General features: G+C 60.1%; 1 protein-coding gene across 1 annotated transcript; it reads right to left on the bottom strand.

The window, feature by feature from the left end:
* Positions 1–406: 406 nt before the first annotated feature.
* ADGRA1 (adhesion G protein-coupled receptor A1) lies at positions 407–36,037 on the bottom strand. The gene is made up of 8 exons (XM_060125562.1): positions 35,556–36,037; positions 34,672–34,864; positions 29,369–29,832; positions 26,894–27,021; positions 25,443–25,566; positions 21,065–21,210; positions 4,394–4,492; positions 407–3,461 (listed from the first exon to the last, which is right to left on the bottom strand). The coding sequence occupies exons 3-8, from the start codon at positions 29,786–29,788 to the stop codon at positions 2,240–2,242; spliced, it is 2,139 nt and encodes a 712-aa protein (XP_059981545.1). The 5' UTR covers positions 29,789–29,832; positions 34,672–34,864; positions 35,556–36,037; the 3' UTR covers positions 407–2,239.
* Positions 36,038–60,948: the final 24,911 nt, after the last annotated feature.

Raw genomic sequence — 60,948 nt, 5'->3', positions numbered from 1 at the left:
AGACTAACGTGTGACATGCACACACTCACACATGTGCACAAACCAACTTGAACACAATGCACAATGCACTCAGCACACGGGCACACTCACGCACACTCCCACACACACACGCAGGAAGCACACTCTCACATACACACACACTGCGCGTGTATGCACATACATAGCACAGAGGAAGGGGTGACACACAGCGTTAGACCTCAGACGATGGGCTGTGGCTGTGACCTCCTGCCCTGCGTCCTTTTGGAGGCATCGTCCGCGTGGGGCGCTCCCAGATGCGGTCGTGCCGTGGATTTTTATTCCTGGAAAACATTACCTGCAAACGGAAGGTGTCACAACCCTGTCTCCAAGTGGACTCAGGAGGCTGAACCAATATTGAAACACACGATGTTTAATATTTAAGGTCGAATCTCTTTGGTCTGAATGATGAGCTGCTCTCTCTGGTCTGTCAGGGGCACCGGGGCAGGAAGGGTGGGGGACGCCCTCTGGAGGGGCCGGAAAGGGCAGCCTTGTGGCTCCCCGGCCTCTCCCAGCCCCGGGCACCATGGTGGGCCTGCCCCCCTATAGGGAGAGATATGCTTGCAGATGCTGTGAATCAGCCTCCCAAAGTGCCAACAAGGACAACACTGTACTTCGTCGACGGTTCTGCGCCTGCAGCATGTGCCCCGCACAGCCCCAGGGTGCTGGTCCTGTCAGCCGCAGGAGCGGGCAAGCAGGCTGGTCGGCGGTGGAGACAGGAGCCACCCAGCGGTCATCGGTTGCCCGTCTGGTCGACATGTGAGGATATATGGGGCTCGGGGCAGGTACCGGCCACCTTGGTCTGTTACAACGTCACTGTTAGGTTTACAGGAATTCCAGGAAGTGGGGCTCCTGTGCTCAGATACTGGGCATCTCGCCTGGGACACGGGACAGCCCCCCAACCCAGGTGGGTGTGAGGAAGGATCTGCTCCTGCTGGAGTCCCCGCCCAAGACACAGACGCTGACAAGTCCTGGTGACGAGGCTGCACAGGGCAAGGAGAGCTCGGCGCTCGGACGGCTGGAAAACACTCGATCCTGTGTGTGCGTAACGTGTTGTGTGCATGTCTGTGCACAGTAGACGTGTGTGCACGGGTGGCATGTGTGATGTATGCTGTGTGCAGTGCACTCTTGTGCATGTATGGTGTACTGTGCACGTGTGGGGAGTGTGCACATGTGCATGCACGTGGCACGTTCACACATGCATGTGGTACATGCACCAACACATGTGCACGTGTGTGTGGGTGCACATGTGTTACAGACCCCAGGGGATGGAGGGAGGGAGCAAAGACTGCAGAGGCCCACATACACATCCCTTTGGGTGTCTCAGCTTCTCCACGGGGACCCGTGGACCCCTTCCCATGGGACACACCACTTGCTGTCACAGAAGGATATTTGTCACCGACATCTGTCCTCTGAGTCATGGCTTTGTGCCCAGATGTTCATGGAAATGCCAGACCCTCTCTTTTTGTGGCAGGGGACTTTATTGTTCCCAAACGTTCACGGTGTGGGCGGGACCCAGCCCTGACAGCGCCTGGCTTTGGAAGTCGAGTCTACGTTAAAGGGTGTGTGGGCATTTCCAAAGGCACAGGCCCCTCAGAGACCCCACTGGCCCGTGGAAAGCCTAGGGTCACCGACAGTCCCGCTGCCCTTGTGCTCCCAGAGTACGGCTGCTGCCCCAGCGTCTGTGATGCTCTGAGGCCTGTGGGGCGGGGGTGAAGGTGGAGCCGGCACTGGGCAGAGGTGCTGACTCGAGTCCCCCTGAGACTGGAGGGGCCTGGGGCAGCTGCCCAGAGCGCTCTGGACTGACAGGCAGGCTGCCTGCTGGTCCCGAGGAACAAACCTAAACAGAAAACACACATTAAACACTAGGAAATATCGGGGGCGCCACCCGCCGCGGCCAGGCCTAGCAAGGCAGGTGGCGGGGCAGATGGGATACACGCCAGGCGCTGAGGGTGGGCTTCTGCCCTGGGCTGCCGGGGACTGGGCACTACGGGATGAAAGCAGGTGACTGTGGACGTGGACCTCCCGGCTGCCCTTGGGGCTTGTGGAGGCCGACGTAGCCCAAAGCGTCTTCCCGCTCAGGTCCTCCAACGAAGGGGTCAGTGGCGGTGCCGCCAAGGCTGGGTCAGGCGGTGACCCCCTGCCCGCCTCACGTGGCCGAGGGCCTGGCTCTGCTCTGAAGCACGTCCGGGCCGTGTGGGCGAAGGTGACAGAGCCCCGCCTGCTACACAGTTGTCTCGTTCCTCCAGGGCCCCGTGCGGATGTTACCCGTGCTGTCAGAGCCAAAGGGCGCAGCGTCCCGTGCATCACCCTTAACCAGCCCGTTCTGGCCGGGGCCGCCAAAGGGCAGGGACTGTGTCCTCCGGAGCATCTCCAAGTGGGCCGGGCCGTGGGCTGCCTCCCCGCCGGGCCGTGGGGGACAGCCACAGAGCACGGGGCTGGCGTCGCCGCCCTCGGGCTGGCTGACCAAGGGGAAGGGGTCACCCTGGGCACAGCAGGCCAGCGAGTGTGGCCCCACTGGGCCCTCGAGCGAGCTGGCGGGGCTGTCCGTGCGCGAGCTGTGGGGGCTGCCGTCCAGGCTGGACGGGATGTGGTAGGCGTACTCCCGCTCGGCCGCGGCTGCCCGGTGCCGGCTGAAGTAGTGAGGCTTAGTTCTGCCCTGGAGGCACCTGTGCCGGTGCGGGTCATGCCCGAAGGCGTCCTCCTCGTGCACGTGGACGTGGGCTGCGTCCTCCATCAACTGCTCGCACTGCATCTTGGCACAGCAGGGTGTGGCTGGTGACAGGCAGCTGACGTGGCTTTGGGTGGCCTGCAGGTCCGTCATCTTGCAGTGGCCGGCTGGCGGGTGGCCGAAGCCCAGCGTCTTGCCGGGACGCGGTGAGTCCTGCAGGCAGGCTGCGTGGCTCAGCACATCCCCGTTGGCGTCGAGCGCGGGGCGGGCGCCGAGCTTCGCGGCGTGGGGGTCCCCACGGGAGGGGCAGCAGGACCACCAGCAGTGCCACACATCTTCCCGCTTGGCGCAGTGGTGGATGAGCACGAAGAGCCCCAGGGTCACGCAGAAGGCGCCGTACAGGCAACTGAAGATCGTGTGCAGAAAGTGGCCCTGGGACACGGCCAGCGCCCCGAAGGTCCACGTGGCCACGAACAGGAACAGCGTGAAGGCGGCGGCCCGCAGCTGGGCCTTGAACGAGTGCTCGTTCTGCAGCAGCGAGGTGAGCAGGGCATCGCGGGCGGGCGGCGTGGCCCGCGGGGCCCCGGGGCTCTGCCCGGCCTCTGACCCTGCCAGCCGCTGCCACTCCTCTGCACGCTCCCTGAGCTCGTACCTGCGCTCTGGGTGGCGCCGCAGCTGGACGTAGGTGCCGAGGAAGTACACGCAGGTGACCAGGGAGATGAAGGTCGCGGGCCCGTAGAAGGCGCCCAGGCTGGGCTCCCAGGCCATCCAGCAGCTGTGGGAGGAAAGCAAGTCAGCGAGGGGGTCGCACCAGGCAGGGCAGCGGGTGGGACCAGGGGTCACTGCTTCCCTGAGCTCGCGGGAGGGCCATCGTGAGAGAAGGAGACACACGAAATCGGGACGGGGCCGCCCCTCCTGCCGCCACCAGACAGCGCGGTGGGAGTTTGGGGGCGCCGGCAGTGGTGGTGGCCTGCAGGCGGCAGCCAGGCCTGGGCTCCGAGCCTTGGGCCGCCTCTCTGGCGCTGCTGCTTTTCTCCGGCAGCGGCCTTTCCTCCCAGCTTCATCCGGGCCTGGTGGGGCCGCAGTGCCGGGCCCAGGAAGGGGTGAGCCCCGGGGGAACAGGGCCTGCGTGTCCTGCGGGGCTTTGCCCTGGGGGGGCAGCTGGGGGAGGAGTGTGAGGGTGGGGGCATGGCTCCAGAGCCGAGGGTCGGCTGGGGGCTGTGCTGCGACCTGGGGCTGGCGCTGGCTCCTGTGAGCGAGGGGGCCAGACCGGCCTCCCCAGGAGGGCAGGGGGGTCGGCTTCGGGGAGACTGGACCCTGCAGCCCCGGAGCCTGAGAAGCCCACAGTAGCCACTGCCGGGTGCAGCCGACCGGTGGCCTCACGGCGGGAGTGGCCTGGCCAGGGCCAGCGAGGCCGAGGGCCCCAGCCCACCTGCCGGCCGCGGGGGGCGCTGGAGGCGTTAGAGCTGGGGCGGGGGCGCCGACGGGGCGGGGTCTGTCTCAGCTCCTATGCTCGGCCGGGTCCACGCTCTGCCGTCCTGGGCGTGGCGGCCCTGTTGCCGCGGGCACCCCCCTCCACCCCTCCTTCCAACCCACGGTGCCGGGGGGGACGGGAGTGGGGGACGGGGGGTGGGGGATGGGAGGCGGGGAAGCCCGCGTGTGGGGAGGACGGCGCTCCTGGGCAGGGCCGCGGCGCCGGGTACTCACTACGCGGCGTCCTCGTCCTCCATCCCGTAGTTCCCGATGTTCGTGGCGGCCGTGATGCCGCAGATGATGAAAGGGGCCCCTCCGCTGATGAGGTAGAACCTGCGAGAAGGGGCCGCTCACTGCGCTCCCAGTCCCCCTGCAGCCCCAGGGCAGCCCCTCTTCGCCTTCCTCGGGCGTCCTGGCCGAGCAACTGTCCACCCTGGTGGCGGAGCCGCTTCCAGCGCCCTACCCGACCTGGCCTCCCCTGCGCCCCCTCCCCCACGAACCCTGCACCCCACATTCCCCACCCCCTGCATTGCTCCCCACGTTCCCCCACCCCTGGGTCGCCCCACGTCTCCTCCATGTGTCCCTCCCCCCCCCCGCTGCTACACCTGTGCAGAGGTGACCCTGGCTGGGCCCAGCACGTGCGTCTGGGGACATGTGGTGCCCTGGTTCATGCGGCAGAAATAACGGGGAGAACGTGAAGCCCCTGAGTGGAGGGGGGACCACAGTGGACAGGGTGGAGGGGGCTGCATGCTCCATGGGGGACAGTACGGGGCTGTGGTGGACACTACAGCCAGCCACCTGGCCCCCTTCAGGCGGAGCTGCTCATCCCGCCGGCTCTGGGGCCTCTCAGCCCGAGCCCAGGTAATGCCTGTTCCAGCAGGTGGCTGGCGTCAGCGACTAGCCGACTAGGCGTGCGTGCTCGGGCCAGTTGGCCTGATAACCTCGGGGTGAGAAACTCACAGGGGTCGTTCCTCATGCCTTTGTGTACTGCCTGGCAGCCCAGTTTCTCAGCTGCTTGGGGCCAAGTTCTGGCGTTTGACCCCTCCCTGGGAGGACAGAGGTGCGCCTGGAAGGGAGTTGCCTGCCCCCCCCCTGCCCCCCATGAGCTGACTGTCCCATCTGTGGGGCCGCAGCTGACAGCTCCATCCAAGGGTGTTGGAGCGGTATCCTGGGGAGCGCGAGGGCTGGGGACTGCCAAGCACCCGTGCCACGGGCACCTGGCCATGGGGCGTGCTGGTGGTCACACACGGCGATGGGTGGTGCCTCTGGTGGGGAGAGCAAGGGGCCAGCTCGGGGACGATTCCCCATAAGAGGGTGTCATTCACAGGATGCCACAAATGCCCAAATCAATGGGAGGGCACCAGGTCCCCAGCGAGGGGAATGACACGGATTCCAGGTCCATGGGTGGAAGTGGATGACCCCGCACATGGTCACACCCGGTGACGGCTGGGGACTCTGTGCCTCCCGGAATTCTGTATCCAGAGGTCACGTCCTCCAGAACGAAGGAGAAAGAAAGACACATTCTAACAAAAATAAAACATTCGTTGTCCGCTGACCTGCAGTTAAAGAAACGCCAAATAAACTCCTTCAGGATAATAGGATGCTGTACCAGACAGAAGCTTGGAGGAGTGAAGGTCATCAGAAATACTGAACATCTGGGTAAATATAAAAGGTTTTGTTTCCTCCTAATTTCTTTAAAATATATATTGGTGTTTAAAGAAAGAACTTTAACACTGCCTTGAGGAGTTTACAGTATAGGTAGGGGCACTATCTATAGTGTCTGTAGCATAAAGAGGGTGGGAGGAGAGATGGTCCCATGCAGTCGCCAAGTTTTTAATGTATTTTACATGAAATAGTGTAAGTGTCAAACTAAAAAGACTGTGGAAAGGCTGTGGATTTTAATCCCTAAAGCAACCATGGACAGCTAATAGGCAAAAAGTTAATAGATACATTAAAATGAAATGTTACAAAATATTAAAATACTCAAAGAAGAAAATAAAAAAGGAAAAGGGAGGACAGAAAAAAAAAGAGAAAAAAGAAGCAAAACCAGAAAACAAATAATGAAATGGAGACCAAATCAAAACTCCCATTAAATTTTAATGGAATAAACATTCTAAGTCAAAGCCAGAGGTAATCAGAATAGATTAACAGCAGCAAAAAAGCAAGACCTGGTTGCATACTGTCTACAATAGGAGGAAACATTTTAAGTAAAAAGACACAGAGAGGTTGAAAATGAATGGATGGAAATAGCTATCCACACTAACTGAGTCCAAGAAGGCCGGCGTGACTGCATTAATACCAGACAAAATAAACTTTTAAGAGAAGAGAGAAAGGGAGGCATTTCATAATGATGTCAACGTGAGTTCACAGGAAGACATTCAACTGTAAATGTGTGGGAGCCAAAGGGAAGATTCAAAACATATGAGGCAAACATGGGCAAAGTTAAAGGGAGAAACAAACAATTCCAAAGTCATAGCTGATATTCTGAATTCCCCTCTCTTAGCAATTGGTAGAACAAGTAGGTAACAAATTAGTAAAGAAATAGAAGATCTGAACAAGAACATTAATCTTTTCCCTAATTGCTCTTTCTAGAACATCACACCCAGTAATTGCATAGCACTCATTCTTTTCAAGTGCACACCATTTACCATCGCAGATGATGTGACGCTCCATGAAACAAGTGTTGATAAGTGTAAAAGTATCGAAATCATACAGAGTTTATTCTCTGATCCAAGTGAGATTAAATTAGAAACTAATAGCAATAAGCTAACTAGGAAAACCACAAATATCTGAAAAGTGAAATGACATACTTCTAAATAATTCGTGGATCAAAGAAGAAATCATAAGGGAATTTAGAAAATATTTTAATCAGAATGAGAAAAAATGCAGTATAATATTTCTGGGATGCAGGGCTTAAAGGGACTCTCAGCCGTGAGTATTTCTATGAGGAAAAAAAGAAAGGTCTAAAGTTCAGTGACTGAAGATTCCACCTCAACAGGGCAGAAAAACAAAAGAGCAAAGTAGACTCAAAGTAACCAGGAGGAAGAAGATGACAAAAACAGGGACAGAAATAAATGAAAAAAAAAAAACAAAAAATAGTGAAAATTATCATGCCAAAATTGATTTCCGGAAAAAAAAAAAAAGTCAACAGAACGATACACTCATAGCTGGATTGATCGGGATAAAGAGAGAGAGCACAAATTGGCAGCATCAGGAAAGAGGGGCCAGCATCGTCCACCCACAGGCACTGAGAAGATGCGCATATGCTGTAAACAACTGCACGCCAGCTATTAGCAACTGAGATGAAATGGATAAATTCCTGGAGAAAAATACAAGCTACCAAAACTGAAAGGAGAAGCATTGGAAAATCTGGATACTCTCTTTCCAGTGAAAACACTGACTTCAGTATCCACAAACATGTCGCAGAGAAACGCCAGGCTCTGCGAGTGTCCCCAGTGAATCAGAACACACATCTGAGGAAGAGAGGACACCAATCTGATATGGGCTCTTCCGGAAGATAAAGGAGCAGGGAACACCTCCTGACTCAGTTTATGAGGCCAGCATGAGCTGATACCCAGCTCAGATGGAGACATTTAAAAAAGAGTTGATTACACACAGCAACCCTCACGAGCACAGACACAAACATCTCCAACAGTGTGTCAGCAAATGAAATCTAGGACTTTATGAAAAGGACAAAGCATCGTGATCAAGTAAGAATGATCACAGAAGTGCGAATTAGCCTGTTATTCATAAACATCGATCAATAAAGTTCATCATATAAACTCAAGGAGAAGCCATGTGATCGCTTAATAGGTGTAGCAAAAACATTTTAGACAATTTAAGATGCATTCATCGTCAAAAAATCTCGGCAAACTAGGAATCGATGAATCTCCTCAACCTGCTGGGAGGCGTCTATGAAAACTGGTAGCCGGTGTCATCCTTGACGGTGAGATGGTGGAGGTTCCCAAGATCGGGAACGGACAAGGTGCCCCTCCCCCCAGCCCCTGCGAACCCTGTCCTGGGCACCCCGGCACCCTGATGAGGCAGCAAAGAAGTATAGGCACCAGTGAGAATGAAGGAAGTACAGTTCTGTTTGCAGGTGACCTGACCTGTTACCTGAAAGATGCTGTGGCGTCTCCAAGACAACTGCTGGGACTAACGAGAGCATTTAGACGGTTACGAGCTTATCACACAAAAAATCAGTTATACTCTGTACACGAGCAGGAAACCATTGGAACATAAAAATGCTGTTTACAATGACATCAAACCGGAATCCCAGCAGATTCTTTCTTTTAAGTGGATAATTTATTCTGAAATTTTTATGGAAATGTAAAGGGTCTGGACTATCGAAGGCCATCCTGAAAATAACACGGACTGCAGGATAGACTACGAAGCCCCAGCATCAGGACCGTGTGGTCCTGGAGGGAAGCCTGACAGTGGACAGGGACACTTGGCTCTGTCCCATCCAGGCTGGCTAGGGGTCTCCCCATGGAGAGAACAGCTGAGCACGGCCCCTCCACCAGGGCCTCCCTTCCTGGGGTGAGGCTGGGGGCTCCCCACTTGAAGAGAATCCTCCAGGGCTCTTTCTGGGAGGCGGGGCCTGTGCAGCAGCACTTTCAGCCTGATGACGGCCAGTGACAGGTGACTGGGCCCCTCCAAGCACCTCCGTGGGCCAGACCCCCATCGCTGCCTCCAGTCCCTCCAGGCTCACTCCTGCCTGGGCCTCCCCTTTCTGTCTCTGCCGGGACCCCGGGCCCTCCCGCTGCTCCATCCGTCCTGCGGCTCCAGGCTCACCTCCTCTGTGCCTGCCACGCCGTCTGCTTTGTTCCCTGCACGCCCGGGTCACCTGCATGTTCTCCATGAAGGCGTGGGTCTCACCCACCCCATTCCCCTCAAGCTGCTGCCAGCACAGCACGTTGCTCTGAAGAGTGGTGCCGAGTCTCTGTTCTCGTAGGATGTCCACTATTTGTAGGTGAGAGTGGGCACGGTGGGGCAGGCCCCTGCACTCGTCCAAGCACCTCAGGGCATGAGCTCTGAGTGCCTTCCCTGGGGCTCCGGGAGTGAGCACGCGGCCCGCGCGGCCAGCCCAGAGCAGAAGGAAAAGGGAAGCGACGTGCCCAGAAACCGGCCAGATTCGCAGGATGCTGTCACAGGCCAGTGTGGCCCGAGGCCTGAGTGAGGGGCAGCCTGAGGGCCAGAGGCTGGGGGTGCTGCCGCCTCCGTGGAGGGGCCGAGGGAAAGGAGCTGCGCCTGCACACCCTGCAGGCGCAGTGAGCCAGCCTCCGGGATTCCAGCTCAGCGCGAGGCGGGGCAGCGGCCGGGCCAGATAAAACTGCAGGGACGATGGCGCGACTGCCTCAGTGAGCTGGGGAAACCTTCCCAGGGGAGCGAGTGCTTGGGGACCCAGCCCGAGGGTCCTGCTCCAGCCACGCAGCAAAGGGGTGTGGCCTGCGGGCCTCCACGCCCCCGTGTTGCAGCCGCTCTGCTCCCACCGCTGGCGGGGCTGCTCGGAGAGAAACCCGGGGTTGGCTCAGGAGACACCTTGAGCACACGGTGAGGCGCATCGGCAGGCGGCCCCACGGGATGTGACACGCATGGAAGGGACCCCTGCTCAAGCCTACACCGCCCTCCGCGGCCCCATGGCTCAGGGAGCCCCCGAGAAGCCCTGTAGCGGGGGGCCCAGGGTGGTCTCTTCTCTGGTGTCTGGGTGGATGGAGAAACCGGCGACATGGCTAAGCCACAGCCAGCGGGGGGACAGCTTGCCCAGAGACCCCGCTGCGGGTCTCAGCCCGGGGCGATTCAGTGCTGCCGCCGCCTCTCTCTTCCCTGGAGGCCGAGAGGCAGCCGGGGCCCTGGAGCCAGTAGGTTGGCTCTGCCCCGCCCGCGGTGGACAGTCGGGGCCCACGCAGCTGACACCACCCTCCCCCCAACGGCGAGGCTGCAGCGGGAGCCAGCCTGTGGCCTGGCCCTGGAGTCCTGCGGGGTGAGCGGTCACGGCCTCTCTGCTGCCTCCGGCCAGGCCCCCTCCAGCCCCCGGGCGCCTCTTCCTCTGCAGGGAGCTTCGCCCAGCCTTTGCCTGGGCTATTCAGGCTCCAAGTCTACACATGCCCCGGGGGGGGGGGGGGCATGCCGAAAACAGGTCGCGGGGCGCCATGCAGGCTCGGTCAGCAGAGGGCGCTGGAGGCCGCCTCCGGCCCCTTGGCCAGGGCGGCTGTTCTCGCTGCGGCCGGTGGGCGCTCCGCGGTGGGGATGCTCGGCGGTGGGGATGCTCCGCCCCCACCTGCCCCGGCTCCCCCGCCCCCGCATGGACCTTCCTGCAGCCTCCACTCCGCACCCCAACCAGCCAACACCAGTACAGCCGCAGCCTCTCCGTGAGGTCGTGACCCCAGCGCTGGAGGGGCCTAGAGCCGAGGGTGCAGACACCACCAGAAGCCGGCAAAAGCACGTAAAACGGGTTCGACCCTGGAGCGTCCGGAAGGGCCAGCCCTGTCCACACGTGGATTTGGCCCAGGGGGGCTGGTTTAGACGTCTGACCCCAGGACTGTGTGATGATAAACCTGTGTAGTTTTAAGCCCCTGAATTTGTGGTGATGTTTTCCAACAGGAGCAGGAAACGAACCTGGTCCCCCAGCTTACACCACCCAGAAATGCCCGTCCCGGGCGGAAGTCAGGAGTGTAAGTGGCAGTGGAATCACAGAGCTGAGCGTAGGAGGCATCTGTAGAGAAGGACGGGTTTGTTAACCGGACGCAGCATTCGTGCCCCAGACTCCTGCTTCAGAAGGTGCTTTCCAGCTGGTAGGAGTCGGGACAGCCGTTTGTAACGCCAGCAGCCCCAGGTGATACAGGGGGTGTGCGCTGTCCTACGGCAAAGGACAGACGGATGGACAGGCGCACGGCCCAGAGGGAGGATGGGAGGAGGCTGGGTGCTCAGCAGGGGACGGCAGATGGGACCCCCAAGAGGTCTCCCCCAGGGAAAGGGGCAAGGGCTGAGGGGTTTGGTGGGGTCACACCCCCCCTCCGGCGCCACCAGGAGCAGCGTGACTACAGGAGAGCTGGTCATTTGTCCACGTCACACGGCCACATGCTGACACAGTTACAGAGACGGGTCTGAAAAACACGCTGTGCGGTGAAAAACCAGATAAAAATGTGAAATGAGCGATTCCATGTGGATACGGCTCAAAGTCAGTGCAGACAAAACTGGTGTTTAGGGGTGGTAAGACTATTAAAAAAGGCAATAAAAGTCATGAATGAGGACAGAGGGGGGCTGGGTGTGGGCACGGCTGAGGTCTCTGCAGGGGAGGCTCCTGTTTCTTCCCCTGAAGGGCACACGGAAATTCCATAAACCTGTGCTGATACTTTAGACTTATTTGGGGTGTAAATGTTCTATTTCTCAAAAAAAAAAAAAAAAAAAGTTAAAAAAAAAGAAAAGAAAGAGAAAGGACCAGTCCTCTCCCTGAGCCTGGAGTGCCACAGAGCCTGGAGAGTGTGGGGTCCGGCAGCTCTGACCCCGCCACCCGCCTGCCCGGGCACCTGACTGTTCCCCGTCCTGTCCTCTGAGCTGGGCCTGGGCCCTGCCCTGCACACTCGCCTGGCTGGAGCCCGCGTCCCGTCAGAATAAACCAGCTCCCGGGACAGAGACACTGGAGAGCCGGCGCAGGGCCCAGATGGAGGGCGCTGTCCCTGCCGAAGCCGCTCGGGTCCTGGGCGGGCAGCTCTGGGGCTGGGTGAGGAGCCCCTGCGTGTGCCTGTCCCCAGCTCCGGGCAGGCCCAGCTGCCCTCGAGGGTGCGGTGTCAGTGACGGGCACACAGTGAGCTCAGGCCACTGGGGTTTCTGGCTCCCGCAGCGCAGGCCCCATCCACTTGAGCTTCAGTATTTTAAATGGGCTTTTGTTTACGAGTCCCCTCTTTCCGCTTTTCGGCTAGTAATCTGCAAGCCTCCAGGGCTGCAGGGAAACCTGACTTTGAAATCCCCGCGGCCTCCCCAGTGCCCTTCCTGTGTCAGCTGAGCTGAGCGGAGGACCCTCTTTCCAGGTCAAGGGGGAGCAACGCTTCCCCGAGAGTCCAAAGGGCCACAAGAGAGGATGGAGGCCAGCAGAGGCCAGTTTCTCCCTCTGCGGCTCGGCCACCAGAAGAGACCAGTGGGTGAAGGAGCCCCCAGAAAGGACCTGGGAGAAGCCGCGTCAGGCTGTGATGAGGGTCCTGACCGCGCGGTGAGGGCCATGAGTCCCCCTCGCCCCGCTGGACAGTCGGTCCACTGTCCGGGGCCAGACGTGCTGAAGGCACCCTCCCCCAGGACAGCCTGAGGAACCACCGTCAGCCGACAGACCTTGGCTGGTCCGCGCCCTCGTGGAGCCTGGGTCTTTATGGACGAGACGCGCTGACATGAAGAGCGGATGTGAACGACTCTCATGGGGGTCACTGCTGCCAGGCCTCCCTGTGTCCTTGAGCCAGGGAGATGCAGTCGGCGGGGGGGTGGAAGCTGGAGTGAGGATGACCTGTGAACCTGCCCAGGCACCGCCCTTCAGACCCGGTGTCCATCATCTCCTGGTGCAGTTAGCGTTCCTTGTGTTGCTCAGGACTTCTGAAACGCGAGCGATCAGGTTGATGATTTCAGCTCAGGGGAGAGAGACGTCCACATCCATTGCCCAGGTGTGTGGCTTTTAGAGCCAGCGATGTGCCTCTGAGATGCAGACCCTCACGTCCAGCTTGCACTGACTGCGGTGGAGGAAGATGATAACCCTTGAGGATTTGAGGCCTGGAGCAAAGCTGGTGGCTGAAGGCCTCAGGGCCACACAGTGAGGGACGCCTGTCCGAGCCCTGACTATGCCATGCAGACGCTCCAAGACCATCTCCTGTTCAGCGTGTGCCCTGCGTTTAACATGTAGCCAGGGCACTTTACGATGACCAGCATGAAACCACACCCCAGCTGCCATGATTCTCTCAGTGATGCGCCGGCACGTGGGGCCGCGTGGTTGCTTTCACCTAGAAGGAGCCGTGTTCCTGGGCCAGGTCTGTGAGCCAGGACGTGATCCCAGGTGTGGCCTCACGGGGCCCCGGGGGTCAGGCTTGGAGGGTCCTGCTCGGTTCACCGACGGCCCCGGAGCCCTCTGCCCCCGTGGCCGTGCCGGGGGGTTGTGTGGTTCCGGCTGGCCCAGCGCTTGCCGAGCATGTCCCAAGCCCCTGGCCGTCTTTAATCACTGCTGCGAGAAGGGGTTCCTGGCAGAGGGAGCCCCAGGGAACTCTCCCTCCACCAGGCAGGGCCGTCCAGGGTCGGGGCCGACTGCCCGTGGGCTAATGGACGACCTGCAGGCGCCTGTCCTCCAGGGTGTAGGCACCTCAGCACCAGCACCAGCTGCAGTTTCCAGATGAGAAAACCACCAGCTGACCTTAAGTAAGAGGAAACCACCTAGGCGCACTTTAGCAGAAAGGGCAGAACAGATTGCAAAGTTAGCGTGTAATTACATGCAGCTGAATTGGGAATGAGCCCCTGAGCTTCGGTGAAACCGCAGCAAGAAGCGCGTTTGATTGTGAGGTCGACTTGCTCTGGCCGACGGCTGTGGACTGAATGTCCCCCGTTCCCATTGAAATCCTAAACCCAAGTGGTGGGATTAGGAGGGGCCTTGGTCGTGTGAGTGGAGCCCTCACAAATGGGATTAGCACCGTATGAGAGACCCCAGAGAGCTCCCAGCCCCTTCTGCCGTGTCGGGTCGCAGCGAGAAGACGGACATCTAGGAGCCAGGAAGCTGGTCCTCACGAGACACCGAAGCTGCTGGTGCCTTTGTGCTGGACGGCTGGCCTCCAGACCGTGGGAAACAAGTGTCTGTCGTTTAAGCTGCCGGCCTGTGGAGTTTTGTTTTCGCCACCCAAATGGACTGAGGCTAAGGGAGCAGGAGAGGTGGAGAGGTCTCTCCACCCAGAGACCCTGGCGGAGGGGCCTTGGCCGCCCAGCCCATCCACAGAGGCTGCGGACGGTGCCCTGCACAGCTGTTCCAGTGGCTCCCCCGGTGCTGGCTGAACGGCCCACGAGTGGCTGGGCTTGGAGACCCACGATCACCAGGTTACACGCGGCTCCTTCCGTGGGGATGACACAGGCAGGGAAGGTAGAGACGTGGACAGAGAACGCCTGAACAAGCCTAAAGAGACACACAGTCGTGAAGTTTGGGAGCCAAGCCCTCCTCGTGGTGGTGGCCTCTCAGCAGTGGCCGAGCCATGGCCCCCTGGCCCTCAGTGTGGACACCTGCCTCATTTTCTCTGTTTGTGTCTCTCAGCCAGGCTCTCCCTCCCCAGCTTTCTCCCTCTCCTCCCCGCTGACACTCGGAAGTGCTGACCAGCAGGCCGGCTCTGCTCCCTGAGGCTGGCGGCTGGGGACCTGGGTCTCGGTGTTTCCCCATATCACTGACTGATGAGCGTGTTCCATGTGCCAATGGACACTTGTGCCAATGGCAGGTCTGGAGGTCACCAGCTGTGGCGCTCGGGCTGCAGGGGCGCCTGTGCAGCCGGTCCCCAGGGCAGATCTGAATGTGCCCGCAGCCGGCTTCCCTGGGCAGCGCCCTGCGTGCCTTCTGCTCCTGGAGGACGCTCCCGTGCGAAGAATCCTCCACTGGCTGCTTGCTTGGAGCTTCAGCACCTTCTCAGCCGCACGCTGCAACTCACACCCCGACCAGCTGAGCCCGCGTGGCAGACCCAGCCCTGGACTCGGTCTTCTGCCTGTTCCTGCCGCTTGGTTTTGCTTTCAGCCCACCCAGTGGAATTCCCCGGTGCCAGTGCCCCAGCGCGCCCCGGGCCCCAGCAAGGTCCGCACCTCTGGGTCGAGCGCCTCGGCTGTGCCTCGTGTGCCTGGCGTGGCTCCGTGGCCCCTCTGTGAGTACAGCAAGCCCCCTTCGAGGCCTCGTCTGCGTTTCTTCCCGGAGCTGTGCTTTATCACCCCTCGCCCAGCGCCTACATTCCTAGAAACCCCTCCCCAGCGTGCTAGCCTGTGCAGATTCTCCCAGACTCAGCTTGAAGGGTCTCCTCCCACTGCGGCCCCGTGTGGGTCCCTCTGTGGAACCACAGCCAAGCAGCCACCACCTCCATGCCGAGCAGTGGAGGGGGGGACCCCGGGAGTGCCGCGATGATAGCTGAGCCTCTGGTCCTCACGTCAGAGCAGAGTTTTGATCAGACTGCTTTCCTCCAGCGCCCAGCTCAGATTAGCACTGAGGTTATGCATTCAAGGCCAAATTAAAAAATATTTTCTGAGTCACTATCATTTACCTGCATGTGGTTTCGACATTTAATGAGGAAGAGCTGTGAGCCTGGTTCAGAGGAGACAAAGGGGCAGAGGCAGTCCTTTCCCTCAGTCCAGGGGGAGGACGCAGCAAAGCCCCTGTTAGATGTACTGGGATGGCTGCCAACAGCATTCTGTGGGATCCAGGGATACGGTCCTGCAGGAGCAAAGGGAGTGGCAGGCGTGGGGAGGGGCCGTCACCACATGGTGGAAGCAGGTGTCCTAGCAGGGGCTGCTGGGGGAAGGCGGGGGCTCAGGCTGGGGACCGGCATTAGTGGTGTCGGGGCCCTGCGTGCTTCCACGTTAGGAGGGGACTCTGGAGGGATGGGGGTTGGACGGAAGGGCACTGAGGGTGGGAGGCCTGGGGGACGGAGAGCAGTCTGAAGGGAGTACAGTGGCTGAGGGGGGCCAGGGTGACAGAGGAGAGGAGCCTGGGAACACAGGGGCTCCTCCTGACGTGGGGAGGGGACGAGAACAGCGTGGAGCAGCGCCCAGCTTCCTGACACAGGCGTGGGGGTGATGGTGCCAGTGCCTTACTGAGCTGCCTGCTGTGTGTGGCGGTGCTGGGCATGCGCTCAGGTCCACGTGGACACCCCAGGGCGCTGGGCATGGGCTCGGGTCCACGTGGACACCCCAGGGCGCTGGGCATGGGCTCGGGTCCACGTGGACACCCCAGGGCGCTGGGCATGGGCTCAGGTCCACGTGGACACCCCAGGGCGCTGGGCATGCGCTCAGGTCCACGTGGACACCCCAGGGCGCTGGGCATGGGCTCAGGTCCACGTGGACACCCCAGGGCGCTGGGCATGGGCTCGGGTCCACGTGGACACCCCAGGGCGCTGGGCGTGGGCTCGGGTCCACGTGGACACCCCAGGGCGCTGGGCATAGGCTCGGGTCCACGTGGACACACCAGGGTGCTGGGCGTGGGCTCGGGTCCACGTGGACACCCCAGGGCACTGGGTGTGGGCTCAGGTCCACGTGGACATACCAGGGCGCTGGACGTGGGCTCGGGTCCACGTGTACACACCAGGGTGCTCGGCGTGCTCTTGGGTCCACGTGGACACACCAGGGCGCTGGGTGTGTGCTCGGGTCCATGTGGACACACAGGAGTGTGGGTGTGGTTTTGTGTCCCTCGTGGACACACTATTAGTTGTGTTGGGACCTCTGAGAAACAGCATTGGCACCTTGGGGACCGACGGCTGCACCAGGGCTGCATGGACACTGGGCGGTGGTGGCTGGAGTGGGGAGCTCTGCCTTGAGTCCCTCCAGGCATCTTGGTGTGAGGGGACCCTGTCATGGGTGCGCAGAGCTGTGTCCTGGATCAGGGGGCCTGGTGGTGGAGGCTGGGCTGGGTGGGCCCTTGGGAGCTGGACCGGGCTCCTGGCCGGGTCCATGCTCCAGTCCTGCCCCCTCACTGGGCAGCTCCCCTGTGGGGCATATGGTCCTCTCTCACCTCCTGCTGTTCTTTCCCACTTCCGCTCTCCCCCTAGCCCTTCACAATGCTTTCTGCGCTGCCCATGTGCTGGTTCCGCAAGGCCTACCCCCCACCCCCACCCCAAGAAAACCAGAAGGTCCTGGTGCTGACATCCTGGGCCCAGCTGAGGCTCTGAGTCTGGCCCATCCCCAGACTCCCAACCCCAAAGCTGAGGGGTAGCACCTCCTTGTCTAAATGTACACCCTTTTGTTCCAAGTGGTGATACCCCAGCAAGAAGCCCTGAGGCAGGACTGATGGTCCAGGGACCCAATTCACTCTCAGCTCACAGCCATGAGAGACCCGTAAAGGCCTTGACTCTGCTCGGTGACCCTTGGGCCTGGCCCGGGGCCTGAATCGAGGTGCTCCCCTAGAGCCCACACTCCATACCCATTCCATTCCTCACATAGAGAAAGCAGACAGCTAACCTGGCCGTGCAGCCCCCCAGCAGAACCTGCAAAGTAACCTGCCTCCACCCCAGGCCCTCCCCAGCTCCTGACCCTGACCTCAGAGCTTTCCAAACACCGGAAGGAATGAAATAGTATGTTTCCCATCATTGGAGTCAAGTTCTCTCCCCTCAGCTACGTGGCCCTTCAGTCAATCTGGAATTCCCTCACTCAGCTGTCTCTAAGACTTTCAGCACAATTCTAGAGAGATTCACCCCACCCCCTGAAAACCGAATGATCTGTGGAAAATAAACAACACATTCATAAATAACCAGTGGGTAGAAGAGAAAATCACAAGGACAATCAGAAAAGACCTTGAGACGCATGAATAAACCCCACAACACACCACAACCTCTGGGATCAGCAAAAGCTGATCAGCTCTTGCCCAGAGGGAAATTCATAGCCATAAGTTCTAGAGTCAAAACAGAAAGATCTCAGATCGGGAATCTGACTTTATACTGTAAGGAAGTGGGGCAAAGAAGAGCAAACTGAATTCAAATCAGCAGAAGGAAGGGAATAATAGACACTAGAGCAGAGATAAATACAATAGAGGCGATCACTAATTAGCTGCTGATGCATGAACCGGGACAACCCTCGAATCTCTTTATGCCTCAGTTTCCTTATTTTGTAAAATAGAAACAGTCATGTTCCCTCCAATGTGTGTGAAAGTGCTGTGTAAACTAGGAGGCATTGTTAAACTTCCTTTACACCAGACACATTTTCTGTTCTAAACAAACTGTGAATAATCGTAAAACACGTGCCTGCCCTTTAGCGTAGAGCGCGACAGAGTATGTGCTCAATAAACGTCGCGTATTTCAAAGAAGAAAAATTACAAAATAGAGAAAATGGATGAGATCAAAGTTGGTTCTTCAAAAAGATTGACAAAATTGGCTAACTATTAGCTAGACTAAGAGAAAAAGAGAGAGGACTAACACAGTCCTGGAAGTCCTAGCCAGAGCGATTAGGCAAGAAAAGAAAGAAAAGCACTCACATTGGAAACAAAGAAGTAATACTCCCTCCATGCAGATGACATGAGGTAGTTAAGACCCCAAAGTGTCCACGGAAAGTTGCTGGAGCTAGTAAGCAATTTCAGCCAAGTTGCAGGACACAAGATCAACACAAGGAATCAGTTGTATTTCTGTACATACGCAGTGAACAGCCTGAATATAAAGCTAAGGAAACAATCCCATTTACAATAGCATAAAAAATACTTAGGGAAAAATTCGACCACGGAGCACACGATATGTGCCCTGAAAACCGTAAAACATTCCCGGGAGGAATTAAAGAAGAATGGAAAGACATCCTGCGTTCAGATTGGATGCTGCTACTAATGTTAAAATGGTAACACATCTTAACGTGCTCTCCAGATTCAATGCAATCTCTATCCAAAGTCCAGTGGCCGTTTTTGCAGAAATGGAGAAAACTATTTTAATATTTGTGTGGGATTTCGCAACTGTTTTCTTTTTATTTCTCAGTGGAAAACTGCAGAGCTGGGCTGGGAGGACACAGGGTCTCTGGCCACTGCCCGTGCCGCCCAGCCCTCCCCGAGGGTCCAGCAAGACATGGTGCGCTCTGTTCTGACAGCTTACGCAGCATGCCCTGGCAGCACGTGGCCTTTTGGGGCGCTTCCCTCTCAGGGAGTCCCAGGAGCTAAATTCCTGTTGCTGTTGGTAAAGCCCAGGTGACTTTCCAGTCTTGGGAGTGGGGTCAAGGATGCAGGAAAAGGACGCCTGTTGCGGGGCCGGTTGGAAGATCCCCACTGATGAGGGTGCTTCCGGTTGAGGAGGCTGAGGGCAGAGGCTGCAGGGCCTGGAGCGTGGAGGGCAGAATGTGAGCCCTGGGGGCCTGGGACGAAAGTCTCTGGTCCCTGACGGCTCCCCCCAGCCTTTGGGGTCCCCACGATCAGCCTCTGGTCTCTCTGGAGAAGGCCCAGGCCCATCACATTCGCCGCCAGCCCCCGGCCAGGCCGGGCCGAGAGAGCAGACTGTGCTGGTGATGGGGGGGAGCCGGAAGCAGACGCCCCCGCCCTCCGACATCTGCACCCGTGGCGGGTGTGCGTGCCGGGATGGGGTGGCGACGGGCAGGCTGGTAACCGAGGGAGCTACTGGGGTCACAGCGCTACGTGGATGCCCCAGTGTCAAGGCCCTTCGTACTAAAGGAAATGGACGCTGGGGCGGGGGTGTGGCAGTGGCGTCCGGCCAGCACCAGAAGCGGCCAGCTTCCCCCAGTGACCTGCGGGTGTGACAGCGCGGCTGGGGCAGTCCCCACCCCAGGCCCCAGGTCACGGAGCCCCACGGTGCTGGGCGCCCAGCCGGGTCACGTGCATTTTGAAGCTGTCAGAGAAAAACAGAGCAAGCTCCACAGCTCCACCCCAGTCTTCAAGCAACCAGGCAGCGCTTCAATCAATTTCAGACCCGCAAATGCATTTTGAGAGTGATTTTTAAACCCAGGGGACCTGGGGCCTCCCTGGCAGGAGACGAGATGATGAAATCCCGCTTCCCTGGCCCAAGTCACTGTGAAAGTGCCACTGCCCCTGGTTGCCACATGGCAACGTGTCTGCTCCACCTGAAAATCAAATAGTGTCAGAAGCCTGGGGGCGGGGACGGGGTGGTGTTGCGGGGGGTCGCTATCCACTTAAATACCACAGGGAGCTTTTTAATCTGCCTCAGAATGGCCGCTCTGCCGGGCTGTGGGCTTACTGAGCGCTGGTCCACGTCCCTCCAAGTGCAAAGCCAGACAGAGCTCAGTCCGAGGGGCCGGGTGTCCCTGGTGCCCCCCGCATGGGCCGCAACCTCACAGCGGCAGCAGCTGCCTTTCCCTGGGACCACCTGGTTGGGATCGTCTCAGGAATCCCAGGCAAAAGGCTCCCAAACGCCAAGGGTCCCCCTCCCCGCCCCCAGCCCCAGTGTCCAGGGCGACCTCTGGCCGAGCTGCACATCACCACCAGCGGGCACCCTGGGGGAGCTCGGTGGGCAGCCAAGGCTTATGCTCTCCGAGCTCAGGTGACGTCCTGGAGATGGTGGCAGCCGGCTGGCTTTGGGCAGCTGGTGCCCAGGCTCAGGGCCACGTAGGCCGATCTGAGCCTGGCTCTTGCCGACGGCCGATTTGGGTTCAGTCTTGGCTCAGAAAATTGAAGGGCAGAGCCCGGCAGAACACTGATTGCCACAGATGGCTGCCCAGTGCCGGGGCAGGTGCGTCCTTGCCTAAAGGAGCCGAGATCGCTCCTTGGCGTGAAGTGAGATGCACTCCTGCTGTGGCCCCGGCAGGCTGGTGCCACGGCGTCTCCCTGGCTCAGATGCCGGCAGGGGGTCTGGGGCTCCCATCGGCCCCAGGCCTGCTCCAACCACGTCCACCTCGAGCCTGCGCGGCCCAAGGAGGCATCGGGGACAACGGGCTGGCGGGGGCCTCCGAACCTGTGGCCGAGCCTCGCGGTCACCTTGAGACCAGGCCCCCCCTTAGCTCTCTGAGACCCGTGAATAGACCAAAGCCCAGACCAGGCTGCGGACCCGCCACGGAGCCATCCCTCCCCATGCCCACCCAGCATGGTGCCGGGGTTCTCCCCGCGGGAACTCAGCGGTACCAGAGGGCAGTCACCCCGCACCAGAGCCCCACCCTGCCCCCGGCCACCTGTGCCACTGGATCATCCTCAGGCCCCAAGAGCCCCAGAGGGAGGTCCAGGGCCGGGGTCTCCTGGAGCCTGGCGGGGGGGCGGCCAGGTGCACTCAGTACCTGAGCAAGGGCTGCCTGGGGTGCGGTGGCTGGTCTGCCCCCGGGCACAGCGGGGCCTTCCTGGTCACCTGCTTGTAGATGTTCCTGGCGGCAACTCCGATCCACAGCATGGTGGAGAGTGTGGAGTAGTGCAGCACGATGCCCACCTGGGGGGGGAGAGCGAGTGAGCCAGCCATCCCCAGCCCTGCCTCCGCCAGCGCACGTTCCCCCGAGTCCGAGCCCCTCCCCCTTGCATCCTCAGGAGGTGGTGACAGGAAGTGGGACTGGCAGGGGGCACTGGGGTCCTCGGGGAAGATGCCACCCTTCACAGGGGCTGGAGCTCAAGGGAGTCGCATGGGCTGCCAGGACCCTTGAACGGTCAGCATGGCCGTCCTGCAGAGAGGTGTGTGAACGACACCCTGGGCACGGTCCTAGTGGCGAGCACAGCCTCCCGCATGTGGGCCGGGTGCACACGTCTGTGTGGTTGGCATGGCCCAGCCCCACCGGCGCCCACCAAAGGAAGGGGGGGCGACGGCGCAGCGGGGTCTCCCGGGATTCCGGTGTTTGCGGCTCGCGGGTGAGATACAGCGCTTGGGGTCAGAGGCTGAAGTTCACCCCCTGCCAGTCGGGGTCGCTCATTCCTGTGGCAATAATCTGCCTCAGCTGATTACATATTCCACACCCCGTCATCTCCATCCGCTTCTGTAAAATGAGTTGCCTTTGAAGTAATAACCTGACATTTCGCAATGACAAGTAAAACATGGCTGTAATTGTAAGGATGTCAACGTTTAAGGAACACAGCGATTCTGGGAATAAAGGTAACGTCGCACCATTATAACGATTTATCAACTCCAGGGTTCAGCCTTTACTTATGAGAAGGCTCCGTGATAATGGTGAGAACGCCGTGGGGTGGTGGGAAACTCCCCGGGCTGTGTTTACGGTTTCAGGTGGCTCCCTGCAGGGGGGAGAGCCCAGCCTTTCCCTCCGCCTGGCTTGGGCCTCGTGGTGGGGCCGTGTGCGCCTGGGGCCTTGAGCTCACGGCCTCACCCCAGCCTGGCCGAGAGGAGGAGGCATGAGGACCTGAGGGGCTAGAACTCCCTGCACCAGAAACAGGAGGAAAGGGGACCACGTGGGCCTGGCCCTCGACTGCAGGACAGCAGAGGTGCTCTCATCACGTGTGAGTAGAAACAGTCAGAGACACGTCCTTAGAAGGAACGCCACCCTCGGCCTCTGGAGCTGGTCCCAGGCCGGGAAGAGGACCCGGAACCCAGAGTGGGGGCAGGGAGGCAGCAGAGCCAGGTCTGCCCTTCACCCGTCTGCCCCGAGCGTCGCCTGGACTGTGAAAGTTTGTGGGTGATGAGAAGGTGTAAACGGCAGGACTCCGTCTGCCAGACACCAGCTTCAGGCTGGACGCGTGGAGCGGTCGCAGGGTCGTTACCCTGGCGTCCAGACGGCCCCTCTGCCATGCGGGCCGCCGCCCGTGCTTCCGGACCCAGGGCTGGTGCGGATGCACAGGGATTAGCGGGGCCCGCAGCGGCCGCCCGTGCCCATGATGTCAGGGAGCCCTTCAGTGAGGCTCGCAGCCATGGTTTCGTCGCCATAACAACCGTCTGTTCCCTCCAGCCATCCTGAGCCACTCTCGTTCCTCATGTCTCTCTAACACATTTCCCTGTGACACCTGGATGAGGAGGGTTGGCTGCAGGGTCTGTGTCAGGCCTCGGGTGGTGGTGAGCTGTTGCTGTTGCGGTGCGGGCAGGCTGGCCGCCGGCCGGAGCAAATCCACATTTATGCTAATGACTCGGCTTGTGTGATCACGGAGGCTGAGACCCAGAATTTGCAGCTGGCGGGACAGCCGACTGTGCGGTTTCGGTCTGAGCCCGGATCCAAAGGAGAGAGACTGAGGTCCCAGCCCCAGGACACGCAGGGGTCTCTCTTACTCAGACTTTTCTTCTGTCCAGGCCCCCGTGGAGTGGATGAGGCCAGTGTTGGGGAGGACAGTCTGCTTTCCTCGGGCCACGGCTCGAATGTTCACCTCACGCAGAAACACGCTCACAGTTGCGCGCAGAAAGAGGTTTGACCAAAAAGATGTTTGCACCATGGCCGGTCGGCTCGACACAGGATGTCAGCCTTCACACCTTCCAACCGTCCTGGTCCTGGGCCATGTCCCCTGGGCTCTCTCTCCTCCAGCGAGCGGCGGCCCCATGGCTGTGGCCACCCAGCCCCGCACCTGCTCTCTCTCCTCTGGGCGCTTGGTGGGTGACATTCAGCCCGTGTGTAGCTGGCCGTCCTGCTGGAATCTTGTTCTCACTGCCCCAGACCTGGCCTACGGCTCGTCTGTGAGAGAAAGCGAGTTCCTGATTCCTTCTGGAAACGTGGTTGGGAAGCCAGGCCAGCACGGACTCCAGAACCGAGGTTGCTCCCCGACAGGGCCATGAGGTTGTCACTACGAGGGGACCGAGCGTGTCTCACGCCAGCAGGACCTGTGCAGATCCTGCCTCTCCAGACCCCCCAGGCCTGTCCGCCCCCATCCACCACACACTTCGGGGTCCACCCGGCTGCACCGGCCAGGCCTTGGCTGCCACAAGGACGCCTGGCCCCCAGAGCCTCTGTCTGGGCTGGCAGTCTTGGGGTGGGCTCCCGGTTGGGGGAGGTGGGGCTCCCAGGCCTGTAAGGGCCGTGATGACCTGAGGGGCTGGCTGTACCGCCAGGTCCCAGGGCTCCCGCTGCAGGGTCCCGGCGTGCGGAGCGTTGGTGGCAAAGTGTGGAATAAAGATAGCAATGCATATCACTGCTTCCAGACGGCGCCACGTCTCAGCAGGTGTTCGCAGCGGACGGTAAACTGGATTTCCCGGGGCTCTCCCAGGGGGTGTTTCCACGCTATCAAGAGGCTTCCGGAAGCGTGTCTGCCCCTCTGCGTGGTTTTCAGGGACGTGGTGGTGACTTTTCTGCTGGGGTCCAGGAACAGGTGGCAGAATTGGCTTCCCAGTGGGATGGTTCGCCCTAACATGGATTTGCAGAAAAGTGATCTCTCTTCTGTATAGAGGAGCGTGGGGAGACTGGGCCACAGGGCCCCCGGGTCCTGTCTCATGGGTCTGGCACCCTGTTTGCAGGGGGGAGGGCATCGGGGGGCAGCTCACAGCCTGACTCCTCCCCCAGGTGCCCCTGTGGGAGCAGCCTCTTGCCCCTGACACCCAGGAGCCTCCCAGCTGCCACCGTCTGTGCAGGAGGACGAGTCATTTTCCGTGTGGAGGCCAGGTAACTGGGCTGCAGCAGCCCTCACGGCTGTCAATAAACTGTTGTTGAATTCACACAACCAAGGCTGCGAGGGGTGCATGTGACGTCCCGGTGGGTGCCGGCAGAGACGCTCCCTCCACGTGGTCCAAGCAGATGGACACACACCAAATGAGTCCTTGGTGAGATGCCCTGTGGTCCATGGGGAAGCCCCACCTGGCCCCCGCCTGGGTGCTGGAGGGGTCTGCCCGCCTGGAGGGCACTGTCCACTGGGCTGAGCTGAGGCCAGGAGTAGGCGGGCTGGTGAGAGGCTGGAGGGGGAGAGCACGAGGGGCCTCGATGTCCAGTTGCAAAGGCACCTGGGCCTTCTGTCCTTGACTCACAGTTGACGGAAGGGCCTCTTTCTGGGCTCTGTCAGGACCGGAGGGTAGTTCGTACTACCCGCCCTGCCTTCTTTTGGCCACGCTGCATGGCAGGTGGGATCTTAGTTCCCCGACCAGGGATCAAACCTGGGCCCCCTGCAGTGGAAGTGCGGAGTCTTAACCACTGGACCGCCAGGGAAGTCCCTTTCCCCCCTTTTAAGGAAGGTCAGGCGGGGCTGTGGGGTGGGAAGAAGACCCCTCTGTGTCTTCTCTGTGCTCCCCTTTCACCTGAGAGGGCCAGACCTCCCCAGCACAAGACTGCCGAGTCCCACTTGGAGGGTTGGGACCGCGTGTCTCTTCCACGGCCCTGAATCCCCGGCGACCCACCAGCAATGGCGCTCTCTCACCTACATCCATGGACTCTTACCTGGGCCGAGGGAGCAGGGGGTCCCACCCCTGTGCTCCTACCCCACCTGTCTCTGCAGGAGAGGCAGTTCGCGTCCCTGTTTCTGTGATGAGCCCCGGACTATGAATGTCTCATTAACATGTCACCATAGGCCTTGGAGAAAACTGGTCCGATTGGAAAATAAACTAAATGACATGATCAAATGCTGAGCAAATCGGTCAGACTCACGCGGGAGAGGTGTAGACACACTGGATGCTTAACTGTCCCCTTCACGAGAAGCCTGAGCAAGCACTTGAATGTGGTTTCATACACAAGACGGTTATCACGAATTTCCCCTTTGGGAGGAGAGTCGACAAACACTTCAGAGTTTGTAGCAAAATGAAGACCCAACAGCACTCACCGCCTGGCATAGGATAGGGTACGTGGTGCGGTTGATGCCACCAGCAAACACGGAGAAGGTCAGGGCCGCGTGGAAGCAGAAGTTCAGGAGCGTGTGCCGGCCTTTCCGGCTGATCCGGATGGCGCTGCAGGAACGGAGATTTCAGGTCAGGAACTGGCCTCTCAGGGCAGAGCGTAGAAGTGAACCCTTTTCTCTAAATGCCACGTCCCGTCCACGCGGGGAATGGGCTGAAGACCTCAGAGCAGGACGAAGACGGGCAGGGAAAAGCACACCAGAGAGACCAGGTCGGGGAAAGATGGATGGACACGCTGAATCCACCTTAGCATGTGGCCTTGGGTGGTTTGTTGGAAAATTGCCCTGGAATACTGTGACTGGGAGGTCTCTGGTCATTGGACAGACGAGGACCTTGAGGCCCTGGGATGCTATGATTTGTCCAATGTCCCAGAGGGAGGATGGGGAAGAAACCCAGTCCCACCTCCTGGTTCCCCAGACAGAGTTCTTCCCTCTCTGAGCAGAGGCTGTACCTTAGGAGGAGGCTGTGATTGACTGTCTCTGACATGATCCCCTGTAGCCGGACCTGTACCTGGATAGGACGCTGCCTGTGGCTGTGAACATGCCCATGACCAGTCCCCAGCCCTGGCGATGGACAAAATGAAATTTCTTAGCCTATGCCTGCAGCTGTGATTATGACCACAGCTTCTCTGTGGCCTTGAACACACCCAGGCCTCTACCTATGACCATGGCCTTGGACACGCTCAAGCCTCTACCTGTGACCCTGGCCTTGGACATGCCCAAGCCTCTACCTATGACCCTGGCCTTGGACACACCCAAGCCTCTTCCCCTGACCCTGGCCTTGGACACGCCCAAGCCTCTACCTATGACCCTGGCCTTGGACACGCCCAAGCCTCTACCTATGACCCTGGCCTTGGACACGCCCAAGCCTCTTCCCATGACTGTGGTTATGACTGTGGCCTGGGCTTTGCCCATGACTTTGATTGTGGACTTGACCCTGATGGTGGCCGGGACCCCTCCTCACATTACCCAGCGCATCTTCAAGTGATGCCCCAGCCCCTCCAGGCAGACGTGGCCAGGAAACCAGCTCTGTAGGAAACCAGCTGGACTCCCCTGTAGGTGAAAAGCAGAGGGCAAGGCTGCTCGAAGTTTCTGCAGCTACTCTAACTTCCTCAGGCCATGGGCTGTAGGGGTCCCTGAATGGACACGGTGCCATTGGAGAAAGAGCGCGTGTCACCTGAATTGATGAGCACGGGGGGGGCCCGGGGTGGAAGGCAAGGGTGTCGCCTAGCACTTGGCCACCCTCGGCTGCCAGCGCTGTCTGGGCACTGGGCAGCCTCAAGCTGGCCGGCTGCCTGTGAAGCACCTTCCTGGACTCCTTGCTACGTGAGGGCAGGAGAGAGCTTGCCCTCGAAGGCGAGGGGCAGAGCGGGCCTTACCTCTGGTGCACGACGTAGGTGATGGCGGAGGCCAGCAGACACAGCAGCATGACGGCAGTGCAGGCATATACCACGGGGTGCAGGAACTCCCCTGGGGACTGGGGCAGGGACAGGACAGTCCTCAAATCCTGGAAAGGACACAGAGCACACCCGTGTGACCAAGGTGGCCGGGCTGTCCCCAGGCTCAGCCTCCGCCCGGCGAGGGGCTGGAAGCATTTCCTGGATCGGGTGGAGGTTCACAGGTCTCAGCAGAAATGGTCGGCCTGGGGCAGGGGAAGGTCCCCAACCTGTGGAGTGCTCAGGGCAGGCGGCGTGTGGCCTCGTGGGCCCCCCACCAGCTGCGGGCGCCTCTGGGGGCTCTGACGGCCAGCTCCCCGAGGGCAGCCTCCTGCTGTGCTGCCTGTTGGCCTCCAGACTCCTCGCCCTCCCGGGGGGCTGGTGGATCACCCGGCTCCTGCTTCTGTCAAATGCCCTTGTATGACGGCACACTTGCCCCCATGAGGCTCGTGTCAGATTACCCCCAAGTCCACTCCGGGCCTCACACCCACTGCAATGCTGCTTTGAGTGGTCTCCCAGGAGAATTTGTGTCATTTCAGTAGGTCTGCCCAGAGGTGACTCAGGTCAGTGGGGGAAGAGCAGCAGGTGTGAACAGGCTCGAGAACCCCAGGTGTACAACCTTCACTGTTTGTCACAGCCCAGGTAAAGGGCTGAAGGTCAGGGTTCAAAGGATATCCATTTTCCCTGGAGGATGTAACACTGAGGGCAGAATGCCCCGGCTGGACATTCAGAGCTGAGGGAGGTTCTGTCTTTTTATTCACCAGGTAAGCGAGGCTTGCTGCGTCAGGCGCTGGGGCTCTGAGGCCAACCCCCGACGCAGCGCCGCAAGTGCCCTGCGTCGGAGCTGTGTTCCCAGGGCGAGGCTGGGCACACCCGCCAGCGGCACCCCCAGGGCCGGGGGGGACCCGGAGGGGCTTGGGGCACACCAGGCTGGGAGGCAGGGGCTAGAGCCTGCGGCACCCCCTCTGACCTCCGACCCTCTGCCCGCACCGAGCCCTGCTCTGGACGCCTCGTGTGGTACAAGTCGTCGAGTCACACGAGAAACCCGCTGTGGACTGAGCTGTCCCCACCATCCGGAGGGGATGGCTTTAAGGGATGTGGCTCAGGTAGGGTAGGGTTCTCGGGTGGTCCTGACCAAAGGGACCAGAGTCCCTGTAAGAAGGGGCCGGCACCAGCACACGGCGGGAGGGGCCCTCTACCCAGCAAGGAGAGGCCTCAGGAGAAGCCAACCTGCAGGCGCCTGGACCTTGGACGTCCAGCCTCCTGCTCTGTGGGACTTTGTCACGGCCGCCCCAGGGGACAAGCTGAGCCGTGCTCTGGTTCCCACTGCTCAGGTCAGAGGGTGGAGCCCTTGCTCGATGCCCCAGCCTGAATGCCCTACTCTGCTCCCACGGCCCTGGGGGACACGCTGGGCTCTGGGGAGCAGGCTGGGGTCAGTGCCCACAGGCTGAGCTGGGCCTGTGGAGGGCTGCCTGGTGTCCCCTGTGGGACCACCTGAGCTGCTCCTGCTGTGACCACGGGGCTGGTGGTCAGAGCTAGGGGTCTGCCATCGTGCTGGTCCCATTCCCGCAGACCACAGGGGCGTCCATGGCAGACGCCCCCGCCCCAGGCCCAGAGCAGCTCCAACTGGTGCCTCCCTGGGCTGTGAGGACAGCGGAGGTGGCTGGCGGCTCCTCCAGGATGGAGTCGTGGGGAGCAGAGAGGCACCCCGAGAAGGCCTTGGCCTGTCACGGCGGGAGTCAGGAAGCCAGCGCGTCCAGGCTCAGGTGGCTTCTCTCCTCGTGGACATTCCTGGAGGCCCGGCCAGCCAGAGGACGTGCTCAGAGGAGCCACCCTGGGCCCAGCTGGGGCCTCTGCACCCCGACTTTGCTCCGACGCAGGGACTTTGGTGAGGAGGTCGCTGTTGTCATGGCAACAGCTGATTGAATTTGGTCACCCGGGAAGAGGCACTGAGTGACCTGGATGCCAAGGGGGCCTCAGCGTCTGGCTGCCCAGGGGCCCCGCTGCCCAGGGAAGCCAGAAATAGCGCCCTGCCCAGAAGAAGCAGGCGGTCAGGGGAGGGCGCCGTGCCGCTAGGCAGACCGCAGGCCGGACACCGCGGCTGCCCTCGTGCTGCAGTCCTGACCGTCCACGGGCCAGGAAGCCTGAAGCGCGGGTGTAGACGTGCACGGAACACCAGCAGCTCCCGTCTGGACACCCAGGCTGTCAGCAGGATGCACGTTGCACTCACAGCCCAAATCCACGGAATCACGAGCTCAGGAGGAAAGGCAGCCAACGGACGCCAGCCTCGAGGTGACCGGGACGCAGAGGCTGCACGTCCCCAGGGGAGACCTGGAGGTCCCGCCCACTCAAGATGCCTGGGAAGGCTCGGCACAGGGGAGGGTCTGTGGCCAGATCCTGGCAGGGCTCCCACCACACCCAGGGGAGCACGAAGGCTGCTGGGCCCTCTGTCCTGCAGCCAGGAGCCTCCGTCTGGGCGAGGATGGGCCTCTGTGACGAAGGGCAGGATGGTCTCCTGGTGGAGAATAGATGTTTCACGAGAGAGAGAGCAGCCTGCCGTTCTTGCTTCCCAGGGGCGTCCAGCTCCCACAGCGTCCCGCCTGCCAGGGGTCCTAGCGTCCCGCCTCCCACTAGCGTCCCGCCTCCCACTAGCGTCCCGCCTGCCAGGGGCCCTAGCGTCCCGCCTCCCACAGCGTCCCGCCTCCCACTAGCGTCCTGCCTCCCACAGCGTCCCGCCTGCCAGGGGCCCTCACGCATCCCGAATTCTGGAGCATTTGGCGTCAGGCGATGGCGGGAAGGGGGCTCACGCGGCCCCGTAGTCCCAGGGTGTTTCTGCATTTGTCAGGCTCCGTGGGCACCGGCCTCCTGCCAGATGCAACTCACTGCAAACGTCGAGGAAAGGCAGGTTTTCCTGGGCAAGTCCTGATATTGGATGATCTTTTCATTGAGAGTCACCAGCCGGGAGTGTTGGATTCAGGTCTGACCGGGCACTGGCGGCGTCCCTGGGCCTGTGTGTGTCGTCCTTTTCATGGGAGACGATGGTGTGTCCCTCCTGTGACATCAGCCGGGGCTGAGACCCCCTGACCCTTCACAAAAGTGCACCTGGGCCTCTGTTACTGGTTTCATGTCCACAGGCAAGAGCCGCTCCGGGTCTGGCCCGTCCGGTTCTCTCACTGACTCAATCGGGACCCGTGTGTCCTGGTGTCTCTCCTGGAGCTGAGGGACCCGGGGTGGGTCCACCCCCTCTGGGGGGCTTACAAGCCCCTTCCCCACCTTTTCCGGGTGCTGTCACCTGCACTGCTGCCCCTAAAGACTGAGGTCAGACCCCTGACTCTTTCTGGGGTTGGGGGAGGGATGGCGGGGGGGGGGAGCAAAGCTCGCACTTGCTTCCTGACGCAGTGGCCACAGCAACGGCCTGGTGCCCTGGGGCCGAGGGCCGCAGGTGCATGTGACCCACGACGGGGGAGCCCATGCAGCTCCCGGGCCTGCGGTGGAGAGCTTGCCTCCCAAAGCATCTTATCTGCCAGTTTCTATTCACACACGCAAAACCCCTTTATGTTAAGCCTAGTAAGAGCCAGAATTGGTTTTCCTGCAGCAGGAAAGCATCTCAGAGCATCCGTTCAAGACCCAGAGGCGTTTCCTGAGGACGACGCCCAGCCTGTCATGGGACCAGCCCGGAGGTCACCCGCCTCTGGACCCCTTCCTTCTCGTCCGAGGGCCCAGATTTGAGGCTCCTCACAGTGGTGAGGGGGCCTCCGACCCCGCAGCAGCTGCATCCACAATATATGATTTAGGAGAAACAGAGATTTAATTCCACTTGGCCTCCTATTTTTTTCCTTTCTCCAAATCAGAGTTATCAACAGTGCTTTCTACATTTTTAGAGGTGACATTTAAAATTCAAAGTAAGTAATGCAAAATGGCGCTGGAGTTTATATTTTAAAGTTCACACATGTACACGTTCCTCTTGGAAGAAGCTACTCTGCGAGTGTTCCACAGGCAAAACCCTTACGACGGTCCATATGTGGTCAGACAGCATTGGATGGGCAAGTCCCTCAGAGGCCGTGGACCCGGCGGTGCTCTGGGGACCAGCAACAATGGATGCAGCGTTGACCTCAGAGCAGAGAGGCTGGAGAGAGGTCCAGAGAACCCACGGAGGAAGAGGGGAGGCGAAGGCAACGCCCAGAGGACGAGGCCACACACCGCGTGCCGGGAGCCGCCCAGCTGCGGGGCTGAAGCCCGCAATTCCCGCCCACGTCTGTGCTGCAGGACGACCAGCGGGGCTGCGGTGGAAGCTACAGCCAAGGTGTGTCTCCTCCGGGGACCCCGGGCTCCTGCTTCCCTGTGGAGCCTTCAGGCGCCCAGCAACGGTCCCAGGGCGGCAGGCCCCGTGCTGCCTGGTTTGTATTTCCCCTTTTCCGTTACACCTCATCATGATTTTAGTTGGATGTGTCCTTTTTGGTATGTTTTGCAATCAAACAAATTGGGATGTTAAGAAAGACAAGAAGAAAGGAGGGAAGAGGTCAGGTCAGGGGTCGCTTGTCTGATCAAAAGCGGCAAATGGGCCTCTCCGGGCCGCGGTGCAGACCGTGTACGGGTGTCCCTCCCGCATGGCCAGGCATCAAGGCTGGGCCTTTGGGGGTCTAGGGTGGGCAGGTCCTTCCACCCGGGCTTGTCCCGACCAAGACTGAGCTCTGCGGAGCCTGCGGCCCCTCGTCTGCTTTTTAGTGGCGACCCTGCTGATCTGTCAGCCTTCCCTGAGGGAGTCCCGGGGGAGAGGCAGGCACAGATGAGCCATCTCTGCATTCGGAGCACAGGTTGGCCCGACTGGGCATTTGTGTGGTTTGTAGCATCTTCCTTTGAGGGTGCGTGGGCTGGTCTAATTATGAAGAACTTTGGAGAAAAGACCTTGAGAAATACGACGGGCTTTCCTTCAGGACTGGGGTTACTTGCTTAAAACCGTCAACAGTAAGGGGAGGCCTGAGGTGGGCGACAAACTCTGTGAGCCTAAGGCAGGTTTTCTGAGTTGTTAGAAATTTAAATTTTGGACTGAATCGAAAGCAGCGAGCTGGAGGAACTCACTGAAGCTCTGAGGCTGGAGCATCGCAGGCGGGCAGCGGGCGGGTCAGAGTGGGAACCCACCCACAGGTGTGGCCCGGGTTCCACGGGCTCAGAGGGAGCCCATGGGCGCCCTGCGGGCTCCCGCCTCCTGCTGATACACCGGCTTCCCGGGCCCCGCCCTGCATCCACCCTGGTCTCTCTGGGGCTTTACTTCCACCCTTCTTGTTGGAACGCGGGTGCTTCTGTGTGGACAGGGGCGTCCTGCGTGGCGTCTGCCCTTGGGATGGCCTGGCCTCTCACCCTGTCCTGGCTCCAGGCCCTGCAGGACCTGGCGAAGGTCACCCCGACTCGAAGCCAGCGGTGCTGCCACTGCGGCCGCCTCCTGGGCCCGGGCCACGCTGAGGCGCCATTGCCGAGCAGGTCTCCGTGGCACTCAGGCCGCCACATCGGTGAGCGGCTGGGCTCACCCTCTGGGCCCCACTTGAGGCCACGGGGGCTGCGGGGAGGCCATGTACACCAGTCCTGCCTCCCAGCTAATCCCCCGCGACAGGTATGGCCGGAGAGCAGCGGCGGGGCCAGCACCGCCCGCGGGACCGCCAGATGCCACACTCAGGAAGGAAAGAGTGCCCGGGCTTGGACGGTTTCCACTCCAGTTCCAGACCCGTCGTTTTGCTCCCTTGGAGGGCGCTGCTCTCTGCGCTAACGGTGAGGCTCAGAGAGGAGCACGAGGGCAGAGCCGCACGCGCTTGGGGACCTTCTTGAATTCGAGTATCAACAGCGCCATCGCAGAGGCAGCCGTGCAGTCAGGTCCTGCTTTACACTCTGATGAGGGTCAGCGCCGGGCAGGTGTGGGGCCTGGGCTTTACCGGCTGGAGACCAGGCGGCAGGGTGCAGGTCCCCCAGCCCCTGAGCCCCCAGGGGAGCACCTGGGTGTTCACCAACCTGTTGGTGCCGAGGGCACACAGGCAACTCGCTCAGAAGGAGGCACAGGTGCCCGAAGGTGCTCAGGGCTCAGCACGGTTCAAACCGGGGTCGTGGGCAGCTCGACACCTCCAGGTGCCCCCAGGACACCTCGGTGGCGCTGCACTCAGGAGCTGGTCGGGGAGCTGACTGCCAGGGCCAGGCCCGAGCAGGTGGCCGGAGCGTGGCATCCTGGGGCACGGGGCCGGAGCTGCCCCCGCTGGCTTTCCTCCCCACGGCCCCCAGGGGCCGCAGGCGTCTCACCCACAGGCTCCCAGACACAGGCAGGAAAGTGCTTGCAGCAGAACTGCTGCACCACACGTTAGGTTGGCATCTCTGTTCCTCTCAGAAGCTCTCTCCGGTGTAAATGTTATTTGTTAGCAATAAACCCCCAACAAACTGCTGAGGTTCCAAGCTCTCCAGGCAAGGGAAATCCAGCTGGTTCCCAGAGTCCTGGACTGGCCGGTGTGGAGCTGGCTGGGGCTGGGGGGAGGGTGTGGATGGACTTGGAGGAAGGAAGGAGGGTGCTGGGCGGCCTGGGCGGCCCTGCAGATTGGCACAGAAGGGCTGGAGGGTCAGAGACAGAGGCGAAGATGGGGCCTGACGCTGGGGCACCTGGATCACGTGCGGTGGCGCCCCGGGGCGGTGCTGCCCCCCCTCCCCCGTTCACCCTTCATCTGCCAGTGACAGGACCCATTTTGCAAATGAGGACATAAATTCGAGGATGCAAAGCTTCAAACACGGCCAACCCGGAGGCCCTGGCTCGTTGGGGGCTGGTGCCTGCAGGCAACAGGTGACGGCTCAGAGCTGGGGCGCGGGCCCGGCTGCCTGGAGCACACACCCTCAGACGCCTGAGAGGCAGGTGGCACGGCAGCTCTGCGAGCTGATGCCGACCTTTGGCAAAAAGCATCTCTCTTGTTTGGACGTTTCGACTCCAACAGGAAGAAAACGAGCAAGTGACTCAGACACAGCCCTGCTTGTGAAGAGTCGGGTCTGCGCTGACGACCCATGACAGTGCCTGAGCCTCGGCCCCTGTGCCACGCTGTCCTCGGCCAGCGGTGTTCTCTGCGTGCACTCCGCTGCTGTCCCTCACAAGCAGGCACAATGCATTATTCACTCAGCATCACCCTTTCCGGAATGCAAACAGCAGGAACCGCAGGGAAGCGCCCCGAGCCTGCAGGCCGAGCCCCACACAGCCGGCCGCACCCCCTTTTCTGGTGAGAGAGGCGTTCTCTGGGCTTGCCGAACGTGCCGCTGAAGCCCACCCGCATCCCCTGCCATTCGGCCAACTTTCTGATGGGAAGGAGGCCGGCAGGGCTGCAGCGGAAGGGCCGTGTACAGGGCCAGGGCCGGGAAAGGGAGGGCCCCAGCCCGGGGTCAGAGAGGTTTTCACAGGTCACGGTCGAGCCTGGGTGGTGGTGGGACACGGTCTCTTCCACCGATTCAGTGATTCAACACTGCAGCACGTCTGCCACTAATTAGTATGATCTACGCGGAGCAGCCGCTGACGAGCAGCGGAGCAGGCAGCCCGAGGCCCCCCTCCCGCCCGGCCCCGCCCCCAGGGCCCCTGGCTGCAGGGCCAGCATGCGCCCACCGCCCCCCGCTGACCACGAGGCAGTTTACTCTCCCTGCCTGGGGATCCGTGAGTGGCGGTGGCAGCCTCAGCCTGCCCGCCCCCCCCCACGGCCCCCGCGTGTACTCACCATGAGCACAGTGAAGTTACTGAAGTGTGAGCAGGGGATGGAGGTGGTGCCAACGGCACAGCCGATTACGTCGCACCGTTCTCCCCGCCAGCCTCCATGGCCGTCCAGAAGGTCAAGGTCCCAGGCAGCGGCCACGGGGTAGAGCCCTGGGCGACCGTGACGGGGCGGGTGAGGGTGGAGAGGCCGCCCCCATCTGCGAAGACAGGGCAGGTCAGGGCGGGTGGGGGTCCTCCCTGCCACCTGCATCTAGCACCCCACCCACGGGGCAGCCCCCCGGCTGCAGCCGGCAGCAGCTGTTTCCGAAGTCTGCCCCCATCTCATCTCCCTCCGACCCAGCCAGCCTGTTGGAGTGTCTGGCTTGGGGTACCTGAGTCAGGCAGAGGCTCCGGGGACAACCTGGGGCCTCAGAGCCTTAGAGGAACGGTGCCCCCGGGGAGCACTTCCTTATCCATATTTAAAAACCAACCTCCGCTCGCCATCCCAGCGCGAGACACTCAGCCCAACCTCAGGCTGCAGAAGACACGTACGCATGTCTGTCAGTTTAAGTCAAGAGACTCCAATAACCCCCAACGGACAGCCAGACCTGGGAGGGCGAAGCTTCCGCTGCCCGGACGTGGCCAGACCTCACGGGCTGGCGTCTCCCACACAGATCAGTTTATCTGGTGGCTCCGTGCCGTCTGTGTAACCCAAAGTTGTTGAGAAGCTGCATTTGGAAGAGCAGGAACTGCTCATTCCTGGTCGGCGCTGATGCCCAGGAAGCGGCCGGGGCAGTGTATGCTGCGGCCACCGGGCTCCGACCTCGCCTCCCCCCAAGTCCCACTGCCTCCTCGCCTGGGGGCCCACCTGCCGCGCGGACCCTGGAGAAACGCAGCCCAACTTCTCACCTATTTTGGCAAAAACAGCAGGAGTGGCAGCGGTCCTGCGCTTCCTGTTGGCGAGAGGCGGTGAGTTCCCGGGTCCGGGAGCAGTTTTCCACCCCAGGGGCAGCGCTGGAGCTCGCGAGTGGAGTTATCAACAGATTGCAAGCCTGCAGCCCGGCGACGGCCAGGGCTCTGCACCGGGGAGGGTGTCAGAGCCGGAGGGGCAGGCAGTCACTGCCGTTCTCAGCAGGCGGCTTCCCGGACTCCGGTGGGGAGTGCCTGCTCCCTCGGGCGGGCGGGCGACGGCCAGGGACCAGGGACGGTCGGGAAGCAGGAGCCGTAACCATGGGGATGGGGGAGGCGCTGATGGCAGCGGCCAGCTCCCTGCGGCAGGGTGGGAATGGTTCTTCCCAGCCAGACCGCGGGCCCCATCACACCGCAGAGCCGATTTAAAGAGACAACCGGCAGTTTTGCCTTCGCTTCCAAGAGAATCGGACAACTCACAGCAAAACGTCTCCCTGAAGAGGCAGAAGGAGGACAGCGCGATGTTATTTTTTTATTACGGGAACCCCTGTCCACCGGGGCTCTGAGAACAGAAATACAGACAAGGAAATTGATTTTGGAGGAATTTTCACGGTCCTCACATTAAAATATTCTCAAATCCAAACATGGCCACACCGTGGTGAACCCACGAGTCCATGCCAGCATGAGTCAGCAGTGAGACCCTGCCAGCGTAGACAGGCCTCAGCTGTGCGGAAAGAGGCCCCCACGCCCGGCCCAGCCCGGGGTCCCAGCCCCAGCCCGCGCGTTAGAGCTGCAGATGACAGGGCACAGGAAGGAAGGCACATGTGTGGAGAGGAGGGAGGACAGGAGGATGGCGCACGGCGGGACCCTGCCCGCGGGGCGTGTGGGCCGCTGCCTGGCCAGCAGGCCTCTGGGTGGGGCCTTCCCATGCCCCCGGCCCTCGTCCCACCAATATTCCCAGCATCCTGTCTGCATCGCTCCCGGCATCCCCTTTGCAACGCTGTGGGACGCTGTGATGGGTCCTGAACCTCAGCTGAGGGACAGGAAACCCCGAGGGGTGAAGGGGTTTTCCAGTCGCCCAGTGACTGGTGTCAGAGCTGAGTGGAGGCCCTCACGCCCAGGTCTGGCCCACCTGGCGTCCTGGGGTGGCTCCCTCAGGGCTGGAGGGCGCCGTGGAGCAACCTGGGGGCCTGGGTTGATGGTCCTGGACAAGTGGGGCAGTGGAGGAGGTGGGAAGGCCCGCCCTGGATCGGGGGCCTTTTGCTCAGACTTCCCCAGGCTGCGGTGGTCCCCACGGGGCTGGTGCCCAGTGCAGCCGCCTCCACAGACTGTCCGGGGACGGGGCTCAAGTGAGCACGGGTCAGGGGCTCCCAGACCAGAGGCGACAGAAAGGCAGGTGTGGGCAACCCATCACGGGGCCCAGGCGCCCAGGTGGCAGGAGGGCACAAGGAAGAGGCCCTGTGGGGGGCTGTCCCTCTGTCCTGTGCCCTGCCTCCTGCACTGTCCCTGTGCCCTGGCCGGAGAATAGGGACCCGCCCTGGCCTCAGAGCTGGTGGGGGCCGGGACCAGAGGTGGCTTCTGGGAGAACTTACAGGAGATGCTGTAGGAATGCAGAGGGGTGGCAGGGTTGGGGGGCACTGGCCTGGCTTGGGGTGGCCTGGAGGAGCCCCTCCTAGCCCAGGCCTTAGTCCCACCCTGTATGCCCAGGGCCGGGGCCCACGGGCTCTAAAGGCAAAGGTTAATCAAGCTTCAGACTCACCAGGGGTCCAGGTGGGGCACATGGAGGGTCCCTGTGTGCTTCGGGGGGCACTGGGGGCTGGGTGGGGTGCACGGAAGGTTCTTGGGTGCTTTGGGAGGTTCTCCGAGGGGGCACGTCAGGCAGAGAGGCCTGTCTGGCTGCTACATCCTGACCCCCTGGCTGCTGGCCACCGAATCCCAGCGTTAGCCTGGGCGAGGGTTGGAGGTGGGGCGTCCCTCAGGAAGAGGCCGTCCTGGGAGCCACGGCTGTGGGCCTCGGGCTTTGTGACCATCAGTGGGGAGCTGGGCCACCCCCAGTGCTGCTGCACCAGCCCTTCCTCGGACTTGGCTACCCAGTGCCCAGGAGCTGTGCAGGGCTGCCCACAGAGGGGATGCGGGCCCGGCGATGCCCTCACACAGCCCTGCACGGTGACCGGGCTCTGTACGCGTCACAGAGCAGCACACCTGCGAGATGGGGAAACCGAGGCTGTTGGCTGCCTTGCTGGCCACCGGGTCAGAGGGGCAAAGCCAGGGCGGGGAGAGCAGGGCGCTGTCGGCCGGCCCTGTGCCCGCGGCCACTGACACTGCAGGAGCCTCAGGCCCGTTCCTTATCACGACGGCCTCCACGCAGAGGGCCCAGAGGTCCGTGTCCTGGAAGTCATGGGTGCCACGCTTTGTGTTCGGGACGCGCCCTCGTTTGCTCCTAGGGCCTCAGGCCACCTTCTGCCCTGTGCCCTGAGCTTCTCTGCCGTCCAGGAGCAGAGCCCCTGCTTTCTAGAATTTTCAGCGACCGCGGAGCCAGGTTCAGTGGATCCCTGCCCTTTATGGTCTCTAATGCCCCAAACATGTGTCTTCTAGGCACAGGCCTCTCACCGTCACCGAGAGCTCACTCCTGAAACCTGTGTGGCTTCTTTGTGGTAAAACAGGTGTCTCCTTCAGCGGGTAGGCTCTCAGCCCTCGCTGCACTGAGCCTCTTCCTCGCCCCAGGAAAGGCCCCTTTCTGGAACATTCTGTGAGTTCAGGACTCCCCGCCACCGAGGGTCTGTACGCTGCGTGCCCCCCACCCAACTCCCCTTGGCAGCCTCTCAGACCTTTATCCAGCCCCTTGGAGGGAGAGTCGCTCCTGAAGCAGGGGTGACCCACGGCTCTGCGGGGCCGGGGTGGCCTGGGTGTGTGGCCAGGACGTGCTCAGGGGCAGCCGGGGCTGGGGGCGTGGGTCCCGCCTCGTTGGGGCGGGGAACCCCGGGGTGAGGATCGGGCCGGGCAGGAGGGCCGGGGTCCTGGTCCCCATGCCCCGGGGGGTCGGGGGGGGGGGCTTTGGGAACCTGCAGGCCACTTGTGCGAGGCCAGGAAACAGCCTGGTGACGCTGCTGAGCTCCTTCGGATGGCCTCACGGTGGACGGGGTGACAGGTCACATGAGGCGCTGGGGGTCAGCTTAGGGGGACGGGGTGCCGTCTTCCCTCCCGTGAGTCTGGCCGCAGCTTCATGCACAAGTGCTCACTGAGGACGGCCCCGGGGCTGCAGAGTCTCAGACCAGCGGACCTGCCTCTTCCATGGAAACTGCCGGGATCCTCGGGCTGCTCGCTTTCTGGCCGTTTCGTGGGGGCTGTGTGCGCTGGACGGAGGTGGCGTCGGTGGCATTTCCGGCCTGCGTGCAGCCTGACCCCGGAGGCCGGACGCCCGACCCGTCCCAGCCGTGCACTCACATCTGCGGCTCACAGAGAGGAATGAAAACCACTCTCTGGTTGCCATGGCAACCAGCCATCTCCCCTAACCGTGTCAGTTTGAATTTGTGCAGAACATTTCTAACCAAGATTTACGCCAACAAGTTCACTCTGCCCTGAGGTCAAGCCGAATCTGAGAACCAAATGGTAAAATTAGCAAACGCACCTTAGTCTCATGGCCGCCCCTCCTCTACTGAAGCCTCTCGGAGCCTCCAGAGGACCAGGCCACCCCCAGTGCAACTTCTCGCTGACCACTGGTGACCAATGGGCAGCCTCGGGGGTTCGTGGTCCCCTCACAGAAGAGGTGTCTCGGGGGTTTCACTTTGAGAAGCATTGTGGGGATCCATGCCCACGCACATCCCTGCCAGGCTCCCGGGCGCACCCAGGGGTGCAGGGCCCTTGTAGCCAAGCCCAAGCAGGCCCACTTTGGACTCCACAGGCCACGGGTCAGCCTGGGTGTGGGGTGACCGCACGGTGAGCAGAGTTCAGGCAAGCGAAGGTGGGCCTCCGTCCTTTGTCTCTGAGCGGCCTGGGCTGGTAGCAGGCCCCAGACCTCCCCTCCCTCCTGGGGGCTCGCAGCCCTAGCCCACCTGGCTGCATCCTTCAGGCCCATTAGAAGCATCCCTGAGAAGACACTTGAACGGAGAAGAAGGGCGGGGGACACTTGGAGAAAACAACGCTTAAATGTCACGAGCATACTGCCTGTTTCTCTTTTTTCCTTTTTGGCAATTCCCGATTTGCCCAATTTTTATCTCCTTCCTTCCCTCACATCATATCTTCTTTTCTCCTTCGCAGCCTTCAGACCCTCCTGGAGCCAAAGCCTCCCTGCAAGCCCTTCCCTCCTTCAAGAGCGTGTCCTGGAGCCATACCCATGGGTGCGGGGTCTGCTGGGCCCAGGCCTGCAGGGGGGCTGGCCTGCGACAGGGGCGGGCCTCAGGCTGAGAGGATGCGGGGGAGACCCTGCCTTGCTGGGTGCAGCCAGGGCGCCAGTTTGCCTGGAGGATGTTCCTGTAGGAAGAGCAGCCCGGGGTGTCACTTGGGACCATGTGGGGAGGGCCAGGGCCTGAGGAATCCTTGCTGGCTCTGTAGCACTGGGGAGTCATGGCTGGTGTTGGGGGGAGTCGGGAGGGAGGGAAGTCTTCCCCTTAGCTGCATGGTAAAGCTTGATGGGCTGGGACTTTGCTTGGACTCCTGGGGTCAGCCGGTCTCCCTTAACTCTGCTCCCACCCTACCCCCAGTCTCCCCAGAGGCCACACAGGGGCTGCAACCCTCTCACGCAGGACACGGCCTTCCTCCCGATGTGCTGGGTTAGCCCATCGTGGGACAGCCATGGTGACCAAGGCTCTCTGCAACATGTGAGGGGTGTGGGGCCTGGGAGCAAACCCTGAGTGGGACCAGGCAAGAAAGTGTGTCCACAGCAATTCCCTGAAAGGTCTGTGGTACATCCCAAAGGCAGCACCCAGAACTGGCATCGTGCAGTGGAAACCCACAGCTCCATCCCTAACCTGTTTGAGCTTCCCTTGCAGACTGTAAAAACAGAACACTTGTTAGGGACAGTCTCGAGGCAGGAACAAACATGCCATTGGCCCTCCACATGTGCTCTGGGACCCATGACCCTGAGCTGTAAACCAGCCTCTGTCCATCATCACCTCCAAGGGCCTGCGCTGCACACCCACACAGGCAGTTCTGGACATGCACGACAGCCTCGGAGATGTCTGATTCCTCTACATGGAGTTGGGGTTCAACAGACCAAGGGACACACCTGCAAGTGCCTGGTGGAGAGCACACACAAGCATGGGCTTGGGCAAGAAGGCATCCGGTACGCTCTGCTATGGAGGACCGGCTGACCATAGGCAGGGCAGCAAAGGGTCCACTAAGAGGCACAGCTGAGCCCCAGGCCTGACGCTGGCTCTGCACATGTGACAAGCACGGGGAGATGCCTCACTTTCAGAAGTTAATGTGGGTCCCAAGGCCATCTGTGAACATGAGGCTTTATAACCAGGGTCCTCTGCTTAAACTGTCCTCCTTCGAATCCCCTGCCCAGCTGGCATCAAGGTCATCCATGCTGATCTCAAACCCAAGGTCAGGACAGAAACAGGAACATCCAGTGGTCAGACTGTTTTATGTTGAGGGACTCGTCCAGTTTCCAGACCTGAATCATTAACCAAACTTAATCGATATTTTTAGAGCATTCCATCCAAAAGCAGCAGAATACACATTTTTCTCAAGTGCACATGGAACATACTCCAGGATTGACCACATGCTGGGCCACAAAGAGAGCCTTGGTAAATTTAAGAAAATTAAAATCATTTCAAGCATCTTTTCTGACCACAACGCTATGAAATTAGAATCAACGGCAAGAAAAAACTGTAAAAAACACAAACACATGGAGGCTTAGCAATATGCTACTAAACAATGAATGGGTCACGGAAGAAATCAAAGAGGAAATAAAAAGTACCTAGAGACAAATGAAAATGAAAGCACAGGGATTCAAAACCTACGGCACGTGGTAAAAGCAGTTCTAAGAGGGAATTTTATAGCAATACAATCTTACCTCAGGAAACAAGAAAAATCTCAAATAAACAACCTAACCTTCCACCTAAAACAACTAGAGAAAGAATACACAAAACCCAAAGTTAGTAGAAGGAAAGAAATCATAAAGATCAGAACAGAAACAAATGAAATATAAACAAAGAAAACAATAGAAAAGATCAATGAAACTAAAACCTGGTTCTTTGAAAAGATAAATGAAATTGATAAACCTTTAGCCAGATTCATTAAGAAGAAAAGGGAGAGGGCTCAGGCCAATAAAATTAGAAATGAAAAAGGAGAAGTTACAACAGGCACCACAGAAATACAAAGGATCATAAGCGATTACTATGAGCAACTATACACCAATAAAATGGACAACCTGAGAGAAATAGACAAATTCTTAGGAAGGTACAGTCTTCCAAGACTGAACCTGGAAGCAATAGAAAATATAAACATACCAATCACAAGTACTGAAATTGAAACTGTGATTAAAAACTCCCAACAAACAAAAGTCCGGGACCAGATGGCTTCACAGGCGAATTCTATCAAACATTTAGAGAAGAGTTAACACCTGTCCTTCTGAAACTAATCCAAAAAATTGCAGAGGAAGGAACACTTTTGAACTCATTCTATGAGGCCAACTTTACCCTGATACCCAAACCAGACAAAGATACCACAAGAAGAGAAAATTACAGGGCAATATCACTGATGAACATAGACACAAAAATCCTCAATAAAATACTAGCAATCCAAATCCAACAATACATTAAAAGGATCATACACCATGATCAAGTGGGGTTTATCCCAGGGATGCAAGGATTTCAATATCTGCAAATCAATTAGTGTAGTACACCACATTAACAAGTTGAAGACTAAAAACCGTATGATCATTTCAATAGATGCAGAAAAAGCTTTTGACAAAATATAGCACCCATTTATAATAAAAACTCTCCAGAAAGTGGGCATAGAGGGAACATACCTCATCGTAATAAAGGCCATATATGACACTACAGCTAACATCATACTCAATGGTGAAAAGGTGAAAGCATTTCTGTTAAGATCAGGAATAAGACAAGGATGCCCACTCTCACCACTGTTATTCAACATAGTTTTGGAAGTCCTAGCCACAGCAATCAGAGAAGAAAAAGAAATAAAAGGAATCCAAATTGGGAAAGAAGAAGTAAAACTGTCACTGTTTGCAGAGAACGGGATACTATACATAGATAATCCTAAAGATGCTACCAGAAAACTACTAGAGCTCATCAATGAATTCAGTAAAGTTGCAAGATACAAAATTAATACACAGAAATCTGTTGCACTTCTGTACACTAATAATGAAAGATCAGAAGGAGAAATTAAGGGAAAAAATCCCATTCACCATTGCAACAAAAAGAATAAAGTACCTAGGAATAAACCTACCTAAGGAGGTAAAAGACCTGTACTCAGAAAACTATAAGACACTGATGAAAGAAATCAAAGATGACACAAACAGAGGGAGAGATATACCATGTTCTTGGACTGAAAGAATCAACATTGTGAAAATGACTATACTACCCAAAGCAATCTACAGATTCAATGCAATTTCTATCAAATCACCAATGGCATTTTTCACTGAACTAGAACACAAAATCTTAAAATTTGTGTGGAGACACAAAAGACCCCGAATAGCCAAAGCAATCTTGAGAAAGAAAAATGGAGCTGGAGGAATCAGGCTCCTGGACTTCAGACTATATTACAAAGCTACAGCCATCAAAACACCATGGTACTGGCACAAAAACAGAAATATAGATCAAGGGAACAGGATAGAAAGCCCAGAGATAAACCCACGCACCTATGGTCTATGACAAAGGAGGCAAGGATATACAATGGAGAAAAGACAGTCTCTTCAATAAGTGGTGCTGGGAAAACTGGAGAGCTACATGTAAAAGAATGAAATTAGAACACTACCTAATCCCATACACAAAAACTCAAAATGGATTAAAGACCTAAATGTAAGACCAGATCTATACCACTCTTAGAGGAAAACATAGGCAGAACACTCTGATATAAACTGCAGCAAAATCTTTTTTGACCCACCTCCTAGAGTAATGGAAATAAAAACAAATGGAACCTAATTAAACTCAAAAGCTTTTGCACAGCAAAGGAAACCATAGGCAAAACAGAAAGACAACCCACAGAATGGGAGAAAACATTTGCAAATGATGTGACGGACAAGGGGTTAGTTTCCAAAATTTACAAACAGCAGCTCAATATCAAAAAATCAAAAAACGGGCAGAAGACCTAAATAGACATTTCCCCAGAGAAGACATACAGATGGCCAAAAATCATATGAAAAGATGTTCAATATCGCTAATTATTAGAGAAATGCAAATCAAAACTACAATGAGGTATCATCTCACACTAGTCAGAATGGCCATCATCAAAAAATCTACAAACAATAAATGCTGGAGAGGGTGCAGAGCAAAGGGAACCCTCTTACACTGCTGGTGGGAATGGGAATTGGTACAACCACTATGGAGAACAGTATGGAGGATCCTTAAAGAACTAAAAATAGAACTGCCATATGACCCAGCAATCCCACTACTGTGCACATACCCTGAGAAAACCCTAATTCAAAAAGACACATGCACCCCGATGTTCATTGCAGCACTGCTTACGATAGCCAGGTCATGGAAGCAACCTAAATGTCCATTAGCAGATGAGGTATATATTCTCTCTATATCTATATCTATATCTATCTATCTATCTATCTATCTATCTATCTATCTATCTATCTATCTATCATCTATTCTCTATCTAGAATAACAGAAGCAGACTCACAGACTTAGAGAATGAATTTATGGTTACTGGGGGGAAAGGGTGGGGGGAGGGATAGATTGGGAGTGGGGATTGACACGTACACACTGCTATACTGAAAATAGATAACCAACCAGGACCTACTGTATAGCACAGGGAACTCTGCTCAATATTCTGTAACAACGTAAATGGGAGAAGAATTTTAAAAAGAATAGTTACATGTATATATATAACTAAATCACTTTGCTGTACACCTGAAACTAACACAACATTGTTAATCAACTATGTTCCAGTATAAAATTAAAAATTAAAAAAAAACAACAACTTCAGGGACTAGTCCAGTTTCCAGACCTGAGTCATTAACCACACTTACTGTTTCATGGAAACATTCAGCCTCCTGGGACTGGAGCTGGTGTCTGGGGGGCCTGGTACTCTCTGAGGGGCTGAGTTCACCTGTGGGGTTCCCGCAGGAGTGGAGGGTCTTGAGGGAAACTCCTGCCGGGAGGGTCTCTCTCTGCTGTCCCTGCCGAGTCACCACCTGCTGCAGCCCCCCCATCCTGGGGCAGTGGACACAGGAAGAGGAGACAGCAGGATGGCCGCCGCTGATCCGTCTGTCCTTGGTGCCGGCCTGGGCCTGACCCTGCCACCCTCGTGCTCCTGCAGGATGTGCCCTCCTTCCCGCTCAGGCCTCCTGCTCTGGCATCTGACCTGCCCTGCCTGTCTGGGCCCCGCCTGGGCTGGCCCATCCCAAGCGGCCCAGCTCCCACCACTCTCCTCGGCCTCCACTCTCCTCCGCCGGCTGCCCGGTCCCTCTGGCACTTGGGCCAAAGGAATTTTACCAAATTAGATGTGGTCAAAGGCAAGCTGCTCCACGTGGCAATTCTGTTAAAATAGTGGATTTGTTGGAAAATTAATGTTCCCAAGTCTCTGGCCTTCTAGCACTAGCCGTCTGGGTGCACCACAGGACAGACTTCCAGTGCTTTGTATCTTGAAACAGTCCCCCTTCTCCTTTCAAAATACCCCTAAGCCTGAAAATAATCTTTACATTTTAATATCTAATCATCTCCAGCCAGTTATTCTTGCTTTGAGCCTTTGGAATAGCAGAGGTTTGGAACGCTCTGATTGTCTAACGGGGTGGCTTGGAGTCGCTGATGCCCGCTGGCTGGTGATGGGCGAGCAGCCCTTGGAGAGGAGGCCAGCAGACGCGCGTGCAGCCGCTGTTCACAGACGTGTGACGGGATGTGCGCAGTGGGGCGAGCGTGTGCGCCTGTGTGTGTGTTGGGACCCTCTGAGGGGCCCGGGGGTGGTGCTGGTGCCCACGGCCGAGCAGGATAGTGACATTGGTCAGTTTATTCTTCTGCATCTGTATTTTAGATACTACTTTCTTGACCATGCGTTGTTTCATTGGTAAAGAAAAAACCCAATAAAATCAGTTTAAACAATAAAAAAATATAAAATTTTAATAGTTGTGACTTTGAGGATTTTGATTAACTCCTTAGTTGCAGCTATTTGGCTCACTCCATGGTTTGCCTACGTTACAAAGCAGGGCTGGCAAAGTAACTAAATTAGTTACAAGCCAAAAAATCAAGAAATGAGGGAAAAGCAAACATTATGATAAACAGAAACAAAAGTAGAAAAGCTCTTGAAAAAGGGTCACAACTTGTGAATATAAAGAAAGCGTTTTCAAAATCCCCCTTTACCCAGACTGGGATCCTGTGACAGCAGTGGGCATACGGTCCTGGGTTGCTCGCGAGCCTGTTGCCCACCCCCTTCTCGTGTGTGAGAAGCACCTGGCGGAGGCGTCTGCGGGGGAGGCTGGCGGGCAGGGCGCCCAGACCCCAGGGCGCACGGACGGCCACCCTCCAGTCAGACCCGTGTGCCCCGGCCGGCCCTGCCGACCCTGCAGGACAGCAGTCATGTCCAGGAGGAGCCGGCCTCATGCTGAACTTGCCCAAGTTGGCAGGTTTATACATTTTGGAAGTCTATAAAAGCTAAGATCCTCATTGATTTTAAAATATGGTTCGCAAACTCCAACATTGACCAGTACGTCCACACACTCCACAGACTCTTTGAGCGGCAGCAGCAGGTGGGGGGAAAGTGGAGGAAAAGTGGGCGTGAGGGAGGAGGACAGAGGGTCGGGGCCCCCGGGGGAGGACCTGCCAAGGCCTCCAGCACCACCGTCCTGTTCACCAGCTTGGCCCCCAAAGGAGGCTCGCACGGGCCAGGGGAGGAGACCCTCACACCTCCCGCCCGGCCCCTGCCTGGAAGCCGAGTTTTTCCCCTGACGGGAACTCACACTTCCCTCTGAGGAACCGAGGTCCCACCGGCCGGGGTCCTCCCACCCCAGGCGGGGCTCACAAGCCCCCTGCACCTCTTCCCTCCTCACCCCTCCCTGGGCTCGGGGGCTTCCCCGTGGCCGCTGCCATCTGTGTAAACCTGCCCCGGCCCCCAGGCACCCCGAGGACCTCAAACCTCCCCCCCGCCCAGCCTCCTTGGAGCTGCCCTGAGACCACAGGTGTGGGCAGAGGCTCCTGGCCCCGCGGGCGCCCCGTCCGTCTCCGTCCAGGCGGGCAGAAGTCTCCACGTGGCGGGCTTCAGCCCTGCTCCATTCCCTGCACGAACCCCTCTGCAGGAAGCCCGGCGCCCTGGGCTAGCACATCGGTCTGGGGAGGAGCAGGGTCCTGGCGGGAGGAGAGGGTGTGTGGTCCTCCCAGGGCCCAGTCCCCGACCCACCCTGTAGTGCAGCCCCACTCGGCCCAGCCTCAGGCTCCCTGAGGCTGTGGGGTGCCAGCTGTGGAGACCAAATGGGGGCTCAGGGGGCAGCGATAGATCCCAGACCCGGGGGAGGGTCAGGCCCCGGGCCCCGGAAGTCGGGGCGGTGTCTCCCTGGGCCTGACCATGCCTGCCCGTTACCTCCAGTTAGATACGGGGACAGAGATCAGGTGGTCAAGGACAGACTTGGGCTGAGCGTGGACTTGGGCCCCACGGGCCCCACAAGGTCCCCCACGGGCCCCAAGGCCGGACTGGACCCTCTCTCTATGCTCATCACCCCACAGGGAGTCCTGCGAGGCCCTTGGGCCCCAGAACCCGGGCCCCCACCGGGTGTGAGGGGTGCAGCACTGCAGGAAGATTGTTTCCTGCCTCGAATCCCTCTGCTGCGTGTCTTAATCCTTCATCGCTCCTAAACCACTGATAAGAAAAGCCCTCCTCATCCCTGGTTTAGTAGAAGATTCCCAGTTAAGCACTTTTCTCCAAATGCAATTTGGACACAGTCAGATCCGCCGAGTCAGGTTTCAAGTTGACTTTCAAATCCTCCTGCCTTTCCCTTTTCATTCCTGGAAGAGTCGGCAGGTCCTGATGCTGAAGTGAGCTCACAGGCGGTCCCTGCACCCGGAGGGCCCAGGATCCAGTGTCGGGGTGTGTGGAGAGATGGGAGGACAACGGGCCCCGGGCCAGTCACGGGGGGTCCTGCAGACTGTGCGGGGTTATGGGCACCACTGCTGCTCCCGGACAGACCCTGCGGCAGCTCGAGGTCCAGGCCCAGAGGAAGGGGCTTCGCTCCGGGGAAATGCTCGCCTGGCAGGGACCACCTCTCTTGAGCCCCCTGGCTCCCCGCTCAGCCTGCTTGTCGGGAAAGCATGCGAGGTCCCTGTGTTGATGGCGGGTGGCCAAGGGGCTGTAACTTGGGGCGGCCTGGCTTGGTTTCTTCGCTGTGCTGGGGACAGTGGGCCCAGGCCCCTCAGAGTGAACCTGTTACCTTATGCCTGGAGCAGGGGCTGCCATCTGGAGAGCACAGACCATGACAGTCCTTCCGGCTGGGGCCTCGGCCGAGCGGGCCCCGGTGCTGCGGGTGAGGCCTCGGGAACAGAGGCACAGTGGGCCCGCAGGTCTGGTCCCAGGGCCCCGGCAGCACCCCCCACAGCTGATCTCCAGCACACACCCTTGAAGGTCCGCACCCCTCTCGGGAGAGTGGGACCAAAGTGTCCTGCTCTGGACGGAGGCCAGCCCTGCGGGATGAGCTGTCATCTATAGGCTGACACCCGTTTTCACTCTGAGCTTTGGTAGAGCCTGTAGCATACAGGACGGGCCATTTGAAACATCTGTTGCTGGGAGGACCCAGTGTGGGCTGGTAGCCTCCTAGCGCCCTGGGCCCCAGCGACCGGGCAGGGCGCCCGCCCACCCAGAGCTTCCCGAGGAGACGAGGCTGGGTCTCCGGGGCCCGTCCTGCCAGCCCCGCACCGCCAGGAGGAGGTGGGCAGTGCCCCCGCCCCGCCCCCCACGAGGGCCAGCCCCGCCTGCCGGCTGCTGGCCCACCTCCTCAGTCCTTGCGCCCCTCCTCGGCCTCCTCGGGGGAAGGGGAGACCAGGCGGGGGACAGGCTGCCGGCATCCACAGTCCCTGCTCGGTCCGGAGCTGGCCCGAGGGCCCCGGCGTGGGCACGACTACTTCGGCAGGTTGAGTGGGGCTTCTGCTGGGGTCACACGTTCAGGACGCGTCTGGCAGATTCCGAAGGACAAACTCGTTATTTTGAAAATGGGTCACTACAGGGAAAAGCCCTGTTCTGTGCCAGACGGTGCCTGTTCTGCCTATCCTGTGAGTGTGCGCCTCGGGGTGGCCAAGGGGACGGTGAGAGGGAGTCTCTCTTACGGAGCGTCCAGGCAAAAGGAAGACGCAGGATGGAGCTCGTGCCGCGGCCCCAGTGAGTTAACAGGTGATGTAGGCGTGACCTTCAGGGGAGGGCGGCACAGGTGCTTCCCTGTCGCACTGACGTGGGACCCAGTGACCTGGGGCAGGAGTGCAACCTTACAGGACACACAGCACCCAAGGGGCCACTGGAAAGCTGGACGTGGGGACAAATGACTGTGTTTCTTCAAAAAATGCATGAGGAGAGAGAGAGGCACCAACAGTCACAGCTCAGGGACCTTTAGACCCCGATTTAAAAATAAACTGTAAAAACTACAAGACAATCTGGAAACTGTGAACATGGGCTAAATATTTGATTAAACCCGGGACTTCAATTGCTCTTTTTCAGGGGTTGGTAGTGGTCCTGTGGCCGCACTTACGGGGCATTCGGCAGGGGGATGACCAAAGTCACGTCTGGGCTTTGCTTCCCAGTCACCTGTGCGGGGGGGGGGGAGGGGGTGGAGGTGCAGTGACCACACTGCCGTCCTGGGGGCTGGGTGACCGCGCTTCACTCTGACCCTCACGGTAGAGTGTGTGTGTGGGTGTGCCACGTGTTTGTAAAGGCCCGATGTCTGGACACCTGCTCTGTAAGGGGGCCCCCCAGTGAGACCTGGGCTCCGCCCCCACGTCTCCTTGAAGTTCCGTGGCCCTTTGCCATCTGCTGACACGCCCCAACAGCTGGGCAAAGCCTCTGGTGACGTCTGCCCCACGGTCTGCGGTGGGACCAGCCGCTGGCCACTGGCCTCTGCGGCTGCAGCCATGGCCCCAGATGTGCCCTGAGTCCCTGCTGCCTTGGACCCTGTCCGCCGGGCAGCCCCAGCTCAGCCCCAGGCCCAGCACGCACAGCACCTCCTGACTTCGTGACGTACGCACGGATGCAGGGGGCGGGGAGGTGGTGAGATGGATACAAGACAGAGGTAAAAATAACACTGTTCCCAGAATTAGTTTCCCCAAGCAAGTCGGCAGCCCCTGGTTATTTGTCGCCTAGGAAATTTGGGAAAATGAAGATGCCTGTTTCTGAACAGCTGCATTTCCGTGCTCAGGGCCGCTGGCCGCGATCCCAGCAACGGCCCATGTCCTGGGACCCGCTTGTGCTCAGGGTCGGTTCCAAGATGGCGCTGCCCTGAGACTGCGTTAGAGGAGAAGCACTTTAGACTTTAGAAGGACGACGTGAAATTGGAGGGAGGTTGAAAATCTTGACGTGCGAATTCTGTAAATGAGGTACTTGCGGTTCTTAAATTCTCAACAAAGTACAATAAACATGTAAATTTGACACTTTCCGTGGAAGCGAGACTGACAGCAGCTGGGGGTTCCGGGGCCTTGAGCGTCTTCCCCGAGGCCACTGCCTCGGCCTCCTGGGCACGTCAGCTCCACCGGCTGCTGGTCATAGCCCCTCCGCCCGCTGGGCACGGCCCCTCCGCCCGCTGCCCCGCATGGCTGCTGCTTCCAGACGCCTTCATCATCCCAGGGGCGAGGGCCCAGCTCGCCCCTCAGGATACAGAGAGAGACAGAGACAGAGAGGGAGGGGCGTGAACAGGAGGGCCGCCTGCTGGGCCCTGGGGGACTCACGGGAGGAACCTCTGGGCTGGGCGGCTGAAGGGAGCTGGGAGGGGGCCCGCGAAGCCCCTGAGCTGGGAGGGGGCCCGCGAAGCCCACGGTCCCCTCCCCGTCCCCTCAGCCGCTACCCGTGTCCACGTACCGCTAACGTCGGAAGGCCTGGGTGCTCAGGCCCCTGGGCTTGGACCTCCCAGAAACATCTGCTCTGGGAAAGCTGAGGTCGCCGCCCCTGGCTTGGAGGTTTTCGGGTGGGCGGGCCGCCTGTCTGTCCCTGGCATCCCCACCGTCCTGGCGACCGTTAAATCATGCACCCTCAGTGACACGAACTCCTGTGCGATCTGTTTGCTTGGTGGTGATGGATGTCACCGTAAGTGGTTTCCTTGCGATGTGTTCATCCCGGCAGTCCGTCCTGCCTTTCCGAAAGGGCTGGGCGCCCCGGAGACTGGGGTGGGGTCTCCACGTGGATCCGGAGAGTGAATGGAGGAAACGATGTCCTTCGAAGTTGCTCTGAGGGCCGGCACCGTCCCCACGCTGGGCTCCGAGTCCCACTCAGCGCCTGCGACGGGCACAGTCCCGCTGGAGGACGCAGGGCCGGTCGGGAAGGCCCTGCTTGTGGGGAAGAGACAGGGCGGACAGGAGCGAGCCTGGGGCACAGGGCCACCCATTCTGACGGGGAACAGCAAGCAGGCAGGGCTTCCGGGAGGACGCAGACTTTGAGCTGTGCCCTGAAGGGTGCCCAGGAGCCCACCGAGTGGAGAGAGACTGTGGCGCCAGTGAGCTGGCAGCGGGGCCGGTCCCTCGGGGCCGTGAGCACTGACACGGCAGAGCGTGTGGTCGGCTCAGCAGATGCCTCGAAGGCCAGCGGGAAGGGCATCTCCTCAGGGCAAAGGCAGCTGCCCAGCACCCCAGGCAGAAGAACGGCAGTCAGAGCCAGCCAGCTGGGGGGCCTGAGGCCGGGGGCAGCTGGACAAAGGGCCACAGGGACACTACACGGGGCTGGCGTGAGGGCGATGCGGGCTCAGGCGGGGAGCAGGCCTGGCCTGGGCCCTGCCGGGGTCGTGGCCCCAGAGGGAGCCTCTGAGCTTCAGCCTGGGCCCCTGCCCCTCCCCCTCCCACACCCCCTCTGGAATAACTCAGGCCCCAGGCCTCCTTTCCTCCGGTGCCAGGGTTCACCCCATCTCAGCCTCCACTGCCTCCGCAGCCCAGGCCTGGGGCCCGATGCTGTCCGACCCCCGCCCAGGCGCCCCCCACCGGCAGCAAGAGCCCCAAGAGGCAGGTCCTCCGCTGCCGCTGGGACGGTCGCTTGCACAGCCAGGCCGGCCCGTCTGCCCACAGGGTCTCCTGGAGCACGGCCAGCCGCTCAACAGAGACCACGTGCCCTCAGAGCTGGAAATGCGTCCTGGCGGCCTTCCTGGAAGGTGCTCTAGGAGGTCCTGTGCACAGGCCTCCCCCCTCTGTGCCCGCTGCGCCCCTGGGCAGGGCTCTGCTAAACCCCAGGGATGGGGCACCAGGACTCGATGGTCAGCCCGCGGGTGTGGGAGGGTCCAGAACCCGGTTCTCTGCCTCTGCTCCAAGACCACACCCACAGCTGATTGTCCCAAACTGACAACTGACGGGGCACAGTTTCCTTCATTGCTCCAGGGACACTTAAACGTCCTTTGGCAAATGCAATTAAAATCGTCAAGTACAATACGTTTCTCACCGTTCTAAGAAAACCTCAGACCCATTTCCATTCCTTCTTTCGTGGCTCAGCAAACATCTGTTGACGGGTGCACGTGGCGGGCGATGGGCTGGACACTCCAGAGCCTGGCCTCAGACCTCCCAGGACGGCCCACTGGCGACCCCACCGCCCCGCTTCCTGGCTGCGTGTGCAGCCCGCAGGGTCTGGAGCGGGGCCTGATGGAGGCCACACCTTCTCTGCACAGGGAGGGTGACCCTGCCCAGCTCAGGGGCTGAAGGACATGGTCGGAACTTCCGAGATCTCCTGGCCCCAGGACTGCACCAAGGCCTTGGGGCTTGAGTCAATCAGACGTAAATGAACGTGTTTATTGGTTTCTGTCTGAAGCAGATGAGAAAGCACCCGAGGGCTTTGCAGTAATTAAAAACCAGTGGGGCTGTCAGAGAGACGAGAAAATTTCTCCTGTCTCCCGATGGGCCCCAAACCTGGTTTTAGAGAAGAAACGGGAAGGTCGTCACTGGTGCGGTAATTAAAAGAATAAAGTGCCCAGAGCTCCGGCACCTCCGAGAACCCAGGGGAACTGGCTGGGCTTGGGGCCTGGGGCACAGCAACCAGCCTTGCGGGGGGCTGTGTGTCAGGGGTGGCCTGGAGCCAGGAGGTCACCTTGGGCAGGACGGTGGGGCCCCAGGTGGTCCCAGCCCCCAGACAGTGTCCCTCTGGCCAAGGCTGCCTGCGTTTCCAGGGAGCACACCCTGACCTCCGACCTCTGTGGTTAGTTCTCCTTCACCCCCTGAGCTGGAGCTCAGAGGGGCCAAGCATGCAGAGTGGACCTGAAGACGGTGAGGTGACCCCATGTTGTCCGCGAGGCTCAGGGGCCAAGCACTGAGATGATGGGCGGCCCTTCCATGACCCTGGGAAGGGCCCCACTCAGCCCTCCAGGGGGTCACTGGGGCCCAGGCCGCTCCCCAGGTCAGAGGCACAGGCTAGAGCCAGGATGAGCCTGCGTCCAAGCCCCCATCCCCACACCTGTCTTCTAGCTCCTTCGCCAAGACCCCCAGCCCACTGCGGGAGGGAGTGATGCCCCCGTGGGCCTGGGAGGCCTGGGGGTCAGGCAGGTCCCTCCGCTCTTTCTGTGGGTGCCGGCCCAGGGCTGGGTGGTGTGCAGGGAGCGCTCAGGGTCAGAGGGGTGATGGCAGTGTCCCAGCAGCGCTCTCCTCCTGGTCTTTTGGACCCGCGGGCTGCCGCAGCCCCTCGGAGGAGCCGCTGCCCGGGAGAGCCCGACCCACGTGGGGTGCCCACCCCGTGGCACAGCGTCTGTCATGACCGTGCCCCCGGGCATCGCTGCTGTGCCAGTGGACGTGCACTGGGGACACGGCTGGGTTCTCGGCTGGGACTGCTGTGGCCTGGCCACCATGCGCTGTCACGGTCGCAGACAGCAGTGCAGCGACCAGAGCCCCGAGGCAGCTGTCCTGCAGCCAGGAGGCCCTGGAGCCCCTGAGGCAGGGGGACACTCAGTTCTAGACGGTGGGCGGCTCGGGCCATCCCCAAAGCAAGGAGGGGTCGGTGCGGGGGGGTTAGGGAGGAGGGTCTGCGGGGCAGGGGCGGCCTGAGGGAACGTGGGGAGACAGGGGGCCGCAGCGGGAGCCAGGCCAGGCAGCCCTCTGGCCACTTCAGGGCGTGGGCGCGGCTGGGTCCGCAGGGGCGTGGGCGCGGCTGGGTCCGCAGGGGCGTGGGCGCGGCTGGGTCCGCAGCCCTGCGAGGTTGGGTCCTCAGGGGCGTGGGCGCGGCTGGGTCCTCAGGGGCGTGGGCGTGGCTGGGTCCGCAGGGGCGTGGGCGTGGGCGTGGCTGGGTCCTCAGGGGCGTGGGCGCGGCTGGGTCCTCAGGGGCGTGGGCGTGGCTGGGTCCTCAGGGGCGTGGGCGCGGCTGGGCCCGCAGCCCTGCGAGGTCTGTGCTGGGGAAGCGGGAACTGGCTGCTCACCCAGACTGAGGCGTGAGTGCAGCCCAGCCCCTCAGTGCAGAACATTCTGGAGCCTCCTCTAGCTCCAGCCAGTGGGCCGAGGTGCTGGGCGCCCCTGCCTCGCAAGGAGCTCACTCCCACACGGCCAGCAGGGCAAGGCCACTCCCACCTGTGCGCTCCCCTCCCCGCGACGGTCACTCGCAGGGCCAGGCCCGGAGAACAGAGACCAACAGATACACAGGGGCCAGAAGCTCTGAGGCCAGACGTGCTGACATGCATCCCGGCGGGGGTGTAAGTGGGAAGGTGGCCCACGTCATGGTCCAGGAGGCCCGGCCTCCATACTCCTGTGCCCCTGCCGGCCGGCACCTGCTCTCTGACTGCCGTGCACTGGGTCCCACCGCAGGACTTTGTGCCCGTGTGTCCACGGAGGTCTGTCTCTCACGCACACCTGCCCGCGAACAGCTCCAGCCCCGTGAACCCCAGCGCTTCACTACCTGCTCGGTCCCACCTCTGCACACAGAGTCCAGAACGACCATTTTTAGACCCAGCGCTAAACCTACAATTTCTCTGCATAAAAGCAGAATGATTTTCACGAGGTAGCTGAGGAACCCCCAAACACGTGCGCTTTTGTAAAATTTAATTTGTATGTTTGGACACAACCTTGTTTAAGAAGAATTCACTGATGAAACACTGTTTGTTGTGCACTTGTTGGGAGCTGGGCCTCACGCCCGCCTTTCCTCAGTCGCTTCCACGGAGGGACGTGTGTTGCCACGTCTGCAGGCTGCATGGCGCTGCCCCCGGAGCTGCCGCTGCTCCTTGGAAAGTTTCCTTCTCCAGAGGCAGATTTGTTCTCTGATCTAAGGGGAGGGTATAAACAATGTTCTCTTGATGTCCTGTAATTTATCATTGCCTATGTGCTGCTATCTCTCCATAGGGGTTTGAAACATGATTTTGCTTCATTACATTTCACCCAATATTTGAATTTTTAAAGGACAATTTACCTGTCAAGTGGATCAATAAATGCCCTCCCCGTGTGTTGTCAGTGTTCACAAAGCTGTAGTAAGTTCCAGGAGGAAATCACTGGCTCATGCTAGAATGCTATTCTTTGGAGAAAACCTTCCTCTCTTTGAAAGGTGAAATCATCCTTGATTCCTGGCCGTCTGCCACTTCGTGCACTCTCCAGCCGTCTTGTTCTTTTGTCCTCTCTCTTGTCCATTCCTGCCATTCATCCACCCACCCGCCCATCCACCTACCTATCCATGTATCTACTCACTCACCACCCGTCCATCCATCCACCTGTTCACTCAGCCACCTGTCCACCTATCCAACCATGCATCCACCCACCCACTCACTCACCCGTCCACCCATCCATCCTCCACCCACTCATCCACCCAGCCGCCCGTCCATTCTTTTTTTAAGGACCCCCGCGGCCACCATGCCTCGGGTCCTGGCTGCGGCCTCCCTGCCTTGGGTCCCCAGTGCCCTGCGTGCTGAGAGCCCTGGGGCCTGGGGCTGGGAGGGGAGATGCCTGCTCTGGTCCCTTGAGATCCCCCCTCCCCGAGAGGCTGAAGCAGCGCCACCGGCGCGTGGGAGCTGCCTTGGGGCATCGTCTCGGACCCTTGCTCTCCTGACGGGCCCACTTGACCTGGGCACCTTGTGACCCGCTGCCTAAAGTCAGGAGATCGAAAGCAAACAGGTGTAAATGTGAGTGTCTCCTGGAAACGTATTACCTGTCGGGGAGCTGACTTCAAAGGTGGGCTGCTTCTCCTTCATGTGGGAGTGGCCGGCGAGGAGGGCGCGCCACCTCTGCCCGACTCTGGCCCCGGCGCGGACGCAGAGCTGACACCATCTCAGGGCAGGCAGAGCGGAAGCCCTCTTGTGCTGGGCTCCGGGCGCTGACCCAGACCCACTGCCACATCCCTGCTCCCGGCGCTGAGGCACCCTCGCAGAGGCCACATGTGTGCACGCGGGGCACAGAGGCCATGGGTGGCGCCCTCGAAGGCTGTGCCTTTCATCAGCCAGAGGGTGCAGCGTGGCAGCTTTGTGGACTGTGCTTCTCTCCGAGTCAGGAGAGCGCCGTCTCTGAAGCATCAGGAAGTCACAGGACGCTGACCTGATCAGCCACAGATTCTAGTGACAACAGAGCAAGTGGGACCTGCTGTGGAGTCTTCCTGCCTGGAGTCCTCTACCCTGTGCCACCTGTTATGCCCTGTGCCATGTCCTTATGATGGCCTTGGGGACAAGGCCAGGCCTCCTCCAGGGAAATGCATGACCTGCACAAGCAGAGGACTCCTGCCTAAGCCCTTTCTCCTTGTCTGTGGCCGTGCAGGTGACGAGGACCAAGTTAGGCTCTGCCCTCCTGCCTGTGAGGGTCACACCTGCCCGGCCTCCTGCCCGTGAGGGTCACACCTGCCCGGCCTCCTGCCCGTGAGGGTCACACCTGCCCGGCCTCCTGCCCGTGAGGGTCACACCTGCCCGGCCTCCTGCCCGTGAGGGTCACACCTGTCCGGCCTCCTGCCTGTGAGGGTCACACCTGCCCGACCTCCTGCCCGTGAGGGTCACACCTGCCCGACCTCCTGCCCGTGAGGAGCATCAGACAGCTGGAACCCTGACGAGGGACCCAGGATACCTTTTGTCGGGAGTGAAAGCACCTTCTCCCCCTGCCTGGCGCTTGGTGGAAGGGCGGGGCCCGGCTCTGGCCACATCACGCGGGACCGCTGCTCCGTGAGGGGCGAGCCGACTGCAGTGCTGTCCTGGGACACGGGCCGACCGCTGCCTGTCCTTCGCGGCCAGCTCCTCAGCTCCCAGGGGCCTGTCGGATCCTCTTGGGGTCCCTGCCCCACCCTCGTCACCGCCCACAGCGTGTCTGATGTCTCTGCGGGCCTGGGCCTGCGTGCTCATCCCTGCAAACGCCTCCCTGTGGGGCCTGGGCACCTGCAGCCGCTGCTGACAGACTCCAGGCTGGCTGGGCTGCGTGGCCGAGCGAGGGGAAGGCCGCCCCTGAAGGATTTCAGCCTGCAGTGCGGCCCCCGCCGTCCGCATCCTGGGTCAGAGTCTCCAAATGACGTCTGCAGGGAGAGAAATTATTTCAGACAAGGTTTTCGCCAAGGTCAATATCATTTATTAGATTCTGTCTAAATTAGCTCTCTCGGCCGGAAGGCTCTGCGAGGACGTCCTGGGACTCAGACGGGACTGCCGTGCCTGCGTTACCCGCCGCCCCTCCACACTCCCGCGCTGTGCTCGCTGCCTCTGCTCCACTGCAGACCCTCATGGCGGGGACCTTGGGCCCCTGGGCCTGCTCTTAGGGGGTCTCCGGGTCTTAGAGGCCGTCCGATGGCCTGGGCTTGGCACGACTGGCTTCTGCTCTCAGACCCAGAGGTGGCTGCATGGGGACTGTACCTGCCCATGGAGGTGAGCCCGAGCCCGAGGACTGTACCTGCCCATGGAGGTGAGCCCGAGCCCGAGGACTGTACCTGCCCATGGAGGTGAGCCTGAGCCCGAGGACTGTACCTGCTCTGCCCCTGGACTCTCGCAGGGCCCCTCACGTACGCAGAGACCCCGTGCCCGACCCGGCGTGCACCCTCCCCTGATGCCCTGCAGGTCGGGAAGGCCCAGGGGGCCCTCTGGTGACTGGCCACGGAAACCCGTCCCTCTCGCCCTCCTGGTGGAATGGCCCTGCCACACGCTGGGCAGCCAGGTCACCATCCACGCCGACTGCGTGGTGAGGAGACACCTGCCCGTCTTCCTCTGGCTGCTGCCCGGCGGCTGTGCCACAACCTGTGCTGGCCCTCTGCTCCCTGCTCCCCGCACACAGGCCTGGGTGGTGGCCACCTTGACGACTCTCCTGGCACCGATGGGCACACACCTCAGGCACGGTCCTGCTGTGTGACCTCGCGGCCGAGGCTGACATGGCGGCCCCGCGAGCTGCTCCGGAGGGGGTCGCTGTGTTTCCACCACGGCTTGGGAGCATCAGGACAGATGCCCCGGGAAGCCTTGCTCCGTTTCAACCACGTGTCTGACAGCGCGCAGCACGCTGCCGGGTGGGCGTGGATGGCAGTGGTTTCCTGGTAACTGGGCGCAATCTCGCTGTAATTGAGCGCGCACAGTGTGCTGGCAGTGCCGTACAAGGGAAAGGAGTTGTTCCAAAATCTGCATTCAAGTGAAGACGTAACCCTGTCCTCAGGGCTGGAGTCAGCACTTCCAGGCAGAGCCAAGGTCATGACGGATGAGCTCCACTTTACCCTTGACCTCCTTGTAGGAGACACGTCTGAGTCTGGTCCCGCCTCTGTTCCCCCCGGGCTTGTGTGAAGACAGAATGCAGGGCGTGATCTGCTGGTGACACGTGAGGGAACGCCTCGTAAAAGGGACTGGCTTTCGTGCACCTAGAATGAAGAGGCGTGCTCTAGAATGGAGCCCTGCCGCTCTCCACCACTGCCACGGAGCGACAGAACCCAGGCCAGGGCAGTTCGGGAACCCACGGACATGGAGTGGTGTGAGGCTGACCGGGTCACCCGAGCCCTCCCTGCATCGGGACACAGCGCTGCCGCACCCCCCGAGTCCCCCGCCAGCAGCGGTCAGGGCTTCCAGACCGCCACGTGAGGGACCCAGCTGAGTCCGGGGATCCTGACCCCCTGGGCTGTCCGTATGGGGCTGGGGCTGGGCAGTGGGCTGACAGCACTTCCTGGCGGGCCCCACCTGTGCCCTCACCTGCCTTCCCAAAGCGAGCCCCCGGGTCTTCCTGAGCCCCTCGCCCTGGGGGTCCCCAGCCTGTAGGCAGGGGTTGGCTTTGCACCAAGGCCTTGTTGATGCCCCCCGTCCACAGCCCTCGCCCCCCCCAACTCCTTCTGCTTTTCAGCAGACTTGGGGGCTGGGGGTGGGACTGGGGCAGCCCCACCTGCGACGCTCTGGGTCATGGGGCTGGGGGCTCTCCCAGTCTCCCAGGCAGCAAGTTCCTCAGGGGCGAGAGGGCACGACCCTGAGCTGAGGGGGCCTGTGTGGGCCTCAGCCTGCCTGGAACTCGGCCTCCTGCGCTGCTGGCCCCGCCCTGCCAGGCCCGGGTGATGGGGGCAGGTAGGAAGGTATAGGCTCCCCACACGTGCCCAGCAGCACCTGGACACCAGACGCAGGCGCCTGCTCTGAGCCGGCCCCGAGCCCGACGTCAGGGCGACCAGACAGAGGTTGGAGGAGCCAGTGCCGCCCCGCCCGGCCCCGAGGCAGGCGGGCGCTGAGGCCCAGCAGTGCGGAGAGCAGCAGCAGGCGGACTCGCCAGCTCCTTTTGCAAATCACAAGGAGAGGGAAATGGCAAACCCGTTGCTGGGGCTTCAGACACAGCCAAGCTGCTGTCCGCCATCAAGAGCATCTGCGAAGTGACCTCCAAGAGCACCAGACGGCTGCAGGCGGTGGACACCTCCGGCTCCACGGTCCAGTCCCACAGTGGCACCAGCTCTGCGCTGTCCTTCAGCGGGGCCACGGTCTCCCAGGGCATGTCCACCCGTCCTCCCAGGGCTCCAGCCTCCGGCGGGTGCTGGCCCCCGGGGAGCCCACACCCCACCCCAGCCCCAGGGGGCCACCCCTACAAATCTTTGTTCTCCGGAGACTCAGACCAAATTTAGGTGGGATGCGGGTCACTCTCCTCCAAATCCTTAAGTCACAGCCGCCAGCTGGCGGGAGTTTAGGCCACTAGTCAAGGGGGTGCTATCCCATCTCACATGTGGAGCCGCGGGCCCGGCCCTGGGCACCGCGATGAGGTCAGCGAGCCGAGGACCGCTCAGACACAGCGACCTCGGGCCTGGAGGGGCCACCGTGCCCCGTGGCCGGAGGCCATGGTGCCTGCAGTGTCGCCTGTCCGCCCACTGGTCCCTCCGCGTGAGGGCTGCACCCTCCGAGCCCCACCCCTCAGGGACCCGGCACCAGCTGCTCCCTCTGGGGAGAAGTGGGAACATTTCCTCTCCGTTGTGGGGTCCTGTGTGTGGGGAGCCCCTGTGGGCAGGGTTTTCGGAAGGACATCTGGGGGCACACCTGGGGAGAGACTTCTGAGCGGTGACCTGCTGCTCCCCAAGAACGGCCCAATTCAGACCCTTCTGGATCGACCTCCAGAGGGGAAAACCACCTCTGTGCTTCTGCCCGTAAGACGGTCGGACCTCAGCTGAACTGACTCTTTGGTGCGGCCAGACGCCCCTCTGCTGCCCGAGACGGCCCAGCCCCCTCCCTGCCTGCAGCGCAGACCAGAGTCCTGACCGCATCACTGCAGATCCCATTAGGCTGTGTATCGAACGATAACACATAGAAGAATCTTGGAAAATTAATTTCAAGTTTTCTTCCTTGATTTGGACTCAATTTGCTAAAATCGTTTTCATTAGAAGAGGCTCTCTTCTCATCAAAAAAGCAAAACCGAGAAAAAAAGGCTAAATTTGTCTGTGTGACGTGCATACATCTGTGAGGTGGGCGGTGCGCCCAGCTGGCGGGATGGGGGGCACCCGGCACCGCGTGTGCGGCCAGGGCGGGGGTCGGGGAGCTGCAGCCCCTACGCTGAAGCAGGGTCTGCATGTCGTGTCTTTGCAGCCATGCACCCCCCGTGGAAATATGGGGACACTGGCTCGTGTCCACCCAGGGGACACATCCCAGGACCACGGGCAAGCCGGGCGGGGCAGTGGAGCTGACGGCTGCCCCTCTGGGCGGAGGTGCTTGCAACAGGAAGCTCCAACCAGGCCTGAGGGGTCCGTGCCTGTG

The sequence above is a fragment of the Lagenorhynchus albirostris genome, chromosome 16 (genome assembly GCF_949774975.1).
Source record: "Lagenorhynchus albirostris chromosome 16, mLagAlb1.1, whole genome shotgun sequence".
In the NCBI taxonomy this organism is placed as follows: Eukaryota; Metazoa; Chordata; class Mammalia; order Artiodactyla; family Delphinidae; genus Lagenorhynchus; species Lagenorhynchus albirostris.
This window is presented reverse-complemented; position numbering and strand designations above follow the sequence as displayed.

What these genes read in the sequence shown, in the direction of transcription:
- ADGRA1 (XM_060125562.1), bottom strand. Translation starts at nt 29,788, where the DNA reads ATGCAGAAACACCCTGGGACTACGGGGCCGCGTGAGCCCCCTTCCCGC. An exon ending in CAGCCTTCGTGCTCCCCTGG is followed by an intron (nt 27,022 to 29,368) that starts GTGTGGTGGGAG and finishes TGTCCTTTCCAG; the next exon opens with GATTTGAGGACTGTCCTGTC. An exon ending in ACCCTATCCTATGCCAGGCG is followed by an intron (nt 21,211 to 25,442) that starts GTGAGTGCTGTT and finishes CTCCCCCCCCAG; the next exon opens with GTGGGCATCGTGCTGCACTA.